This window comes from Trematomus bernacchii, unplaced genomic scaffold, assembly GCF_902827165.1.
Source record: "Trematomus bernacchii unplaced genomic scaffold, fTreBer1.1, whole genome shotgun sequence".
Lineage (NCBI taxonomy): Eukaryota > Metazoa > Chordata > Actinopteri > Perciformes > Nototheniidae > Trematomus > Trematomus bernacchii.
In genome coordinates, this window is record NW_022987564.1 from 21,783,844 (window position 1) to 21,855,932 (window position 72,089).

General features: G+C 38.8%; 1 protein-coding gene across 1 annotated transcript; it reads right to left on the minus strand.

Moving 5' to 3' along the window:
- Nucleotides 1-3,981: 3,981 nt before the first annotated feature.
- Nucleotides 3,982-58,690, minus strand: LOC117477806 (tenascin). The gene is made up of 18 exons (XM_034124555.1): nucleotides 58,541-58,690; nucleotides 57,465-57,522; nucleotides 57,105-57,323; nucleotides 52,715-54,082; nucleotides 49,147-49,262; nucleotides 28,684-28,837; nucleotides 27,607-27,876; nucleotides 20,834-20,956; nucleotides 19,251-19,394; nucleotides 18,314-18,433; nucleotides 15,061-15,210; nucleotides 14,787-14,929; nucleotides 13,497-13,629; nucleotides 12,122-12,273; nucleotides 10,442-10,538; nucleotides 8,046-8,201; nucleotides 7,256-7,419; nucleotides 3,982-6,248 (listed from the first exon to the last, which is right to left on the minus strand). Exons 1-18 carry the CDS (start codon nucleotides 58,688-58,690, stop codon nucleotides 6,150-6,152), a joined length of 3,816 nt encoding a protein of 1,271 aa, XP_033980446.1. The 3' UTR covers nucleotides 3,982-6,149.
- Nucleotides 58,691-72,089: the final 13,399 nt, after the last annotated feature.

The following is a 72,089-nucleotide window of genomic DNA, read 5'->3' on the forward strand; positions in this document are numbered from 1 at the left end:
ATTTGGCAAAATTGAATTTAAATTAAACACTTTCCACACATTTTTACATTATTACACTGGCTCACTCAATCTTCATTTCCAGTGTATTACTAGTTTGAAGACTAAATAGTTTAGAGTCTCTATCATTTTTGGACTGTCTCTCCATCTCTTCAATATTACATGTATCAACAGTTGGGAAAACTCGTTTCTGAACATTCCTGAAATAAAAATACTTTTAAATCTTGATTTCTTAAATTAGATGTTGTGCAAATAATGTTTATACTGATCTTTAATATTAAAGCTCAATGTACAGATCGGAAAGCTGTTTACTATTGCTTTTTAAGAAGTTTAAATGAACAGAGAAACAAAAAACGAGGTATAAATGAATATTAGGATGGGGTCAACATATTCTGATCATTCCATAGGGGTATGAGTGCTGTTACCTAATATAAAGATTATTTATATTTCACCAATCTTGAATTCATTAGTGGTAAAAATGTGTTGAGATATTCAGTAACAGCAAGACAGTCACTAGGATCTGTGTTCATCAACAAACTAAACACTTCTGACAAATCCGAAAAAGTGAAAAATCCAAAATGCAAAAGTGATGTGATAAAAATATAGATGTACTCAGTCCTTAGCTGCTACTTTAGTTTTTCCACTGACATAAACATGTCATCCTTTTTCAATCAAATCAAAGAGGATCTAAATATTGAGATGAAAGAATCAAAGGTTTATTTGTTTACACTACTGAGCCTATATTGGAATGAATAGCTAAATATTTAGCTATAAAGAATAACGATAAGAAATAGGGTAGAAATAAGAATATAAAAGATACAGATTTACTGTTGACAGTGGGTCAAACAAAACCAGACATTTAAAAACTGTAATTGGCAGTTTTCACCCTTTTTTTGTAGGTAAATAAGTAAAAAAGAATTGCATCCTTTGCCTTTTTCACCAAGGTAGAGCGAGGAAGGAGGAGATAAAAAAGTTCTTACCTTGTCTCTTGTTGGTCTCCACTGAGGGAGCTCCGTGTGAACCCTTCAAACGACACCAGAAGATCTCACCTTTCCGTTAGAGTGTGCACAGACTGTGTGAGAATCAAACTTTTTGTTGCCCTCCCTAATGTCTTCTTTATTGTCTTGATCTTGTGGTTTTGGGATCAGATTCCTCTCTTTCCTGTGAGAGCTGACCTGAGATCTGCTCCACATCATCCTCCACCAATCACAGCCCGAGCACCTGCACTGACCCCACCCCACTGCCAGTCCCAGATGACCCCCCGGCATACACCTGTAAACAAGAGGCGCAGGTGGCTCAGAGGGCTGGTAGAGAATGATCTGATTGGTCGCCAGATGGTTTGAGGGGGGGGCGGTGCACCCTAGGGACCAATTAAAAAAAACAAAGGGTGTTTAAAAGGACGTCTGGGATTTGCACTCGAGCATGAAAAGACAACGACAAGAGCTTTTCCCCCGGTCCCTCGGCTGTGTTGGACCTAACTGGTTTCTCCATTTCAAATGTTTCTCCCGTTTGATATCAACCATAGAGGCGAACATTTGATTTAATTTGCTTTTGTGCAAAATGAAGACTTAAAGGAATAAAGGAAGGAATAAAGGATATCATCCCATTTATTCACAATATAAATTGACTTGAAACCCATTAGAAAGGGAAACACAAGATTAATGTAACAACAATCATAACACTGTACAGTACCAGTAAAAGTGATTTTCATAAAATGTTAAGAGCCTGAAATCAAACTCATTTGGACACATTTTTGAAACCTTTGATGACCTGTCTAAACTAAAACCATTAGATCCAAATATGCTGAATTAAAAAAACGTTTCAACCATGTACAAAAGTTGAGGCGCTGCTGGCAAAAAAAACATTATCATTCTGTCTGAAGTATTTAGATATACGACATGATGTGCTTTTTAGTCCACGATCAAACGTACATGAGTATAGCAGCATTAAAGAACAAAAGATGACACAGAGGAACCTTCTGAGCAGATGATTTAGTGCTCTTCTATCTTTTTCTGGATCTCCATTTTGACTTTTCTTTTGACAAACCTTCTCATCCTTGAAGACAGCATAACAGCTGATAACTTGTGTGTACGAAGCATAAGTGCTGGTTCTAACATAGACAATAATTAGCCAGAGGGAAAATATTGTTTTACCAATGTGATGTAAGATAGTATAAATGTCTTTGAATGTGTGGATGCTACACTTTAGCAGTCTGAAATGTTTCTAAAACTTCTGCTCATATTCATTTCTGATGAAAGCATTGACTTATAATCATTAATAAAGCCTCACTCAAATCAAAGCTCTGTCTTTGGGACCAGGGCTGTGAACCATGGAACCCCGGAGCCGGTTTTGGGGGCTAACATTTTGGGATGGTGCCTTTCCACCAGCTGACTGTAGAATTGTGAGGCATTGCACAAAGATCTTTAAGAGGAGGGAAGGTCTGGCTGCAAACTGGAAGACACTATGTGATTTATATTGCAATAATAATACTGAATGTTGGCTTGCAGTAGATAAATATAATACTTAAGTACAATTTTAAGTAATGACTTGTACTTAAGTGTGATATTTTCTTGCTCCAGTACAATTGTTATACAACTCTTACCGACTGGTAACTTTGGTTTTGGAAACTACAATCAACTAATAATAGGGTAGGCTACTGTACACAACTCAGTAATGCAACAATAACCTGCAAATAATAACCTTACTTTTCCAACAAGGGACATTTTTGCACGAGTGATTTTAGTTACTTTTAAGTACATGATGCTATTTCTTTAAAGGTAACTTTAAAAGTAATAGTAGCTACTCGCAGAACGAGTAGTATTTTTTATCCACCTTTAAGTCATGTTGGGTTGTATTTTGCTAATGATACTCATTATTTAATATGATGAGATAAACATTTACGATTTGACATGTTACTGAGTACTTTTAGAATGTAAATTGCTACTTTAAAATATCTTTTAACAATGCCGTTAACATGTGGAGCTGCATGCTAGCACTTCAAGTTAACTTTAGCCCCTTGGCTAGCTAATAGCATAACATTTAAATACGACACATTAAATATCACAAGAAACATACTATATGACGTTATAGTAACTCATTATATTAGTCTTTCCTAACACATGAAGATGTTATTAACATATTGGTGGAGTTTATTCAACTTTTCAGCTTAATATGATTGAAAATATATCAAACTAAATAAGCCAAAGCTAGCAGCTAAACTAGTTTAACGTTAGCTTTTTTAATTTGAGATAACAGAGACAAATATTATTATTTTATTAACTCATCAAAATGAACTCCTCATTTACCAGGTAATTTACAACATTAAAGAGTATAAATATGTATTGAATAGGCCTTTCTGCATAATTATTAACGTTAGATTTGTTAAATTATACTTTTATGCTTTTACTTCAACATTTGAATGCAGCACTTTTTATTGTAAGCACTTCTTCATGGTAGGCCTATTAGAAAAGTTACAGAAATAATAATACAATTAATACGAATAATAATACAAAAAGGTCCTCATATATAATTTTTCCCCAACTATGTTGCCTAATTAGTATTTTATGAAAAAGTTATTAGCCCATGCAGCTTTCAACTTTAATTATTTATTTATTTGAAGGCTTTGCAACACTACATGATAGTAAAACATGGAGATATTTACCTAAAGACAACGAAGACGTACAGACTCAACTCTCCATCACTTACCTGCTTGTAGTCTGGGTTGTACTGTAAACTAGGCTATTTCACAAAAGGGCCACAGTGCATCTGACATATGTTACAAAAAGCAGCAGGGGGCGCTGTTGAGCTTTATATCATGAAGAGTTTCTAGGCTTCAAAACTCAAACCAGATCCTCTTGTTTGGTTTCATTTCAGGTGGATTTGATCAAAAATGCCTAAAACACATTTGCAGAACTTGTGAGGTAAACACATAATGTAAATATTTTTTCTTTTAAGCCACAGAATGAAGTCAAACATACCTTGAGCTCAAAACAATTATTTATTTCCTGAATAGTAAACATTTTGCAGAGAAAAGGATTTTACACGACCAGCGGCCAGCAACAAGATATAATAATGATTCTGTATTTTACTGCATGTATAACTCTTTGAAAACTGGCTGATATTTATTTACAAAACACATACAAAAACACTGAGAAGTTGTAGTTGTGGTACATAATTCTAAAAAACTAAATGTGGTTAAAGTGCTGAAAACACCAGATAGTACATATCACATGATGAAAAAGTGATCCTGCATTAAATGTGAAGTTTCAAATGTCTCAAAAGGTCAGCACACAAAACCAAAACTACCCTCTTGGCTTGAAAATATATAACCGTTCAAAAAGTGGATAATCAGATTTTTCTTTTTTCATATTGGGCCTTTTAAATGTAGATACAATCAATATAAGTCAGACGCCAAATGTCATTTTTGTATTTGAAACAATTTCGGCCCCATATGATATAAAAGGAAAATGTTCCAAGCAAAGGGGACCCTCGATTATTATTGAAGCACAACGGTGCAATTGGGTTCTAAATATAGAGTTATCATTCTTCAGGCTACCTGCAGGCTACTCAGTGGTTACATTGAAGAGGATTAAAATGTGATTTGTTATTCTTTGATATCTTGAGCTGATAGTCCCTGTTCCAGTTACAATAGAGAGTGGTACAGTGATGGCGTTTTTTTGTAGGCTCCCTCGACAAAAAGCAAAGGGATTTTTCCACTGGAGTTTTGAATTTTGTAGATAACAACATCTTTGGCAAACACACGTTTATGATACCGTAAACATTTTTTTCAACAGAATAAACTCCAGCGCAATTGGCAGAAGTAAAAAGCTAATATTATGTTATAAACGAAACTACGTCACATGATTTCACGTTACCACCGCTAAGCTAAAGGCGGCTAATGTTTGTTTACAAAATGTGAAGCTTGTGTTAACCGCTGACCTTATTTCAAGCATTGAACCAAAAACATAAAAACTGTTGACTTCAAGAAAAAGGAACTGCATGTGGTATAATGCTAACTCATTTCTGTGTATAAGGACTCATTCCTGCTCAACCATACAGACCTTCTCCTGGCACTCTCCGTGCGTACTTATCATTCATTTCAAACATCATCCGTCACATGCTGATGTGATCCAGATGCCTGTGTTCTTTGAAAACGTGTGGGCCTGAAGAGCCCTTTTAAGATTACATACTGAGATGTAGAACAAATGTTGCTTAAAGTTTAACCTGATGCTAACCCGTAGCATCTGTAACTTAGCCTTGACGTTAACGTTAGCTCACGAGTCACGACAGCAGCCATTTTCTCTCCATCACTAGCTGCATAGCCTTTCACTAAGGGATGTGGACAGACATTATGTATATGTAGAAGAGCAAGCAGAAACTCTGCTTGCCTCAATAAAATAGCCTTTGGTTAGCTTAAGTCTCAGGCAAGATTTTCTAAATCCTAAAAAACAGAGCGATGAGGAGGTGCAGGGGTAAAGTTTTCTCTCAGACCACTTGAATTACAATATGCTGAGAGGGTATTATAAAATCTTTGGCAAAAGATGCGAAAAGTACGTTGGCAACTGCAGTTTTAATGTTCATAAAACACATTATTATAGTCTAATAGGCCTGCATGTAACATGGAAAGGGGAGCCAAATCTGAATGGCTTAAATCCCATGTTATCTGACCCGTAGCCCCCCAAAACGGACTGGGTTGTCTTATATCGCAGTTTATGAGATTGAAGGCACTCCAAATAGCCCGTTTTCTTTTCTGATCCCCATTTTAATTGTCTGCTTGAACTATTGGACAGCGTACGGAGTCTCTTCTCAGATATGACTGGACCAAATCATGTGTTTTTGGTAGGAGATTCAAACTTTTGAACGGTAACATATGTGTTGTTGTATTTTGGGTAAACTGACACTTTAAATGTACATGTAGAGACAGTTAGAGAAGCCCTGCTTTGAAAAGATAAAACCTGTACAACCTACATTAACATACTGATAAATGACCTCTATACAAATGAAAAAATACGTCTTTGTCTCCTCTGAGGCCAGAGCGAGGCTAAATCGAGAGTGTTTGAACACACACGTGTGTTTGCACATGTATATACACACTGCTGTCCATCACGCATCATGGTAAGCAGTTCATTATTTCATTAGGATCGTTCTCGTCCTCATCCTCTGTTTGGAGGACTGAAGGCCGCTGGCCTCATCTTCATCTCAGCAAACGCGATGGAAAACTCTTTTCCTTTCCAGGTGGTCCAGATCACACCCTGAGACACACACACAAGAAATCAAATGTTAGTGACTGACAGATGCTCCTGATGTTTTTATTTATATTCTCTGGTGTCAAAAGTGTGTGTGACAAGAAACGACTGAACCTTGCATTAGCTTTGTCCGAAACAAGCCCCCAGGAACATTAAAGGTGAATGATTGGGTTAAATAAATGAATGAATTTATATGGCCTTTTTTTATACTTTGTACCAAACCAAAATATTGAACAATTCACGATCAGCAGATGGAAAATTGGCGCTGAAATCATAAATTCTGTGATTGGTTAATTTTGCTTTAAGTAGGGCTGCAATAATTAGTCAACTAATCAATCAATCCATTGGTAGAAAGATAGATTAAACATTCAAATTCAGAAAAAGCTAATTTTCAGCCTGTTCTTCAACCTAATTGTCCCGCTATTCTCTGTTTAATATCATATTAAACCATAGGGATGGTAATTTGGTACTGTTTTCTACATTTTATAGACCAAAAATGAATCGATTAATCTAGAAAATAATTGTTAGTTACACCCCTAGCTTAGCTCTGTCTGTAGGGACTTGGGAACCAAAGTGTCGCAGGTTCAAATCCCCAAACGAATCAAGTGCAGAGTATGGACTGGTACCAGTTCACCTTATGGGCTGCCAAGCCCTTGAGCAAGGCACCAGCCCCGCAAACTGCTCCCCCGGCACTGTATAATAGCTGCCACCTGATGCAGGATTAAATACAGAGACTACATTTACAGAGACAACAAATGTGTGACTGTGATTAAACTTGATTAAATTTGAATCATCCATGAGCTGTGCCAAAGATTAAATAGAATCAAGATCCTCCTTTTCAGGCAGATTTAATTTGGCTATTTGGTCCCAACAGAAATTGATTTAAAGATTTAACATCAATTTAACCGAACCTAACAGAGGGAATTATACGGACCCAGTAAATGCTGGCCACGTATAATTTTCTTAACTTTGCGCGACCAACACTTTTGATATTATAGCCAGTAAAAGGGTACCTGGTGATTGGTGTCCTTGCCGTAGACCCCGTTGAGGTTGGCCTCGTGGCAGTTCTTGTACCACCAGCCTCCTCGGTAGGACATGGCACAGCGGGTGATGAAGGGCGCCAGGTCCCGGTCTTTGGTGGAGAAGATCCGCTGGCTGTGATAACTGAGAGAGTCCCCTGAGACCGTGAACAGGAGAGAGACAAAGGGGATTAAAGGGGAAACAAAAAACATGAAAGTCTCTGATTCTTCATTCGGATGCTAATTGTCAAGCTCATTTCTTAATTGAACCCTGCTATTTCACCAGGTTGTGTTTTAGAAGTTCAGTGTCAGCTCCTTCAATAAGCCTATAAAGTGTGTAGTAAAATACAGAGAGCCCAAAGAACCCATTCAAACCCAATTAAAACTTATTATGCATTATTTTTCTCTATAACAGGCTTTACATCAAGAGCTGATGGGCAATTTTTGTTTGCATTATAGGGCAAATACTATGCGCTTATTCTGCTTTCCTGCACAAAAAGAAAATCCATCAAAAATAAATGCTGTTGCTAATACTCAACATATTTCAGTCTAAAGAAAGTCCACAAATAATAACATTTTTGTGTTTTTTTTTCACAAGAACTTGGCATGAAGTGATGTCAACAAACTGGCATTTAAACATACAAAAAAAGAATGACGTTTTAGTAGTTATGATTTGGACTGATATTCGTCAAAAATATAACTCAGTGAAAGTGAAAAATAATTACTATATATTATTTATTTATTTATTTTTTGTATTCAGTACTTTAGATTTAGCCAGTCCAACCTGCAGTGCCGCTGTATCCGCCCACGATAAGTTTGTAGTTCCTCTTCACCAGCTCGAAGGTGGAGTATTTGGCGAACGCGGCCTCGTCTTGGTCTCGCAGGTCGACTCTCAGGGTCATCTTGGTCATGGAGGTCAGGTTGTAGAGGTTGTCCAGTCCTAAAGCAGCAGGAGATAGATCTGTTGAGTCTCGAGTAAACATGACTTCCTGTCTGGATTTACTTCAGATGTAGGTTTTTTGTTTGTATGTGAACAAAGCATGCAAGCTTAACTGACTTTATAGTGTTTTTTTGTGTATAAAGAAAAAAAATACACTAAAATTCACACTGTAGATTTTGTTATAGCACCTAAAAGCACCTCGAATTCTTGCAGCTTCACTGTCAATGCTTTGGACTCAAATCCCAATATTCCTCACTTCGTGTTTGTCTCTTGTTGTTCAGAGTCTTGCATCATGATGACGTTTTTTTCTTCTGATAGAGACTTGTTCTTTTGTCACAGAGTCAACACCAGCATTTGGGATGTTCTGTTCAGATCAACTGAGCATATTAAAGTTTGACTCAGTGACAGAGGAACAAATTGAGCACCTCAGGTTTGTTTAAGAAAGCCCGAGAGACCTCGGTACCGGGGCCCTCCCGCAACATCTTGCAGGAAACAGTGTCTGAGGGTATTTTAACATTTAATAAACTATGAATGTTTTATATCCATGTAACGGGAAGAAACTCATCTAACTGATCTTTTTTTTTTTTTTTTCAACAAAAAAACCCACAATGCTAACGCTGAGCCTCTGAATTAGCAACGAGCGAAAAATGCTAACAGATTTACTGCACCGAAACTCACTCATAAAACCTTATTATTTATCCTTTCTGCACATCCAACCCCTCGATCTGATCGTGAGATGACACAGAATCGATGGGTACATACATTATCACTCTATGAGAAGAACTCGCGACTTTATAAACAAAAACAGACATCAAAACATGTTGCGCTAGGTAGCTAAAAACGCTAACATGGCTTGCCTGTGTCGTTGTCTGGTCAAAAGTGGTCTTCAATGGCATTAAAACGATAACAATGCTGCTGAAGTTAATCCATAGGTTAATCCAATATGTCTGTGTCCCTTTGAAATGATTTCTGATAATCCATAAGCAATAAAACTGCTTTTCCGTTTCCAGATGTCAGAGCGAGAGATAGGTTCACTCTGATACAATCCTGCATGCGCAAAGCCCCCACCTTTTCTTTTTACCATGTGTGTGTGTGGGGAAATTCCCCTTCGATTCTATTGGCTCTAACGGTCAGAAAGAGATGTCAATCACCAAAATCGAACAATGGGTTCCAGAGAAACGGTAAAACCCCCATTTCCACCCAAATCACCCCAGAGGTGGAGTTTTTTTGCTAAACCTCTCTAAAAAGGTCAAATGTCACTTGTTTTGCATCAATCTTGATACAGGGTACTTATTATATGTTGTACTTTGGATTCCTGAAGCTTTTAGTCTACCTTACTATCATCCAAGGAATTTTTGGACGGACACTATAATTTACAGTTTTTTACTATGTTCAATCTGAATTTTCTTTAAAATAAAAAACATCTATATTGATTCTGACTTTTCTACATCCAACTCACAGGTTTATCATTACTTTGAGAACAAAGATTATTAATTTAACCCTTTTAGAAGGGAATATATGGTCATTTGTTCTGGGAATGTCATTTTCGAGCCTGAGACCTGAAAAACAGGCTCAGGGCTTAACAGGTTAAGAGTTTTTCCTAATTTTCCACATTAATGGGATGTTTCTCCAGCTTTCATTTTAGATTATTCCTGTTCGGAATTTTAATGTTTAAAAAAATGACTTCAGATTTTTGTTTTGAGGAGAAAATGCTTTTCTTTAAGTCCTTGTATAGATCAAATATTCAGAACCCTCAGACCTGTTTGGATTAATCATGCAGGAAGTTTTCAGTCAACAGATGGCAAAGATTTGGGAAATATTTTGGGTTTCAAAATTATTCTGACACGTGCAACAATTCAAAATTGATGACTCCTATTTGTAAACATTGAATTAAGAGATTGCACGACTTCTTGAGGACCTACAGATGTTATTTGCATACAAAGTCCATGGAAAGAAGTGCGGCACTTACTGATGGAAAGACTTAATTATGTGAGCATCATAATATTTGAAACTGAGTGAAAAATTGCAACAAAACAAAAGATGAGAAAGTCTTCTGACAGAAGAAAAATTCAAGAAAAAGAGTTTAGAGAATCTGACAGAAACACACACTGGTCCTACTGTATGTTGCTAACATTCTGTTTGCAGTATTTGCAATGTAAACTTTAAAACTATTAACTTCAAAATCTCTCTGTTTTGTGTATTCTCAATATTTTCAGTTGAATGGAGTGTCTCTTTCTCACCCAGCCAAAACTCTCCACTCAGACTCCCAAATCCTTTAATGTACTCCTTCCATCCTCTGAAGAAATCCACAGAGCCATCCTTCCTCCTCTGGAACACCTGCACACACACACACACACACACACACACACACACACACACACACACACACACACACACACACACACACACACACACACACACACACACACACACACACACACACACACACACACACACACACACACACACACACACACACACACACACACACACACACACACACACACGCACACACACACACACTGGTCGTACTTTTTACAGTACTACGGCTTCCACAGATGACATTTTTTTATGGAATTTTTGTCAAAGCACTTAAGATATTCATTGCTATCGGGATGTTAAGAGCATTCCATGGAATATAACAAAAATGTATCTCGAGCCGGTTTCTCAAACTTACCTACCCTACCTTTAAGTAAAAGAATGTAAGCATAATTAAAAAAAAATCTTAAGTCATCAAAAGTATAACAAATGTAAAGGCTGTGACACTATTATTAAATATCAATTCATTATTATTACTCATGCATTAATGAAAAAGTAGGATTTTAATGTTGGATTTGGTCGTGTACAGTAGAACAGTGAATCCCATCCAAGGGTACAGGGAACCCTAACCCTAACTTGAGGGGATTGCAGGAGGTAAGTAGAAAGATTAGGGATCGCAATTTATATCAAACTAAAAACATTTTTAAATCAATGTTCAAAATCCTGGTGTCCCGCCCCCAGAACCATCAAAGCTTATGAAAGACAAGCAAGCTCAAGTGTCTCATTAGAAGCTCTAGTCTTAACAACATATGTAGAAACTGCTAGAAGTGAGTCTTAATATTATTAGTTTTTTTAATCTCAATAAGTGTAAATGCCAGGTTTAAATACATTTGTAATGAGGGTGAGTTATACAAGTGCATTTCCTTTAAGGAGCAGTTGGGTTGAAAACGGTTACAAATGGTTTAACACAAGAAAACATGTAGGCCAATCATCACAGGTGAGTGGGGGGGTACTTTAAAACCAGCTCAAGGGGGTCCCAGAGAAAAAATGATGGGAACCACTGGTGTAGTAGATAATTGTAATAATAGTGAATAATAATTAATAATATTTCATTAATACATAAAGCAGCATATCCTCATATTTATGAAAATGGAATTAGGAAATGTTACACATATATAACTAAAAATGATTATATGACCAAACAAAATGCCAATTAATTTCCTCTCAATCTAATTTATTTATTTAACAAATATTTTCAATTATACTTATATAATTAATGGATAACAAAACGTGTCTGCTCATTTTGGCAAGTAACTGAAGCTGTCAGACAATTATTGTTGAGTATTGAAATTACGTAAAATGTAAGGTACACTATTTGTATCTGAGATGTAGTGGATCAGTACTATAACATGGCTTTAACACTGAAGAAAAGTATTAATACCTCAAATTGAAAAGTGAGTCAATGTAATTAGTAATTCCAGTGTATAAATCATTCCAGTTGATAATACATATTTTCTCTCTCACGCAAAGTGCTATTTACTATCCAGCTAACGTTACAGGTCAGTGGAAGAGAACGCCAACGTTTAATCTCTGGCCCTCAAGAGTATTTGTGATTATGGAGTGTGTTATTAAAGAACAGTGTGTCAGTGAGGGCCACGCACCGTCCAGCCGCCTCCGTCCGTCTCCATGTCACAGTACACCATCACTGGGGGCCCAGATCTCCCCTGAGGGAAGATATCCACCTCTCCTGACGTCAGGATGTCATTCAGCAGCTCCTGAGAGCAGTCTGTGGGGAAGGGGAACCTCAGGGTGCCTGAGGAGGAGGAAGAGGAGGAGGAGGAAGAGGAGGGGGAGGAGGAAGAGGAGGAAGAGGAAGAGGAAGGAGGAGGAACACAGGAATTTAGACTTTATCTCTATCAGTTTATAACAGTGGTGACATTAAAATGACCTTAGCTGTACACAAAAGCTGTGTATTTTACTTTTCATTTCATGAAAATTCACAATTCTACTCCACTACACCATACACACCCACACGGTCACTGAGGTCTGCTGACAGACTCCTTCTGGTCGTCCCTAAATCGAGGTTAAAGCAGCGAGGAGACAGAGCCTTTGCTGTTGCAGCTCCAAAGTTATGGAACAAATTACCCCTCCAGGTTAGACTTGCTCCAACTCTGCCTGTTTTTAAATCTCGTTTAAAAACCCACTTCTTTTCCCTGGCATTTACAGGCCAGGTATGACACTTGTGCTTTTACATTTGGGTTTTTATCTTATTAGTGTTTTGTATTGTTTGTACGTCATGTAGGAGAGTTTTTCAGTCTGTGGCTTCTTATCTGGTTTCATTGTCTCATGTTTTACATTTGTTTCATGTCCTGTCTGTTTTTCATGTATTTATGCTATGTGTTTTATATAGTTGTTGATGTACAGCACTTTGTTCAACTCTGTTGTTTTTAAATGTGCTATAGAAATAAAATGGATTGGATTGGATTGGACTACATCTCAAAGAAAAATATTAAAATGTTTACTCAGTTTTATCTTCCTTCCTGTCCAGCAAAAAACAACCAGATGTGTTGATTGAAACTGAAGTATGAGGTGTTTCTTTATGTGATCAGAAATTATACTACTTTTAAAGTAATAATACTAATACAACACTAAATATATATATATTGTTGAATGTAATGTCACATTTTGAATTTGTATTTGTTTATCTTACTTAATGTGTATATGAATATTTCTATTCTATTCTATTTTATCTTATCTTTTAATATTAGTCTTATGTTTTTAACTTTACTTTGATTTATTTTATCTTTTCATTGAACATTCTTGTATGTTTGTATACATATTTGTATTATTTTTGTATGGAGCAACTAAAATGCAACATATACTTATTACAGCAGTAATATTCATCTAAAAACATAAAATATCAGGGTAAAACATGTTGCTGCACATTGACTACTTTTACTGTTCATACTTTAGGTAAATGTTCCTGATAGTATATATTTATTAGTACGTTTACTGCGGTACGATGCAAGTGATTACCGGTGGTGAAGTGGGTGGAGAGGGGGGCGGTGTTCCGCCCTCCGCTCTCCGCCTGGAGCTGCACCGTGTATCTGGACGAGGGGTGGAGTCTGCTCAGGTTGAACTCTGTCACAGAGCCGTCCACGACCACTTCCTGTGAAAAGGAGGAAGCAGGAAGTCAGCAGATGGTTGTACACTGAGTGGGGGGGCCCCCCAACGTTTTTTTTCGAGACTGTGTCTCAGGGCTTCTTAACATTTATGAAACTATTAATGTGTAGCACAGACGTCACAACACGTCACAACACGTACCTTTACGGAGCTTTTACGGGAGATCGTCTCACCGTAGCTGTCAATCTGATCAAAATACGTGTTCAATGGCATTAAAACAAGAAAAAACGCGGCTGAATCGGTTAATCCATAGGTTAATAATGTGTCTGTCGCTTTGAAAATATTATTTATAATCCATAATTCAATTTTTATGTAAAAATCGGAGAAAAAAAGTTAGCTGCTAATGGTAGCCAACAGAGTGTATGCAGCTTCCGGTTTTGGCCACGCGTCACTCTCACTCCTTATTTGGTAACGTGTTTGTGTGTGTAGAACTTTCCCTCAATTCCATTGGCTCTAGCGGTTATAAAGAGATTTCATTCATCAAAATCGACCAAGGGGGTCCAGAGATAGGTCAAATCCACCCAAATGACCCCAGAAGTGTTTTTTTGGTGCTAAATCTCTCTAAAAAGGTCAAATTTCACTTGTTTTGCATCAATCTTGATACAGGGTACTTATTATATGTTGTACTTTGGATTCCTAAAGCTTTTAGTCTACTAATCCATCATCCAAGGGTAGTTTTCACTATAAGTAAAAAATAATCTTTGGACGGACACTATCATTTACAGTTTTTTACTATGTTCAATCTGAATTTTCTTTAAAATAAAAAACATCTATATTGATTCTGACTTTTCTACATCCAACTCACAGGTTTATCATTACTTTGAGAAAAAAGATTATTAGTTTAACCCTTTTAGAAGGGAAGATATGGTCATTTGTTCTGGGAATGTCATTTTCGAGCCTGAGACCTGAAAAACAGGCTCAGGGCTTAACAAAATGCCCTATAATTATTGTATTATATTTCTTATTTTTTCAGATTATTTCTACTTTAGACAGAGATTTTTATTCATAAACTTTTTTTGCTTTTTTTGGTTATGAGTATTGTCTTATCTTTGAATGTATTTGGTATCGTACTGTAGCGTACCGTATCGGACAATAACGAATCGTTCCATATCATACCGCATCGTATTGTATTACTTTTCTCACCTTCACTTCTTGACCCTCAGTCTGATAAGTCAGTCTATAGCTGCCTGCAGGCTTTGTAGGTGGTTTCCATGACAACCGTGCTGTGCGAGGGGTCACGTCTTTGGACTGGAGATCGCCAAACCCGTCTCCATCACCTCCAGAGCCTGGAGAGAGAGTAGAGTAATTTGTGTTATTTCAACTTCCATGTGTGTGTGTGTGTGTGTGTGTGTGTGTGTGTGTGTGTGTGTGTGTGTGTGTGTGTGTGTGTGTGTGTGTGTGTGTGTGTGTGTGTGACCTGAGGTGGTGGTGAAGCTGGTGGAGGCCTCTGAGCTCTCCTTGCTGCCCAGCTGGCTGCTGATGGTGACGGTGTAGGTGGTGGAGCCCTGCAGGCCGCTGAGCTGCTGCTCCGCTGCGTTCCCAGACACCGTGACCCTCAGCTCTGAGTCTGAACACACACCAACAATCACTCATAGGTACTTTAACATGATAATATATATATTTTTACTTTAGGAGTCTCAGTGATGTAAAGTAACCAGAAATCCTTTATTTGTTGCCAGTGGGGACATTTACAGAATTACAGCAGCAAAGGAACAGTACAGATAAAAGGCAAGAGAACAAAGAGTAGACTTTACTAAATACAAATATAAAGAAATAGGCAAAAACAAATAAGTACATCCTGGTAGAAAACAATAAATAAATAAGAAGCTGTATTTAAGTAAATATGTATAATAAATACTAAGTACCAAAGGTGCCGGTAACTATGTATTTTTAACCAAGGACTGTTCTTAAACCCTGAGTTGGGGTCCTTGGGTAGCAGGAACGGGTGGACCGAAGAACGATTTCCCAGCTTCATTATTTATTTATTTTAGGAACTTTTAGTTAACAATTCCCACATTTTTTATAGGGTCCCCAAATGATACCTTTTTCCAGTTTTATAAGACATTGTATTCATTACATTACATTACATTACATGTTACTTGTTAGATGCTTTTATCCAAAGCGACTTGCATACTCAATACTGTGAGCAATCCCCACAGGAGCAATTTGGGGTGAAGTGTCTCAGGGACACAACGACATGCTGACTGCAGTGGGGTTTGAACCTGTGCTCCCCTGATCTGAACACCAATGCCCTACCCACTGCGCTACACGCCTCAATGTACTTAAAGGGGACCTATTATGCAAAATGCACTTTTTGATGTCTTTTATACATAAATATGTGTCCCCGGTGTGTCAGGGAACACACAAAGTGTCAGAAAACAAAACCCTCTCTCTTTTCCTCCGTACCCACATCTCTAAAAAAAAAAAAAACGGGGGTGCAAACGAGCAGATCCAGAATTTTGGCTCCTATTACGTCATTGGCGACATCCGGCACACGTGCCACGTCCCAACCTATCGTCTCCGGCACACGTGAGACGTCCCAACCTATCGTCTCCGGCACACGTGAGACGTCCCAACCTATTGTCTCCGGCACACGTGACACGTCCCAACCTATCGTCTCCGTATTCAGTCGCTAGCTGAATCTCCTCTCGCAGCTGTGTATTCAGCTGTGTATTCAGCAGGATGTCAGCAGGAGGCACTTAGAGTAAAGTTGTTGTATATAATACATATAATGGCACTGTTCTAGCGGTAACCACGTCAAGCTATGTGCTGTATCAGAAACAATGCGCGGCGTGTTTTGGGAGTAATATGCTCTGTGTTTACATTAGCAAGCATGCTAACACTCAGAGCTAACGCTGTAGGCTACTGGAGAGAATATGTGTAACGTAATGTCCTTGTGGTAAACCCTGCGAGAGAGAAAGGTTTGAGCTCCATCCTGTTTCAGAAATAATGCTTGAAGTGGTTGGGAACATAATATGACATTCAATCACCGCAGCGTTTAGCTGAGATATCCCGGTAGAGATCTCTCTAGCAGGGGAAAGCTGCGTGACGCTACAAAGGGGCGTGGCTAGCAGCAGACGTTCTATTTAAAACAGAATCAGCCTTTTTGGAACAGGGCTGCAAAAGAGGGGTATGAGCAGTATGAGGCATGGCTACAATGGGTGATCTGTTTGGTATTTTAAGCAAAAGACTTCACAGACATGTTTTGTATAGTTATGGCCCTACAATATATTTTTCAAATATAGCATAATAGGTCCACTTTAAATGTGCCATGTATTGTTGTACTTTAATATATTTTGATGGGAAGTATTTTTTATCGGTGTAGTTTATATATTGTATATTATATTGGGTAAAATATACCAGATGTTAGTAATGGTGTTACGATATTGTTCATTAGTGTTCTAAGGTTAAGTACAAATTACTTGTAGAGTATCTTTAGCTACTTTTTACTTCTACTGCATTAGTGCAAACTATTTTGTCTTGTTTTTTATTAATGTCCTCGCATCTGAATGTTTCTGAATATATCTGTATATTGAATATTTTGTATATTCTTCCTATTGTACAACTCCATATTGCATATCAAAGAGAATATATTCTTACGAATTTCGGCCATTTAAAAAAAAGAAAAAGATACATTGTAAATATTTATTGATTTGTTAGTATTATCATTTTGTATTACTATTGAGATTTTATTTCTACTTAATATTTCCAAAGTATAATATAAATAAGACTTTTTTTTCTGTTTGATGTTTCTAAAGTATTATATAAGGTATGCAAATCAATTAAAAGAAGCCCGATGTTTGAGCTAAAGTAATAAACTTAAATGCATCAATAATAATAATAATAAAACATGAGAGACAATATTCTGAAATGAAGAATCATCTGCATATAGCATGTATCTGCAAGATGAGGATGTTAATGCTTTTATCACAAGTCGCTTGGATTACCGTAATTCTCTTTTTACTGGCCTGCCTAAAAAACCCTTAGGGAAACTCCAACTAGTCCAAAACCCTGAGAGAACACATTTCCTCTGTGCTGGCATCACTCCACTGGTTACCTGAATCGATTGTAAAATCCTTTTATTAACATACACAGCTTTACATCACCTAGCACCTTCTTACCTCAGCGACTGCTTTTCTTTGTATGTTCCAACAAGAACCCTTAGATCCTCCAGTGCCCTGCTTTCAGAAATTCCAAGGGTATCACACAAGAGATCTGGGGAGGCTGTGTTCTGTTGTTACGGCCCTAAACTATGGAACAGCCTCCCCGTGGATCTTAGAACAGCACACTCCCTTGAAATGTTTAATCTTTTTAATATGGCTTTTAATTTGGGTTAACTTTCAATTGTCACTAGTACCATTGTCCATGTTTTACTGCATTTTGTTTCTGTTTTGCTTTTATTTTACATTTTTTATTTCGTTTTTTAAATTGTTGTATTTTAACATATTATCACTGTAGATGTTTTATCTTGTTCTGTATTCATTTTAATATTATTTTAATATTGTTGTTATGTTTTCTGTAAAGCACTTTGGGCTGCTTTGTGCATGAAAGGTGCTATACAAATAAAGTGTATTATTATTATTATTATTATTATAATGCTTTTCTACTTAATGAATGTTTCATTGAGCCCAGAAACATGAAGTTGAGGTTCTTCTGAGGACACCGCTCACCTGTCCCAGAGCCGTAAACAATGGCGTATTTATCCACAGCAGCCAACGCTGGTCGCCACAGCAACAAGGCCTTGGTGTCGGTGACGTTCACGGCCCGGAGGTCTGTAGGCGGGTCAGGCACTGAGAGAGAGATAAAGGTATGATCATTTATTATATTTGATCTTTAATTGCACCAAAATGCTAAAAACAGAACACTTAAAAGGGAACAACATATAAAAAGAAACTTCTAAATTGCCAAAAAAGCAAATCATAAAGAGAGCAGATGGAGGATTTACACTGCGAGACAGATGGACTTTGGTTTGTCAACAGTTACACATCAGTGTTTTGAAATAACAGAGCTGTGAACACATCCAGGACCCTCCTCTGAGGGAGGAATACTCCGATGGTTTCCAGACCCTGCACCTGCTGCAGACATGTAGACATGTAGAGAGGAACAAGAGGAGCCATTGTGTTCAGCTTTTTGGTCTTTATTTTTTCTTGAGGTAAACGTTTATTAAAAAGAAAATCAGGAATCCTTTGCGTCACAAAAGCAACAACAACTTAAAATTCCTGTTTTAAAGAAATAGGGTCTGGAATGAATCATATAGGGATATTTCCGAAGTTAAGTTATTTGATTAAAATAAACACAGACTGCTCAATATTTATTATATTCCCTCATAGAGCGGTGCATTGACGACATATTTGTTCAAACAAGTCCTGAGGTTAGCATCGCAAGGGCTCCCTTTTTGTATGACAGATAGAAGCTTAGGAAGGGGTATTCACTGACGTATTGATGTCATAGAGAAAGAGCGATAATGTCTTACATTTGTGCCAACCACAGATGTTATTTCAGGCATCTCACCAACGGGGATCCCTAAGGTTGCTTAACATGCTAACTCACTTCCAGGTTATCCTTATTGCATTCAGCACCAGCTCCCCTGAGATCTGAAGGACTTACATGTCATGAAAAAGTCTGTGATGGGGTCGCTCTCGTCCAGCCCGAGGATGGAGACCACGCTGACCTCGTAAGAAGAACCAGGGGAGAGCTGTGATAGGCCGAGGGTGGAGTCGCCTCTGTCTATGGACACTGACACCGGCTCACCTGCAGAGACACACAAAGGAGAGCAGAAATGTGTGTGTTAAGCTGCATCTACTGACAATAATCTGCAAGTCTAAATCACTAATATTGGTTGTATCAGAAATATGCTTTGCCTCCCTGTCATCAATTATTACTCATAACACTACAAAAAATGGGCCAGGCCAATTGTGGTTGAACCAATGAGAGCTGACTCAAGTATGTTAACATTTTGGATTTCTATTAAACAGCAAATAGCAAAGGCTTGATATTATAAATAAATATTATAATACTCATATTCACCCCCACACATTACAATGCAGAATTTAATTGCATAGTTTGTAGAATTTAGAGGGTTGCCTGATTAAAACAGTTGATTTTAAATATTATTACAATAACAGGACTGACATTTCTGTTACTTCTAAAAAATATCTTGTCACAGAAATCAACTAAACAAAAAAGTACAAAAGTACCAAAACAAGTTGGGAGTTGTTGAACAGCTGTTTAAAGCAGGATCAAAAACTAAAATCGGTACTGTAATAAACGCTTTGATACTTTAGTAAGTTGAAAAAGTAGGTTATAATAAACTTTGTAGAAAGTAATTGACAAAGGAAATCCGATATCAAGACATTGAGATATAAATGATGCTAATTTTCAGGATCATATTTGTATATGTTTCTCTTTATTTTTCTCACACTGCCTCTGCTGCAGCACCTCTTTTCACCCTCTGTCTGAAACCAGAGCCCAGTCTGCTCTGATTGGTTAGCTGGCCGAGTGTTACATTGTGGTGTCACTATGTTACGGAAGTAAACAAAGGGGGCGTTTCAGGCAGGGGGGAAGTGTGTGGGAGAGAAACTCTCTCTGGAGGGAACACAGGGATTTTAGACTTTGCAGACCATTGACATGCACTAAAACCTGTAGAACACACAGGAGAGGGACAAGCCATAATAGAGCCTCTTTAACCCTTAGATGCGTACAGTAAGTGGGTCTTTTTTGACCCGGTGAGGTGGTTTTCTTGAAGTATCTTTGTAATTACATTTTTTTATCATTTCATATTCCAGCTATTCCTCAAAAAACATGTTTTGGATATCATGCCATTCAAATTTGAAAATGTAAAATGTTACACATTTTAAGAAATTGTAGTTTTTGTATTACTACCCCAAGCTTCCATAAGTGGGTCAAAAATGACCCGCATGCATTTTCTATGGAATTTCGTTTTTTTTCAAAATGTAAAAACAATGTCTAAAATTATAAATAGTGAGAAATTAAATATAAAATATTTCTAGCGTGAACCAAAATATAATACTATATATTATACAAGTGATTTTGCTTAACCAAAACGACAGAAATGGCATAAAAACACATATTATTCTAATACGGGTCCTTTTTGACCCACTTATGGAAGAGTGTAGGGTCCAGTCACTCGGGCATCTAAGGGTTAATAAATCATGGGTGTCAGTTCTCACCGTCCTTTATGCTGGTGTAGGTGACCTTGAATCCACTGATGGGACTCTTGGGTTTGGTCCAGGACACCGTCAGAGAGTTCTCTGTCACCTCACTGAAGACGAGGTCTTTCGGAGGCTCCGGGCCTGAACGGTATCAAACAAACCATGAGAGAGGTGGAGGAAAGCTAGGGAAGGGAAAGATTGAAGTGAAGCAGAGGAAAAAGTAAAAGAACAAAGTGACGAAATAGGATAAAAAAGAAGGTGAAATAAAAGAAAAGCAAAGTGAAGAAGGTAAAAACAATACTTTGGACAGATAGTGACAGACATGATGACAAAAGACAGTGTGTACAGTATTATTTCTCATCCACCCATTTGCTATTAGTGCTGATGAGTTCAAGTGTATATATGTACAGTGCAAACATATATACAGTATACAGATCATATACCGACAAACAGTCATTAATACAAATGCAGCGGATGGATCCTGGACAGCAGCGAAGGAAAGAATGATATAAATAGTTAGCTGGCCGCTCAAACCTGAAAATAAAAGCGTTGTAGGAGTGAAGGATGTCAAAACAAAGGAAGTAAAGTTTTATAGGATGAATGAAAACAATACGTTTAGATATTAATTCAACACAGTGAGAAGATTTAAAAGCACTGAAAATGATTTTTGGGACGGATTTTCAACCTCACAAGAGTGTGAAGGATTTTTTCAGGTAGAAACTCTGAAAAACCGAACACAGTTTTGCATGCGTCCTAGAATCCCTTCATTTATTGTGCAACCTTTACACATTTGTATTACAAAGACGTTCTAAACTCGTCTTCATAATACCATCTGATCAGGTAAAGGTAAATGTGAATCATACTGTCTTTCTATATCCACATTTGATATGTTCTTTCAATTATTGTTCTTGTAGCTGATGGGATTAATACTGGGATGAAAGACAGAGCAAACGTACAGAGACCAGCCGGTCTTACCCTGGTGAGAGGTGATGGGTGTCAGTGAAGATGGCTGTTAGCTTACCCTGAATAAGAGAAAACCAGAGCAGCAGTGAATGAACTGTTATGGTGTTACTGTTCAACTCTCATTTGATGTCAACTCAGACAAAACACCTTTTGTTCTCAGTGTGCTGCCATTTTTGTGTTTTTTGCCAACAATTCTTTAAATGATTTGTAAAAAGTAGAGTCGGTGGGAAAGTCTTCATATCATTTACTTTACTACACTGTAAAAATAACACATGTTAGAAGTAGTGTAATGTAATTATAATCAGAAAAATGTACTAAATTATTCAAACTAGTATTGAATGCAGGAAAAGTAAAACACTTTTCAAATTAAAAAAAGATATATTAAAAAAGAAAAAGCAGCAAATATACACATTTCTAAAGCTTTTGCATGAAAAGTTATTTAAAAGATAACTGAATTTAGTAGTTTACAATTCATCTTTTCTCAAAAAAATTGAATATTTCAGCTTGACTTATTTTACATCTTATTTTCAAAGTATGTTTCAAATTGTTAACTTGGCTCACTATCACTTAAAAAGTGAAGTAGTGGAACCGGAACCAAATCCTAAAGTAAAGTACCTAAAACTTGTAGTACAGTTTTTGTATTGCATTCCAGAACTGAGTATATTAAGGTTTTGTGAAGTTTAGACAAGCTAAAAACAGGGTAAAGTTTGTTTCTTGCTTTTATTTCTTGTAATGTACAACTAGTAAATTGCTTGATATTTGCATACAATCTGATCAATGTTTAGATGGAAACTAAATGTAGGATTAATTTATTTTCAGCAACAATGTGACTAGAGATCCAGTTATAGAACCTGGTCATTCCCAAGTGAGCTCAAATGAAAAAATGTTTCGTAAGCTGACATTGTGACACACTGTGTCAATGCATATCTGAGGTTTGACATCAAAAGATTGAGTGTTTGTTTATGGAGTGTTGATTATTATAATGTATGACTGCGAACTCATGAATATTTCATATATTCATGAAGCGGATGAATGTGTGCACAAACACAACATTAACACAAAAGATACACTGAACACAAACAACAACAGGTAACATCAAGACCAAACCAGTGAATATAAAGCAATATTTCACCCCCAAAACGATCATTTGGATATCAATTACTCATCGTGATACCTCTTCTTAGTTTTTACTTAAATGTGTTAAGAGTTTTGGATTATTGTTAACAGTGGAGGCACGAACACAGGATAAATATTTGATATGCAAATAACCATATACAGGGGGGAAAATTCCTTTAAGGAACAAATACGTGCCATGAAACCGTAAATCGCAAGCTTACAGTTTTCAAGAGCACCACAGGAAATGAGCTCTTGAAATCAACATGGAGGAAGCACAACATTTCCAGTCATACTTAACACAAGGGACAATGAGTTGACCAATACATTTTTGTTTAAATCAGCCCAAGATGTTTGGCGCAGTAAAGATTTAGGATGGGTGAGCGAAGAGTCTTGAGTTTTAAGGTGAAGAAAATAGTTTTCTGCAGAGGACTTCAACATACACAAAGTTGCTCTACGGTCACAATAGCTTGTACCTGTGCTGATGACAAGCTTGTGCAGTCTGGACAGAAGGCCGGGACCCTTTCCAAGCAAGGTCACCGTGTACTCGGTCTGAGGAGGCAGATCCTCAAACTGGAAGAAGCGAGATGAACCAGGAAGAACTTTTTTGAAGATACTTCCTGTAACAGGCTTGGATCCTGTGCCGCTTTTGTTCTGTGGATCTGGTGTAGAAACACTTTCAGGTATTCTATTTTCATCTTTACTTCTTCCATTTTCTGATTCTGATTTATTAGTTTGTTCATACTTTGCTTCTTCCTCTTTATTGTCAAACTGTTTCTCCGAGTCGTCTTCCGAATCCTTGTTAGTGCTCTTCGGCTTTGGCGCTTCATCCTTACCAACATCTTTACTTGTCACAACAAAGTTTTTGTACTTCTTTTCTGGGGAGTCCCATATGAGCGAAAATCCACTTGAAGTCTGGTTCGTCACTCCCACATAGTCCAGAGGTTCCTTCACGTCTCCAGAAGAAGAACCATCTGATCCCATCGATTGTCTAGGATCAACACTTCGTGTCTGGTCAGGTTGACTGTTGAACAACATTTTCCCTGAATTATTTATTTTGTCCTCTTTCCTTATGCTTCCACTGTTGTAGTGTCTTATCGGGGTGTGATGCTGTGCTATCATTCTGCTTGTTGGTGGCTGTCCCTTTGGCAGTGCGCCTGGTTCTGGGGCTCCAAGTCGTGAATCAGAGGAAGTTTGTGTGATTGTTGGTTTTCCTCCACTTGTATCGCTAATATTTATGCCAGTATTGACTCTCTCTTTATTTGCACCAGTGTCAGAATTTGAATCTGGGGGGCTTGTTTCTTCTTCCCTAAATATGGTTGTTTGGATTGGAGCATGTTCACCCCCTTTTAATTTCTTGATCTGTGTTCTGACGGTTGTGTCATGGCCATCAATGTGTGTACCTTGATTTGACCCTTCAGTATCTTTTTCTCCTAATGGTCTAATTTGACCTCCAACAGTTACACGTCCATTTATCTTCCGGGTTGGGAAAGGCTTAGACATGGAACCTCTATGTGGATTTTGGAGTGGTCTCAGGTTTGTGCGGGTTATGTTTTGGAAACGTCCACCATTCAGTTGTGGCTGACGTAAGTGACCAATTTTGGTGGGTTGGCGATGGGAGGAAGGCAGTCCACTTCTTCTGAGGGTCTGATTGAACTCATGGGAAATACTTGTCAGACCTTTTTGTTCAATGTCCTCTTCAACTGGCCCTGTACCTTCAGCTGGATATGATTCTTTGGAAACAAGAGGTGATGGAGTGGCTGGGAATTTAGTGGAGGACACCTGCTCTCTCCTGGTTTCTGGTGCAGGCTTTAAAGGTCGAGAGGGGGGAGGCAGCCACCTCGAATTCGGACGAGTCCGGTTCTGTAGAGATCCAAAGTTTGGACGTCGCATGTATCCCCCCTTTGGAAGAATACGGCGAAGTGGGATGTGTTGTCTTTCTGTTGGCACCTTTTTCTGGTTTTGTTCGTCTCCATAGGATGCATGTGTATTTGATCCATTTTTGTCTCCACTGGTATCCCTCACTGGTGCAGTTTCCTCAAATGAGGACGGTTCCCCTGAAGGAGATGAAGATGGTGACGATGATATTTCACTTGTTGATTCATGTCTGGTTTCTGTCTCTCTCCTAGGTATGAGGTTCAAATGAAGAAGGGAACGGGGAGGAATTCTCATAATTGGGCGGGTTTTGTTCTGTAGCAATCCAAACTTTGGGTGTCGGCGACGTACATATCCATTTTTTCCAGGGATGCGCTGGAAAAGTGGTACGACACCTTTTCCTGAACGTGATGGCTTTCTGTCTTCAGGGGATGTAACGACAGCAACAATTCTTCTGTAATCAACATCTCGTTCTTTGCTTCCAACTGAACCTGTATCTGAGCTGGAAAGGGAGGACGATGAAGGAGGAAGCGATAATGATGGTCGTGATGAAGATGGTAAAGGTAAGGAAGAGGGTGAAGATGAGATTAACAATGTTAGTGATGATGATGGTGCTGCTGTTGAGGAATATGGAGCTAAAGAGGATCGGGATGATGATGGTGATGATGGCAATGATGACGGTGCAGCTGATGACTGATCTAATGATGATGATGAAGATCGTGATAATGATTTAGAGGTCAAAGAATGTAAAAATGGTGATGAATTTGACGATGATTGTGAGTTTGATGAATGTGATGATGACAACAATGGCTTCAGTCCACTTATAATCTGCTTCCTCACTGTTTCTGCATTGGCAGAGAGGTCTGGTGATTTGGACAGGTGAACAGAAAACGTTGTGATATTCAAACTATCAAAAGTGTCAGTCAGAAGTTTATTTAAAGGATCTTGTGAATAAGCAATGTTTGTCTCTGCAGACTTTCTGTCTGTTTCAGAAGAACTTTGATCTGAAACCGCTGTCTTTCCTTCCAGCATTGTTCCATCCTCTCTAAACCGGCTGCCTTTGCCCCGATGGGGTAATCTAATGTGTGTCACCTTAACTTTGTTCAGACATTTCTTCTCTTGGCTTTGAACAATCCCAGTTGGCTCTGGAGACACTAACGCAGTGTCAGTTCCTTTGCCAGCCATGCCAACATCTGGTTGCTCTTTGGAGCCGACGGCAGCAGTTGGTTCCTCGGAGCTACTTTGTCTGTTTGTATGTGAATTACTCCCAGACATCATAGCTGGATACTTGTCATCCTTCCTCTCAGTGCTTGATGCCTCTACACTCAGCTCTGCCTCTGTCCTTTCTCCAATAGTGGGGACATCTGGTTTAGGTTTTGTGGGTACTATTGGTGCTTTCATCTTCCGACCAACACGTTTTTTTTTCAAAAGATGGTTTCTCCATCCAGGCGCAACTCTGGTTGTGTTGAAACGGAAAGGGCCTGAGACATTTGGCCTGCTGTACAATAATGGTCTGGTGCCATTTATTGCCATCTTCCTTTTGAGCAGAGGTTTAGTTCTTGCAGTCACAGAGGTTGTATAGTCGCTGTTAGGCCCATCAAAAGCTCTGTCTATTAAAGAGTCAGCCTCACTTCCATCCTCTCTGCTCTTCTGTTGGTCAAAGGCTTTAACCCCAGGCAAAGGGTTGACCTCATGGTGACTGTCTCCAACATCTTGTCCAGCTGCTTGTGTAACTCGCATGGTCAAAGCTGCCATGGAAACCCTTGGTAATGTCTTCCCTAAAGATGTAAAGGGAGTTAGCATCTGGATTCAGTGTTAGGGACATAATATGCTGCTGTTCTTAATATTCCAGAAGTCTAATAAAGGAAGAAAAGTAGTTTTAATATGCATTACGATGATTTTATGGAAATCCTATTGCAAGTAATTTGTCAGTTATTATGCAAACATTTCAGGGCAGTGCGATCCATGTTGAACCTGCAAGGAAAACATTGAAATATGAATAATGTTAAGCTTGGACAGATGCATTCGACATGGTGCCTGTGCCACTGTAGAGAGGGAAATATCCTGGAAGAAATCAGAAAAAAGGAGCATTTTACGGATAATGTTCTTCTGAAACTCATTATCTTAGCGGGTGGAGAGTTGAGGCTGCACCTTGCTTCATTAACTTTTACTGTCGCTCCTCCACAGTGTGTTTTCAATCATGTGTTATGTTGAATAACGAGGTGTCTGGACACATAAAGTTTAAATAAGCAGAACCAAGTCTGTTTTCACCTGTTTACATCTGGAAGAGAAACAGTTGACTTGCTCACAATGAGTTCAAGCAAGGTCGAAGTACACAGGAAAGTAGCTGGTTTTGGGGATCTTAAAAAGACATCAAGACCAAGTTTAACACTTTAAATATATGTCTGGTGTTTTTTGACATTGTTCTTATTTTTCATCACATTAGAAAGCCAAAAAAACAACATTTTTTTAGTCTGTGTTTCAATACTTTAAACTTCCTGTATGTGGCTTTAGCCCTTTAGTTCCTCACGCTAATCTTTAAAAACACATCACAAATATAGATTTTCAAAACGGCGCAATAGTTTTCTAAAAGTGCTGTTTACCATGGCTTTTCTTAAAACAATAAGAGAAAAGTATGCATTACTTGTTGGCTATATCCAACAGTGTTATAATCCACTTTTGTTTCCCTAGTGATTACAAGGTTTCAGCGATCTGAAATATTTGATCCTTGGAGTATTACATTAACTTCTTCCTGGAAAGAGGACCTAATCTTATAGTCAAAGCTGTCTTAAATCAAACTTTAAACAAAAGCGTTCAGATCTATTTTTTTTGGTACTCACCCGGGGTAACCTGAGTGGTCGCTGGTTTGCTCCGACTCGTGCCCTTCTCAGCTTCGAGTATGATGTCATACAAACGCCCTGCCTCCAGCTGCTCAATGTGGGCGGAGTCTTGACCAGGTGGGATGGTCAACTCTTGACTCCTTCCTTTTCCGTCGCTGGGCGTGACGGTCAAACGGTACCTGTCAATCTCACCCTGCGAATGCTCCCATTGGACCACTGCAGTAGTGGAGGTTGTTTTGACGACTCTGAGATTAGTAGGACCGGAGATGACTGAAGATGAAGACAAATAAGAATAGAAAGACACATCTTGAGCCTCATTTCATCATAGTGCCTTTAAGTGAATCCATATAGAAAAGCAGGCACACACACATCCACCTGTGCACTATTTAATTTACCCAGCAGACTTGGATCAGAACATTTCCTGCTCTTAACTTTCCTAAACTAACACTAACACCTCTAGAGCTGCCACAGATTACACCTTTCCCAGGAAGGGCAGCGAGAGGGAAATGTTTAAACTCTCTCTGCCAGTTTGGTAATATGAGCCACTCACAGAGACCAATATTTTTGTAAGAATCTCTTTTTGTTTTTCTTTACCAGAAACGTTACTAAACTGTTTGGTTTTACATTTTAAAGCATCACTGTCAACTGCAATACATTCATGATTCCAACATCTGCCCTATTTGATGAATGCGGTTTTTTCACAACACATAATGAAACCAATTTGTTTTGTATTGAGGCTGAAGCCTTAATCTTGTACTGCTTATCAATATCATTTATTTAGAATAATGTCTTTTAATTTCCTTGAGATATGAAGAAGAGTATCTGAAACTGCTCTTTAAGTCATGCTACACTACTTTAATGATCACAGCAATTAAGTAAAATGACAGGATCATTTCAAGACATTATTCAAATAGACTACAAGATAATGATTTGTATCAAAAAGTGTACAAACAACGTATTGCTTATTGATATGTCCATTCCAACCCCTGTTATTTGGATATCCACAGCTTTGCCATCCCTGTTGAAAAGTAATGGGATTTTGATATAATAAAGGACGAATAAATATAGAAAGCTCACGGGTCATGAACTGCGCCGTCCTTTCGGCCCCCCTCCTGCCCTCCATCTCTCCGCTCATGCTGACGGTGTACTCCTGACCGGCTGCCAGGCCCGTCTGGGTGAAGGAGGTCAGGCTGCCCCCCACCTGCACACTGATCTGCTGCTCACTCTCCTTCTGTAAGACAAAAGAAACAAAACACATGACGGTCGGTTTAAATCTGCATGGATCATCCTTTGAGGTCCACTGACTACTAGTAAGACTGATATGTGGTGGTCCAGCACAAAACAAAGCAGGATCAAATACTCTTCATTCTTTTATTCTTTCATCGAATCAGGGCAGGGATGTACAAGGCTCTGACCTCTGATGTCAGGAGCAGACATGGAGGTGACAGAGCAGATATCTGGGCTAACATTGCTAACACTGCTAACTCTGCCGACAGAGCTCAGATTCAAGAGCTAAACGCAACCATATCCGGATGGATATTAGCATTAACCCACATATGAGCACAGTGCAGAGGGGTGGCAATAAACTAGCCAGTTTGGCTACCAAAATAAAACAGAGAGAAGCTTGGATTACAACACACAGGGCCGGCCCTAGACATTTTGGTGCCCTAAGCGAGATTATGATTTGGTGCCCCCCCCCCCCCCCAAGCAATACACGATAGAATATATAAAGAATAAATGAAAAATCTCTACAAAAGACCAATACACTACAAAAACTGAAACTTATTGACATGTTGGTTATATACATCAAGAAGGTTTCAAATGTATTCATTATGGTATGAACATGTTTTAATTGGGGGGTGGACGTCACATCCTCTAGGGGGGTCCGGAAAGATTTGTTTTAACATTTTAAAGTAAAATGTTTCAATCTGCACTTTGAGCAGAATGACTAGAGACTGGATCTAGGGGGTACAACTCTAAAACACCCATATGAAAAAGATCGGTTAACATTTTATTAACCAAATAAGTATGTGAACATAACCAATAACCTACCATAGCCAATAACAAATAAATGTAACGTATTTTATTTTTGTTGTTCATTTATATCTTATTTTACCTAGTTAACATTTATTTATTTATGCATTTTTTTTAATATCTCCAGTTTTAAACTATATTTTTGGTTACTGTCCTATAGTATACATTGGAATGATTTCAAACCTGTTATAAAGGTGTGCTTTGGAAATATTTGTTTACATAAATTGTGACCAAACCATTTGAGACCCACTGAGATAACTGAGACTAAAGTGAACTATCTAACACTCAGAGTCCTTTACCTCACTGAGCTGTTATCAGCCTCAATCCAACAACAATCCGCGGTACCGATGCATGCGCGCCCTCTCTCTTGCTCGCTCGGAGGCTCGCTCGCACTTTGGCTGTGAGCTGCGGGTGCCTGATAAGTCAACATCCCCCACTTTCATCACTTACTGTACAGCGCACATCGTACAGGGCAAATGAAAAATGTTGCCGGTGCAAAGGGTGTTTACTTTATTCAATTATTAATGTAAATGTATTACATCAAGGGCAGAAAATTAGGCAGAATAAAAATTAAATATTAATTAATTGTAATCTTTTTAAATATTTCTTTTTTCTCTCCCAGCGCAGCGCCCCTCCAGATCTGGCACCCTAGGCGACAACCTAGTTTGCCAGTGCCTAGGGCCGGCCCTGACAACACACACAGTGTCAGATACTCTACTCTTTTTTTAAATAGCAAATGGATGATTGCAGCAATATCAATGTTCTTTATGTCGCATATAGAACCTTATATATATCTCCTCAGGGATTCTGAGAGTAGGTCACATCGTTAGCATAGCAAATTATCGAGTTTTAACAGTGAATCTGAGTTTTTAAGTCCTCCGCAAGTGTTAAGTGAACAATTTCTTGTTTCCTCTGTCACTGATGGCTGGTAATTAAATCTTGGAGCAATCTCAGGCAGGGAAACACATCCTCAGTAATAACAATACAAAATCATGTTGTTTTCATCTTCGTTAAGGTGCTGGAAGAGTGGAAACACTGTGCTGACCGCAGGGCGTCATGTGTGTGTGGACAGCCGTTTTGATGTGTTTTTACTTGCGTGAGTTTCCAAAATCTGAATTCACTGGAGCAGATCTGAAACAATCCTGAGGGAAACAAACTTGAAAGTGTTCTTACTGTTGCTTATCGTATTTGATTGAATGTTGACATTATTCAGTGACTGCTGCACCCTGAAGGGACCATGAAGCCAATATAAGATCTGATTTTCTAAAAATAAACCTTTGAAATGCTGCAGAAAGATGTTCTGTGTTTTGATTTACAGTTAAGAGGCTCCTCTGTACAACATCGATAGAACATGCAAAGGATTGTTCAATGAAATGAAAGTCAATTCATTAATTTAAGGACTTTTTTAAATTTTTTATTACAGAATGATGGCCAGTACACTGCAAAAACAGCCCTTCCAAAAACAAGCACAAATATTCTTGAATCAAGTCAGATTTTCCTGTATCAAGCAAAAAAATCTGCCAATGGGGTGAGCCAAATTTGCTTGGCTAGAATTCTTAAAACTAGAATTAAAATCTAGCTACTGAAAGACCGTAATGGGCCTTGAAACTAGACAAAAAAATGTATCCACATTTTGCTTATTACAAGCAATGATTCCTGAATTATTTAAGAAAGAATAACTTAAAATGTAGTGTTTTGGTTGAGTTGACTAAGAATGTATTTCTTAAAGGGGACCTATCATGCAAAATGCACTTTTGTACGTCTTTTATACATGAATATGTGTCCCCGGTGTTCCAGGGAACTCACCAAGTGTCAGAAAACACAACCCTCTCTATTTTCCTCCATACCCAAATCTCTAAAAAAGGGGCTGCAACGGATCTGATAAAAACTGATCCAGATTTGAACACTTCACCGACGTCACAGAAGTGGCGCTACGGCTATTGGGCCAACTCTCCACCTATCAGGGGAATGTGGGGTTGGGCCACGGCCGGCCATTGCCGCTCGAAAGCGCTGGAGACGCTGTAGTACATATGCCAGGCCTGTAAGTGGCGCTGTAGTCTGCCACAAAAGCAGCGAAGAAGACTTCCCGCCCATAGTTACCATGGTTACCCTTCTGTTTATTCTCCGCTGTGGCTTTTTTTCTCCCTCCCTTCTTGCTCCTGCTGCTTTAATTCAATGCAATCCCTCCCCGTCGAGGCAGGCACTGTAATTCTCTCCGGTTAGTCCACCAGCAGATGACAAACACCCACCTCTCCGCCTCTTCCAAGGAACGAGGGGACCGTGCGGCAGAGTTTCAGTTTCAGTTTCTTTCGCCGGTCAAGATGTCCGTTAAAGTTTAAATCTTCCGGACAAAATTAGAAAAGTGCCGGTCAAAGGTCTTCTTTGTTATTTATTGAGCTTTAAAACAAATTAATAACGACTCTATAGGCCTATAATAATATAATAAAACACGGAGAACGGAGATCTTTTTTTGTCCCCCTCTTGACTTGATCAGAGCACGCTCCCCTCTCCTGCAGGGGGGCGTGGTCAGCTGCAGCTCACAGAATCAGCCCCGTAGACAGCAAACAGCACATAGAGCGAAATGAGGCATGGCTAAAATGCATGATCTGTTTGGTATTTTGAAAACAGAAACGTATAAATATACCTTATATAGGTATGGCCCTACAATATATCATTTAAATATAGCATGATAGGTCCACTTTAAATTAAGATTTATAATTAGCAAAGAAAGCTTACAATAAGAATCATTGGCTTTAATTGAAACAATATATTAGTGACTTTGTCTTAAACTTAGAAAGTAAATCTTAAATTAAGTTTAAAAATCAGCAAATAAAGCTTACAATAAGAATTACATTCTTGAATTGGCATAATATATTACATTACATTACGTGTTACTTGTTAACCGCTTTCATCCAAAGCGACTTACATACTCAATACTGTGGACAATCCCCACAGGAGCAATTTTGGGTGAAGTGTCCCAGGGACACAACGACATGCTGACTGCAGTGGGGTTTGAACCTGTGACCCCTTGAGCCGAACACCAACGCACTAGGCCACTGCGCCACACACCTCTATATAATTGCATTTGTCTTAAATTAAGACAGCAGAAACATTCTTATATTTAGACTTTTTTTTTTATTCAAACATGAACACATTTAACAACATTGCGTGGTCATTTTAAACTGTTTTCAATTTTGATCAATGAGTGCCGTGCAATACTTCTAGTATTTTTGGTGTGCGTGTGTTGTACCACACCACAGTTGTCTCAATGGCAATGTGAAAAGTGAATAGACAGCTCGCAACAATGAATAAATATATATGAAATGTTAAATTGGTGTCATTTCATCAGATTGTTAAATTGAGAAGTTGTTCGATGGTTTATTTCTTAAAATAAGAAAAAATTAATCTGTTCCATGCCGGGAATTTATGCAAACCAATGCTGTAATTTGTTACTGGTCTAGCTCAATATAAGATAGCATTTTTTAATAAGAAAAAGTAAGATGTATTTTCTCAAAGTAAGAATACTTTTCTTAAGCAAAACATTCTTAACAAGATAATTTGACTTTTTAGACGAAAAATAAGAATTGTTTCCCAGAAACAAGTTTCTTTTACTTTCTTAAAATTCATTTTTTGCAGTGTAGCAGCTGACTCCAGCTATTTCATTGAGCTTGTTTGTAGAATGTTTTTTTTAACTTGTCGTTTCTTCGTGCAGATTACAACAAAAATATCCATGAATTGGTTGATTAACTTCTATTTCGCTTAGAGCAGGGCTAGCAGTTTTGTCCTGTTTCCTGATTATGCTAAACTAATCTAAGCTAACCAGTTGCTGGATGTAGCTTCCGGTATCATCATAGCTAAGGTAACTCTGCAAGGAAACAAATAAGTATTTAGCAAAAATGCCAAGGGGAGATTATTATGCAAATATATATTATTATTATAATATAAGACTTTCAAACATATTAGTTCTTAAAAATCTGATTAGAAAACTAAATACATGACAGAGAAATTATAAATAATTCTTGCCACTCTGTCATTACAGACTCTATCGTGACTGTGATAAAAACGGTGTTTTCATTTATTCCCAATTTGTCATTCCCGTTAATGCTGCACAACGTTCTTTTTATTATTCCCTTTATTTGTTTGAAAGCCGGAAACTTCCCATCATTTAAAAGCGTACTCACCAGTTTCTAAACTGTGAGGACGGCGCTGGTGTTTTTTAATGAATGGATACCATGTTGTACAGTAAACGCACCACAGCTGGTTGCTATGGAGCCTCAGAGGTCGTGCCGGATCAGCTTTCATCCATGTCCATATGAATGAGGGTGACGTCATAAAAACTGAAAGTCCAATAAATTATTGATACGCTTTAAAACAAGTCCGGTCTCTGTGGTGCTTTTGAGGGGCGTTCAGGGACCACAGTTCATTCTGGACACAATGAGGTCTAACTGGAGTAGCATAGAGGATAGAAGCTTAAAGAGGCCCTATTATGCTTTTTGGAGTTTTCCCTCTCCTGTAGTGTGTTCTATAGGTTTTAGTGCATGTAAATGGTCTGTAAAGGCTAAAATCCATGTGTTCCGGCCATGGTTTCAGACAGAGGGTGAAAAGAGGTGCTGTGCGCCTTTAATTATTGATGATTGACCGAGTTATATTTCTGTTGTAGTTACTTTCTTTATTAAATTACCCACTGTTCCTTTTGCTTTTATTGTGTAACAGTTGTAAATAAATATAATTTACAATATAATAAAAAGAACATTAAAAGTAATTGTTAAATGATATAGTTAGATGATTAGAATAACAGAATAAAAAAAAGATGAATGGATTTGTCGACCAACACGATTCAACATATTTGGATAGTGATAAATGATCGTTTAAAGCAAAATGCTCTCCATCTTTTTTGTTTAATATGATCACAAACTAAATGAATCTGAATTATAAACAAACCAGTCATTTTAAGATGCCAACATTGGCTCTGGAAACCTCTGTTGGAAACATTTCTGAACATTTTAAGTGCAAACGATTAAGGCATTATCCTCAAAATAAACAATAAATAATAATTGTTTGCAGCTCCTGAGATACTGAGCCTGTGACTGGTGTACGTCTGTAGATTGAGAAGAGAACACCTATTTTTAGGAATCATCTGGACTGAAAACAACGATTATGTATCTGATTAAAGGTGATTCATAAACCACTTGAACATAAAACATTATTTCCACCATGCAGCATGTTGAAAATAAAGACCAATCTGTGTTGTTGTTGTGACATTCTGCTGTGTATCTGCTAGTCTGGTATACATCCTTGTATTCTGGTATACTACCACCTCCCCCCCCCCCCCCCCCCCCCCCCCCAATCTCTCTGTGTCACAGCTGTGGGCCACTGCTGATGTCATCCCCCTGGCGGTCGCCATGTTTTTGACAGTGTTTACAGGTTTCCGTAGCAACAAGCATCCCACATCTGCATATTTTCCTCTACACCTCCCAGCGCTCCTTTCATTCACTGACTGCTCTTCATTCTGATCACTTTCAACTGTCTGACTTTCATTTGTCTCTTCTCTTTGTTCTCTTGTCTTCTGTTCTGTCCTTGTCCAATCAGTCGTGAAAAAAGTTCATTAACTTCACAGAGAGCTCCCAGTTTCACAGTTTCTTTAGTTTCTCTTTTCTTTACCCAACGACTTTTCTTTGACTTTCCCTTACCTTTTACTATCGATACTCTACTGATATTTATCTTTCTGCTGTTGGTATGTCAATATATCCTTTTTTAATTAATGTGCAATGTCTTGTTTACATGCTGCTGTAACCAGAGGTGTAAAGTAACTAAGTACATTTACTCATGTACTGTACTTAAGTACAATTTTGAAGTATTTGTATTTTACTTGAGTATTTCCATTTAATGATACTTTGTACTTCTACTCCACTACAAATCAGAGGTCAATTATGTACTTTTACTCCACTACATGTATTTAATACCTTTAGTTACTTTACAGATGTGGATGAATGATGTGAAATCTAATCAAGTGTTAAATCAGACTTTAGTTCCACCTGGAGTAAATTCACAAGCTACCCTGCAGTATACAAAGTCATTCAAACTAGCTGCACCTTTACCAGCTTTGAGAACACTTTCATGATCAATCATTATAAAACATATCATATATATTATTCTGAAATGGACCAATCTGCACAATGACTACTTTTACTGTCGCTACTTTAACTACATTTTGATGCTAATACTTTTCTACTTTTACTTGAGTAACATTTTGATTGCAGGACTTTTACTGTAACAGTATATTCCTACACTCTGGTAATTCTACTTTTACTCAAGTACTAGACCTGAGTACTTCTCCCACCTCTGGCTGTATCAAAACTATTTCCCAATCTCAGATCAATAAAGTATAATCTTATCTAATCTGATCTCTTCTCATTTGAGCCTAGATATTATTTTATGATAAGGGGAAATGCTACATTGTCGGTCTGATTAATGTGAAGTCTTCAAATGGACTTTGGAAATTGATTAACAGTTCAACTTCGAAATGTTTGGATCACATGAAGAATCTCACTTTCATCAATTGTTAATGTCCCTTCCACTTCAGAAAAATGGTTTGTCAGGTTTTAAACATTTCTTAAATGTATGCCAAGGCAAAACACTTACAAAAGCAAATTCCAATGTTTTAGTTGCAGGCACACATGACAGGTAAAAGTAGCAGTTCAGGTAAAAGTTCTGCAATCAAGTTAATACCAAGGTAGAAGTAGAACGCCCGAGTACAATTTCCTCAAATTTGTACTTAAGTGCAAAACTTGGGAACATGTACTCAGTTACAGCACTTTCAGCAAGATATTTGTAAATATAAATGCCTTGTTATATTCTTTGTTGTTGTTTTTTTCCATCCATTCTATTATTTCCTTTGTCACTTCCTTCTCGGCTCTCCCCCCCCCCCCCCCCGGAATGCAGTGTGGATTATCCCCCCTCTCTACGGGTTTGTTAAGGAAATCATTTTTGTATTCCCTGTTGCAGAGCTCTTCAGGAATCTCTCCATCAGCTCCCACCTCCATCCATCATGTCTTGTCTCTCTAACTGTGGGTGGCTATGGATAATTCCTGGTGTTGTTAGCCTGGTCCAAACCTGTCAGTCATTACTAAGGCTTAATGCCTCGATGATGTCACCACGGGGAGATCGCTGGTCTGTATTGTTGAGGCTATCGATGTAACTGTGTGTGTGTGTCTCTGTGTGTGTGTGTGTGTGTGTGTGTGTGTGTGTGTGTGTGTGTGTGTGTGTGTGTGTGTGTGTGTGTGTGTGCCTCTGTGTGTGTATGTGTGTGTGTAGCTGCGTCTGAGTGAGTGTGTGGGATTTATTTTGAGAAAAAGCCAGGACATGTGCGGTGAAGCGATTCTTCCAAGCACGCGCGTGTGTGTGTGTGTGTGTGTGTGTGTGTGGGGGGGGGGGGGGGGGTAATCTAAAGCAGTGATTTGGTTTCTCTTCATGTCAGGGACAGTTTTATTCTGATTGATTTAGAAAGTGAAGTTGAGTGTTTTCTGTGTTCGCCGGGCCATTCTCTCTCTTTAACCTGTTAAGCCCCAAGCCTGTTTGTCAGGTCTCAGGCTCGAAAATGACATTCCCAGAATAAATGACAATAACTTCACTTCTAAAAGGGGTAAATTAATAATCTTTATTCTCAAAGCAATGATAAACCTGTGAGTTGAATGTAGAAAAGTCAGAATCAATATAGATTTTTTTTATTTTCAGATTGAACATAGTAAGAAATGTAAATTATAGTGTCCGTCCAAAAATAAACCATTACTTATCGTGTAAACCACCCTTGAATGATGGGATAGTAGACTAAAAGCTTTAGGAATCCAAACTATAACATATAATAAGTACCCTGTATCAAGACTGATGCAAAACAAGTGACATTTGACCTTTTTAGAGAGATTTAGCAAAATAAAAACCCACCTCTGGGGTTATAGAGAGGCGAAGTCACGCTCCATGGGACCTTATTTCGGAAAAAATTATGTATTGAAGTCAATGGGGAGAGAAAACGTATCTTTCGATCCCATTTGAATTGTGCCACGAATTACACATATGATGTTTGTCAATCTTAAAAAATCATTTCCATGTAAAAAAAGTCACAGTTTGTCGTAAAACTGTTGAAATATAAGACTATGAAAAATACACAACTAGAAAGACTACAAATCCCAGAGTTGCGTAAGTGATGTCATCATTGTTTTCTTCCACTAAATATAAGAGATAGCTAAGATAAGATAACTTTAACAAGATGCCTATGTGCTTTGTACCAGGTTGTAATCATACCAGCAATGGGTCTTGCTCGTTCTTTCGCTTCCCGTCTGATGAAAGGACCAGGAGTGGCTGGATCAAGTTAGCTACCTAGCTAGTAGCAAGCACGTTAGTTAGCATTACAGCCGGCTTAGCCTTGTCATTTTTATTAGCCTTAACATGAAGTAAGTGTTACATGAAGTAACCCAAAATGTTAAACAGTAAGAGTAGTAGTCATATTTCGTGAACCCTTTGAAGAGTACTGCCACACAGGTACGTGTGATCATTCTATAATACACCGTTTGAGCCCGGATGCCCCCGGGGGAGACAGGCTAACGCTAACGCTACATTAGCATCGGCAATCTTTTCTACTTCATGCTATCTGCACAAATGGTTAACATTGAACATTAAAAAGATCAGGCAGTTCAGGGAGAATCGAAGGAAGGCAGGCAGGCAGGCAGCTTTGCATGACATTCTTCTGGACGTGTTTCATTGTGGTGATAGTGAGGGTAGTCAATCCCTTTTTTGGCAAAACAGTAGTGACGGCCATCTTGGTGATGTGCGTTGTTGTGCAAGACCAGAAATGTAGTCCATTGAGCGGTTTCACACAAAAAAAGTCTTACTTCACAGTTTCACGGCAAAAGGTTTTTTTTTTTACTTGCAAAATTATCTTTTATTGACAAACATCATATGTGTAATTCGTGGCACAATTCAAACGGGATCGAAAGATAACTTTTCTCTCGCCATTGACTTCAATACATAATTTTTCCGAAATAAGGTCCCATGGAGGTCCACCGGAAAGGGAGGGACTTCGCCCCTCTATATAGCTGCTAGGATAGCTACCAGAGTGTATGACAGCTTCCGGTTTTGGACATTCTGGCTACGCATCACTCATTCACCAATGGGTAATGTTTAGATGGATTTTAGGAACTTCCCCTCGATTCTATTGGCTTTAACAGTTAAAAAGAGGTGTCAATCATCAAAATCGACCGAGGGGGGCCATAGATATGGAAAATCCACCCAAATGACCCCAGAAGTGTTTTTTTGTTGCTAAACCTCTCTAAAAGGTCAAATATTACTTGTATTGCATCAATCTTGATACAGGGTACTTATTATATGTTATAGTTTGTATTCTGGCCCCTGGGCACGTAGCAATGATGTACACATCGCCAGATAGTTAACCTGTTAAGCACCAAGCCTGTTTTTCATGTTTCAGGCTCGAAAATGACATGCCCAAAACAAATGACTACAACTTAACTTCTAAAAGGGTTATATGAATAATTTCTTTTATCAAAGCAAGGTTACATCTGTGAGTTGGATGTAGAAGTGTCAGAATCAATATAGATTTTTCTCAGTCAGAATAAATTCAGATGGAACATGGTAAAAAAAGGTAAATTCTTACCTCCGCCTAAAAAAAACCCATTACTTATAGTGAAAACCACCCTTGAATGATGGGATGGTAGACTAAAAGCTTTAGGAATCTATACATATAATAAGTACCCTGTATCAAGATTGATGCAAAACAAGTGACATTTGACCTTTTTAGAGAGGTTTAGCCAAAAACACTCCACCTCTGAGGTGATTTGGGTGGAAATAGTTTTTTTTCCATATCTCTGGAACCCATTGGTCGATTTTGATGGTTGACACCTCTTTCTGACCGTTAGAGCCAATAGAATCGAAGTCCCCCACACACACTAATTGTGAAAGAAAAAGGTGGGGGCTTTGCGCATGTAATGTTGCATTAGAGTGAAGCTACACTCTAGCTCTGACATCTAGAAACCTAAAAGCATGGATTATCCGTCTGTTTGCTCATGGATTATCAGAAATCATTTCAAAGGGACACAGACACATTGGATTAACCTGTGGATTAACTTCAGCAGCGTTTTTATCGTTTTAATGCCATTGAAGACCACTTTGGAGAGACTACAGAGCCAAGGTAAAAATGTTAGCATTTTTAGCTACCTAGCGTCACCTGTTTTGATGTCCGTTTGTGCTTATAACGTCGCCATTTCGTATAATTCAGTGATAATGTGGGTACCCATCGATTCTGTGTCACCTCACGATGTGAAACGATGTCATGGATGTAGAGAAGAGATAAATAATAAGGTTTTGTGAGTGATTTTCGGTGCAGTAAGGTGTTAGCATTTTTCACTCGTTGCTAATTCAGAGGCTCAGTGTTAGCATTGTGGGTTTTCTTTTGAAAAAAAAATTAAAATGATCAGTTAGATGAGTTTCTTCCCGTTACATGGATATAAAACATTCATAGTTTATTAAATATTAAAATGCCCTCAGACACTGTTTCCTCAGATGACGCGTTTTTCCCCCCGGTATCGGGGGGAAGGTGCTTAACAGGTTAAACATTTTATTCTAGTAATCTTGTGAAACTGAAAGTAAAAAGTACAAAGCATTGCAATCAATACAATGACATGTTACAAAATATAAACATAAATGAAATCTATAAACATAGATGAATCATTAAACTTACAAACAATGCCTCTCCAAGGTCTACATGAGCAGATGGAGCCGGATGTAACAGGAGGTACAACATGTGGCTCTCTAGCTTGTCTGTCAGAAAAACATGGCCGCTGACCTTTCAACTCAGTCATGTGACTATGTAATGTGACCTCTACTGGCCAATGAAAACACAAACAGCCAAAAATAGCATGAATATGCTGCAATCAAGCCAATTGCCTCTAGGAGGTGCTAGAACAGCAAAACCGAAACTTACATGTAACGTGACAGTTTGGAGTCCTAAAGCATTTAGTCTCCGATCCCATCATTCAAGGGTGGTTTTCTCTATAAGTAATGTTTTATTTTTGGACGGACACTATCATTTAAATTGTTTTACTATGTTCAATCTGAATTTACTTTAAAATAAAAATATTCTATATTGATTCTGACTTTTCTACATCCAACTCACAGGTTTATCATTGCTTTGAGAAAAAAGATTATTAATTTACCCCTTTTAGAAGTGAAGTTATAGCCATTTGTTCTGGGAATGTCATTTTCGAGCCTGAGACCTGAAAAACAGGCTCGGGGCTTAACTGAACTAAAGTGTGCTTTATGGATACCGGTACTTGTTGAATCTACAGTCGCTCCATTTTGGAAGCGACTTTTACTTTTCTTAGCCACATGAGGTTAGGTGGAGCTTCCTCACCTCATAAGATAGAAGCCAAAACAGAGTTACATAATATTAACTACAGTGTTAATACTTGTACTTATGTAAAGGATGTAAATACTTCCTCCAACAGTGTTGTGAATCTGTCTCCTGAGTGAGGGGTCCGCTCTTAAAGAGACAGTGTTGCCTAGCGACCGTGTGTTTGTCCCACAGCACAGTGAGAGTGATGGTGTGATGCTAACGCTGTCACTAATAACACACCCACTCCTGCTGTTCAATGATCTGTTTAGGCTCCTGGAGGAGGAACGGAAATACATATAAAATCTAGTCCTAGTGAAGCGATGTAGGAAATGAAAGAAAGTAAATGAGGTGTTTATGTCCTCCATGTGACTGCTGAGTTCATCCCAGTGAGACGGAACCATTTTAAATTCTAAGAAAACCTCACATCTGTCATGCTTCAACTATATTCAATTGTCGAGTTACAATCATCCTAACCGCTGCTTGCTATGGAGTCAGAAGTTTACTTTGGTTCATTAGAGGGAAGATTCAGAGAGCAACAGACTAAACATTGTGTAGGCTCTAAATTCATCTCATCATAACATGAATCCAGCTCTGTCTCCCCCTGAATGTCTCATGTAAACTGTCTCCTGCACCGGGCTGGTTGCAGTGTTGACCTGTTAGCACAAACAGTGGCTAAACCAACATGAAATATTATCAACATCCAGATAACGATACAAATACACGTCATGGATATAAACATAGGTTATTCATAGCCTCTAAATCAGATGGACAATCAGTCAAAAGTCGACCAACTTTATTTAAAACATTTCTGTTTTGTCAACTCTAACCTGAACTTCTTTTTATGTTGTGTTCTTAATCTCTACCTATTTAATGTTAATGAATATATATTTTACCTTTTAATGTTTGTCTATATAACTCATGTTTGTTTTATAGGAACACAATGGTACTTTGAGGAACATATTTGATTGGGGAGAGCATGAGGACTCCTGTTTTGGGTCATTTTGGTGCTAATTGCTGAACTGTGTCCAGAGGAATTTAAATTACAGGGTGCAGCGATTCAACACATGCTCATTAGAAGTCACCAAAGGAACTGTTATCAGGCTGTTGAAAGAGCTCATTGTCAACACAGAGAAGCCTGCAGGCAGATTAAGTAGTAAATAATGGAATTCATATAAGATGGCTAATTGTTTGTATTATTTTGTATTTCACAACGGACAAATAATATTGTAATCAGTGCATTGCAGAGATTTTGGGGCCGTTATTAATTTAAGCAATAAAACATTAGCAGGGAAAAAAGGCAAAGAGCCACATAAACTGGCAGAATGCATTTATCATAGAGCATAGTATGAAAGAGTTATTTTAGGGTAATATTGTAGCATTCTGGTATTGTTTGAATGTGTGTCATGTTGCCTTCAAATGTCTGCAGGAATTTAATCAACTATAGAATAAGGCAGGGCACTAGTAATATAAGAGTCACTCTTTTATATTCATGTGTATATATTTCATTTACTGACGTTCGAGCTGTAACGTTAAGCTTTTTGCTGCTAAAATAGTGTAAATTAAAATAGTGAAATCTATCAGTATTATTTTCTTTTTTCACAGACTTTTTGTCCACGTTTGAGAAAACATCAGTCTAGATTTAAATGATCTTGTCTTTTAAATGATTATTGTTCAACTTTTAAAAATATGTATTGTATACTTGAAAACTTGGACATAAATTTGAATTGGTTTGAATTAGGGAGTGGGAGTTTTCATTCTGTAAGGTATTTACACTGTCAGTGTTAGTGCGAGCCGTGACTTTTATACCTAGGCCCTCTGACCCCCCCCTTCCCTCGAAAAAAAATAGTTATTATGTCACAGCGTATACTTCAGCGGAATATCAAAACAGCGGCCCGGGGTGCAAAATGCATCAATGACAGCGACCCTCTACCACACAAAACAACACCATTTATATAAACACCTATCATGACAGGGCACCCACAGCCAAGTAACAATTACAAATGAATTAAGTCGGCACGGCGGCCCACATTGAAAATGACTTAGGCCTACCTTTGATGATCAAATCACTTAAACACAAAGTCCATCCTCCTGTCCTTTTGGATGAAGCACTTGATGGCGGGTCATGCAGCTGATCCTTTGCCACTCCAATTTATCATTGTAACTCAATCTTGAAAGTGACTCGGTTAATAATTTCACAACAATGTCATCACTATCACTGACATGAGCCATCATGAACGAACTTATGCTAATCATAAATCTATCGATCATAAATCTATCGATTAGATTTATGATTAGAAAATAATAAAAGTAGGGTAGACATGTGGATATTATCCGGCTGAACAAAACGTGCATTTATCTAACAGGTTCGTTTTCCACAGACCTTATTTCGAGCTATTTTCCAAAATCCTATGGAGAAATCCCATTGCTTTGTTTTTACTTCCGGTCCATGGGACCTTATTTCGGAAAAATTATGTATTGAAGTCAATAGCCGCGTTCACACCGGAGTACTTTTCACCATACTTTTCGCGTTGAGTTCCGTTAGTACCCCTTATGTCGCGTTCACACCAAAAAGAGCACTTAATCTCGGGAACTTTTACCCCCATTTTTAGTGCCTGCTGAGAGATGGTACTTTCCTGGGGGAATAAAGTGCCCCAGTTCTGATTGGCTGGGTGAATTGCAAACCACGCCCCGTACAACTCTGAAAGGTTTTGTAGAGCCGCCATTTTATTATCCTGGCATTAGCATTATTAGCATTAGCATTCGCCCAGTGCACAAACGCAGAGAGACTAACTTATGGCAACACAAAATAAAACATGGGAGCGGTGGAGATGAGGAGGTGTCGGCCTTCCGGCGATTTACTCGGAAGGCTTCAGTAGAAGCTGCTGGGAGTCCCAGCAGCTTCTACTGAAGCCAGTCCCCAACTCCGGGGACTTCCGGCCGGGGACTCCAGGTGGCAGTATACGGCGTGAAGTTGTTTGCGGCCTGCCAGTAAACCCAAAGCAGAAGAAGACGAAGTGACGTCAGCGGCTCATTTGCGTAATCTTCCCTCAGGAAAAAGTACTCCGGTGTGAACACGATCTGTACTAAATGCCCTGGGGTAATGAGTGCCGGGGCACTGAGTGCCGGCACTAAATACGGCAAAGTACTTGGTGTGAACGCGCCTATTGGAGAGAGAAAACGTATCTTTCGATCCCGTTTGAATTGTGCCATGAATTACACATATGATGTTTGTCAATCTTAAAAAATCATTTCCATGTCAAAAAAGTCACAGTTTGTCATAAAACTGTTGAAATATAAGACTATGAAAAATACGCAACTAGAAAGACTACAAATCCCAGAGTCGCGTGATGTCACTCATAACTGATGTCACAATTGTTTTCCTCCACTAAATAAGAGATAGCTAAGATAAGATAACTTTAACAAGATGCCTGTGTGCTTAGTACCAGGTTGTTATCATACCAGCAATGGGTCTTGCTCGTTCTTTCGCTTCCCGTCTGATGAAAGGACCAGGAGTGGCTGGATCAAGTTAGCTACCTAGCTAGTAGCAAGCACGTTAGTTAGCATTACAGCCGGCTTAGCCTTGTCATTTTTATTAGCCTTAACATGAAGTAACATTAAGTAACCCAAAATGTTAAACAGTAAGAGTAGTAGTCATATTTCGTGAACCCTTTGAAGAGTACTGTCACACCGGTGTGATCATTCTATAATACACCATTTAAGCCCGGGGGAGAAATGCTAACGCTAACGCTACATTAGCATCGGCAATCTTTTCTACTTCATGCTATCTGCACAAATGGTTGACATTAAACATTAAAAAGATCAGGCAGTTCAGAGAGAATCAAAGGAAGGCAGGCAGGCAGGCAGCTTTGCATGACATTCTTCTGGACGTGTTTCATTGTGGTGATAGTGAGGGTAGTCAATCCCTTTTTTGACAAGACAGTAGTGACGGGCATCTTAGTGACGGGCATCTTGGTGACGTGTGTTGTTGTGCGAGACCAGAGATGTAGTTCATTGAGCGTTTTACACAAAAAAATGTCTTACTTCACAGTTTTACGACACATTTTTTTTTTTTGACTTGCAAAATTATCTTTTAAATTGACAAACATCATATGTGTAATTCGTGGCACAATTCAAACGGGATCGAAAGATAATCTTTCTCTCTCCATTGACTTCAATACATAATTTTTCCGAAATAAGGTCCCATGGAGGTCCACCGGAAGGGGAGGGTCTTCGCCGGGCGGAAGTTGTCATAAAGTCTGCGAAAATAAAGCCCACCCATTTAGAGGGAAGATATGATTGGTCAATTGTACTGTCATTTGACATTACTCTCTCATTGAGTTACTATAGCGGGCCCTCTGTGAATGTACAGAGGGACCAACAAGCTCTCCCGTCTTCACAGTAACTCGCAGATACGGCATTTAACCCTTTACATTCCAACAGAAACTGAACAGGCAGATTCGAAGGATTTATTTATTTGGAAATGTTATTTTAAATACAATTAAATCAAGTTATTTTGGTAAAACTAATGAAAAATGTAACAAACAAAAAATATAAAAAATAATTTCAAATATTATTTTTTAGAATATCTTAGGCCCTCACAGAGGGCCTAGAGGGCCCTCACAGAGGGCCTAGAGGGCCCTGACGGATCGCCACTGGTGCATTGCCTGAAGCAGAGGTTTTGTGTACATTCATCTCCAGACTGTGACCTGAGAATGTGTTTAATAATTAGGACAAGTGTTTTTCACAAACATCTGAGAGGAAAAACACCAGGAGGGCTGAGTTTGGATAAGGATGGAACAGTAATAGATAAACTTGGCACTTTGAACCAAACACCACCAGAAAGAGTCAATTCATTTTCTAAGGAAGAAGCATATTAGTCGGCTTCCTGAGTATTACTTTGAGTTTACTAACATGTAAACAGAAACTCTGGTTTGATTTTGTATGTACTGATAACATTTATAATGTTTAAAAATGGTTTTAAAAGAGCAGTTGTGCTGATTTATTTTAGTATATGACGGATAAAGTAGCTAAAAATATCCCAAAGAATACACATGTAGGCCTACTGATTAATCTTTGTTTAATGTACCTTGAATGGTTAATTTTAGTGTTTTTGAGACCTTGCCTGATGTCTTAAGTCACTTTGAAATGTGAAGTCACTTTTCTCGAATTGGGTCAATTTGACCCAGAGCTGTTTTTTATTGTATGTAACTTTTTTTCAATAAAATATTAAAGTCTCCCAGTCCGTGACTTTTCCTGAAAGTGTGTTATGTAGCACCCTATGTTATTAAAAATTGTCAATATGAAGTCAGATTGAAGAAATCGCCAAAACAATTGCCATTTATACCTATTTCCGCCCAGCGGGTCATATTGACCCCACCCCTTTTCATATAAACATGACGTGTTGCTATAGCAACGCCTTTTGTCTACTGCGGTTCCTTATAGATTGAGAGATAGATTGAGAGAGAGAGAGATAGATGGATAGATATATTGATAGATAGTTATCTAGATAGAGAGAGAGAGAGAGATAGAGAGAGTCTGTAGTGAAGGAGTGCGCTCCCGCTCACGGGAGACTGCTCGCGCTGCGCTCCGCAGCAAACAGCTGTGGGGCGACGAGTTTAAAGTAGTTATGCTGGCCGCGGTGTCTAAATAATGCTTCCGGGCCAGCGGGCCATTTATAATGTCGAGCCCTGTATGAAAAACTGAGATAATCCACAGATTATATTGGTATACATTTCATCCCTGTGCGATCAAAACTCACTGTTCAATAAAAGAACATTTTACCTTGAAAATCAATGCATTCTAATAGCGGGTCAACGTCACAACACGTGAATTACGGAACATTCACTGGAAATCATCTCAAATTAGATCAATAGTCGTGTTCAATGGCATTAAAATGATAAAAACGCCGCTGAAGGTTAATCCATAGGTTAATCCAATGTGTCTGTGTCACTTTGAAAGGATTACTGATAATCCATCATTGCATTTTTATGTAAAAAAACGGAGATTTCATATTATTTTTATTTGTATAAATCTCTCTAAAGAGGTCAAATGTCACTTGTTTTGCATCAATCTTGATACAGGGTACTTATGATATGTTGTAGTTTGGATTCCTAAAGCTGTTAGTCTACTAACCCATCATCCAAGGGTGGTTTTCACTATAAGTAATGGGTTTTTTGTAGGCGGAGGTAAGAATTTACCTTTTTTTACAATGTTCCATCTGAATTTACTCTGACACAGAAACATCTATACTGATTCTGACACTTCTACATCCAACTCACAGATGTAACCTTGCTTTAAGAAAAAAGATTATTAATTGAACCATTTTAGAAGTGAAGTTATAGTCATTTGTTCTGGGCATGTCATTTTCGAGCCTGAAACCTGAAAAACAGGCTCAGGGCTTAATTAAACAACATCATTATCCAAGCCTACACACAAAATGTATGACATCTAACCTGGCATTACATTTACAAAAAACAAATGCTTCAGAGACAGAGCTGTGGTCCTATTGGCTGCAGGTACTGTATATAATCATGTTTTCTGGTTAATTATGTTGTCAGACAGCAGAGGTTGTTTGAGGTGATGCTTTTGAGTTTTAAAGTTCTGTCTGCAGACCTCATCCTCATGTTTTAGAGCTCCCTAAGGATCTTGTGTAAACTTCCGCCAAAGTTTTTTCCTCAAAACGAGCGGCCGTATAAAGACTTTGAGCAGCTCTGAATGTTGGGACATCCAGCAAACATCTGCTGTCTGAATTATTTGTGTGTGAAGGGTGTGTGTGTGTGTTTTTCTACGTCTCGTTTGACAGATATTGAGCATAAACAGTATTTAGACTTACTCGCAACTGGAAACCAATGAGTTGTGACAACACTTGGACTTAAGTGTTTTGACTTCAAAATACTTGATAGCTTCTGCCAATCCCAAAGACTGAAACATGTGTTATTTAAGTGTGCCATTTTCCCTGCTTTATTGAATGAATAAAGTTAATGCTAGTCATTCTAAGGAGGTCCGCACTTGATTTTCCCAGAATCCACTTTGTTTGAACCGACCACACCTGATTAGAGTTGCAGAAGAAAACCATGAAGAACTAATGTTGTGTTCCTGAGTGCCAGATGGAGACAATCAAACCAAAGATTGTGAGTGCACAAAAATCCTGCGATGGTCGAGGAAAAACTAGTTGCATGTTCTAAAATGTGTGGGTCAAACTTCAGGATACTGTACAGTATACTTTAGTATAGTATGGTATAGTAATGTTAAGTATAGTTTAGTATTGTATAGTATAGTAGAGTAGAGTAGAGTAGAAATTAGTGTAGTGTAGTCTAGTGAAGTATAGTATAGTATGGTATGGTATAGTAGAGTGTAGTGAATTATAGTGTAGTGTACTGTAGTATCATATAGTATAGTAGAGTATAATTTAGTATAGCATAGTATAGTAAAGTATAGTAAAGTTAAGTGTAGTTTAGTCTTGTGGAGTATAGTATAGTATAGCATAGCATCACATTGTATAGTACAGTAGAGTAGAGTATAGTCGAGTGTAGTAAAGTAAAGTAAAGTATTGTATAGTAGAGCGTTGCGTAAGGTAGTAACATATAGTATAGTATAATGTTTTATAGTATAGTATAGTCTTGTAGAGTATAAAATAGTATAGTATAGTATAGTATAGTTAGTAGTAGTGCAGTTTAGTCTTGTAGTTGTTGAGTGTAGTTTAGCATTGTAGTATAGTATCGTTAGTATACAGTATATTATGATATGGTGTAGTATACATATTGTAGTGTAGTATATTAGAGTATAGTAGAGAACAGTTTTAGAAGGAATGTGTATGGGGAGGCTGTGGCGCAGTGGACTAGTGCGTTTGTGTTCGGATCAGGGGGTCACAGGTTCAAACCCCACTGCAGTCAGCATGTCGTTGTGTCCCTGAGACACTTCACCCCAAATTGCTCCAGTGGGGATTGCCCACAGTATTGAGTATGTAAGTCGCTTTGGATAAAAGCCTCTAACAAGTAACATGTCATGTAATGTAATGATTGCAAACAAAGTCATAATGCAAATAAATAGGCGCAGTGACTGAGGCAGAAGCATTGATCCAGAGTGTGATTGGATCACGTGTGTACCTGGCTGCTGAAGGTCAGGTGGTAGGTGTCATACTGGACGTGGGGGGGGGTCCAGAACAGAGTCACATCCGTCTCTGTGATGTCCCTGGTGCTCAGCTGAGAGACCCCCGACATGGCTGCAGAACATAAATACAAATATAATGTTAGTACAGCAGGCAAATACTCCACTTAATATCTGTGTTCAATCAAGTACTGTATCTGTGCTTTATAAAAGTTTTACAATTTCCACTTGTGACCAGTTTGGCCCAGGTTCTGATCATTTCACCAACATGTGGCTAAATACTTTCAATGCAGTTACCCTGTCAGTCTCACAGTAACCCCTTGTCTTTAATTGGCTATAGCTGATACATCCCAGCTCTGTCATTGGCTGGGGAAAAGGCAAATACATTAATGATGATGTATTATTATAGATTGATAGAATGTTATGCTATGTTATGCTCTATGGATTCTCATGCTTCAGATCACAAAGCCCAGACGGGAACATGTGCAGCTGATGCATGACTTCACACAGTAAAGCACACTTGATAATAATTCACAGGTTTGCTTTACTGCACCAGTTTCTCATAAAGTTGGTGCTGAAAAATTCACTGCTCAGCGAGAGCCTGACGTCATGTTTCCTGTAACCAGTTACCCAGACCCAACATGCGCTTCATATACAGAGTCATGAGGCCACCTACCACATTCACACATGCTTTTAATTGCATCTTCTTTGCATTAAATTCCTGCAAAAGTTTCTAAACACAAGTTTTTTTACTTCAACTACTTTTATAGGAAGATTTGGAGATGCTGAATCCTGTCGGGGCATTTCATTGCTGCACCTGAAAAAGTATGTATTAGCATTTGGTCTTGCTGAGGTCATATCCTGTGTTTAAACTACCTGTGGATGCTCTACAGTAAAAAGAAAAAAAAAAGTGCACAGCAATGGGAGGGGTTGAGTGTGTGTGGGGGGTAATCATATCATTTACTTCAGTGCAAGCACATTGTGGAAAGACTCAAAGTAAAAGTACTGCATCAAAATCTAAGTAAAAGTATGCAAATATTATCAGCAAAATGAACGCAAGTTAAAGTATTTATTGTGTAGTAAAAGTACTGTTGCATCACTTCCTTCCTATCTACTGTATACTTGTAAGCAGCAGTGGAAGAAGGACTGAGATCGTTTACTTTAAAAGTATCAATAAAAAACAGTAAATGCAAGTTTCATCAGCAAAATGTAATAAAAAAGTGTTTTGCTTGTTCCGGATCACTGCCAGTGTTTTAATATTATATAAGATGACAAAATAAGATGTATTTGGATTTTCATTACTGCTGCATTAAAGTTGATGCTTATTTTAAGTCCTTTATTTATTGTTGGGTATATTTAGAGCAATGCATCATATTCAATAAAATCATTTGTTTGTAGCTTTGCAATGTCTTTTTTTAACTGATTCAAGAGTCTTGTTGAATTGTTCATTTAGCTTGAGAAGTAGGATCATTTTAACAAACAAAGGAACACTTTATCCTTTAAAGATTCAAAATTCTAATAAAAAAAATACATTGAGAGATTTTAAATTGTAATTTGAACTGTAAGTAAAGCTGCCAGACAAATAGTGTACTAAAAAGTACAATATAAACATCTCCTATGTAGTGGAGTAGAAGTGTAGAAGTTTAGAGTGGAAGTACTCAGGAAAGTACAGGTTATATGTAACTCACATTTCAACACTGATCTTTAAACCAACACTTTCTCAAGGCATGAAACACTTCTGTGCAGTTTGCTTGAATTCTGTTATTTTTGCACAAATGTGCCTTTAAAACAGGTGGATGGAAATATAAAATGTCCCTCTTGTGGGGCTGAGATTTTGGGACTTCCCTCCCTTTGATCCAATCAGAGGTCGCGGTTACATTTGGGAAAACACTTAACACTCTATGGGCAGCAGATCTGGAACCTGCTCTTAATGAAACAGTTCCGTCACTGGAGCCACTGCAGCCAGCTCCAGAGAAACAAACTACTGCACTCCCGTAGCCTTGGCAACAACAAGGACCGAGACACAAACAACAACAAAACAGCAACAGGCCTCACTCACACCACTCACATTATGATGCATCAAATGATCGAAGTGAAAGGAAATTTGTTCAATACAATAAAGACGTTACGAGGGCTTGGACCAGAATGTGCAGAAATAATGAGATCATTGATGGAAACAAATTAAAACAATCACCATGACGATTTTACAACAGTTCCAAGCATGTATCCACAATGGGGGAAAAGTACTTTTTTTCTTTGACTGTATCGTACCTTTTTTCTCCACTACTTTTACTGAATTAATTACTCAAGTATTAAGTTGCTTTGCAAATTCAGACATTTAAATCAACTCTTAATTATCATATATTATATTTATCCAGCATTATAAAATTCCATTTATATCAGCTCAACCTTGACTAGCTGCTTTTAAACTGATAAACACAGAGAAAAAACTGGGAACACAGGGATTTTAGCCTCTGCTGACCATTGACATGCACAAAAACCTATAGAACACACTACAGGAAAGCATTATGGCCTATTTAATATGGATGCATGAAGTTTGGGGAGGTTGAAAAACAGGGTTGGGAACTGCTGAACTACATCATCCTCTCAGGAATAACCACATGTCTCTTCTGTCTTCTGCCTTTGAATAATTCACTTTGGATTGAAGACAAATTGTTTCCAGAGAACATCTATCAAAATTGGTCCATATTCCCTTGATTATAAAACAAATGATTTAAAGCATTTTATTGCCAGAATGTTGCTCATGACAAACAGGTCCAATATGGATTAATTTCCTTGCCACTTGTGTGTGTGTGTGTGTGTGTGTGTGTGTGTGTGTGTGTGTGTGTGTGTGTGTGTGTGTGTGTGTGTGTGTGTGTGTGTGTGTGTGTGTGTGTGTGTGTGTGTGTGTGTGTGTGTGTGTGTGTGTGGAGACAGGTGTTAACGTAACCAGTTCAAATAATAGCTACATGTAAATACAGCCTTGATACTAGATGCATTTACAATATATAAGGTGTATAAAGAGGGCTTAAACAGTAAAATGCATATTAATATTTGATCCAAATGCGGGAAACAATGGTTATACAAACAACACATTAATTCCAGGTGTAAATGGAGACTCCCTCTAATACCCCTTTTCCATTGAAGCAGTGCCAGGGCTGGTTCGGAACCAGTTTTTCTGTATTTCTACTGCAGTGGCACCAGCTATCAGCCTCAAAAATGTTTTCCCATTTGGAACCAGAAATCTGCTGGGCTGGAACCCAGAGCCATGCACTCTGATCCGGATAAGAGGTTTAAATTGGAGAAGTCTTTCATCAATTTAATTTGGTTTCTTAAGTTTAAGAAAAACATGAGCACAGCTCCTACGCAGTCTGCCATTGTTCAAAAGTAAATGATGTAATGCACAGCAAACTGGTTTCGCAGTTGGTTCAACCTGCCAACCAACTGCGAAGCAAGCTAGCACCAGCCCAGAACTAGAACGGAACTCACTCCAGTGGAAAAGGGGTGTAAATGACACAGTTCTTTAGTCTCAATTAGTGATTCTAAAATGTGTTGGCTCTGACTCACCAGTATCACAGTTGGGTCCAGTCATGCCGTCTTCACACTGGCTACAGTCCGGCCCTTTGAACCCTCGGCGGCAGACACACTTCCCTTTGACGCAGCGCCCCTTGCTGTTGCAGTTACCGGGGCAACCTTTGGCGCCGCAGTCCTGCCCGGCGAAGCCCACCTCGCAGACACACTTCCCGTTGACGCACTTCCCGCGGTTGCTGCAGTTATTGGGACAAGCTTTTTCAGAGCAGTCCGATCCGGTGAAACCGTCATCGCAGACGCACTGTCCGGTAACGCAGCGCCCCCTACTGTTGCAGTTTCCCGGGCAGGACACCTGCGAGCAGTCTTCTCCGGTGAAACCGCTTTCGCACTCACACCTTCCGTCCGCGCACTTGCCGCGATCGGTACAGTCGTTCGGGCAAGTTATTTCGAGGCAGTCCGGGCCGCCAAATCCTTCATCGCAGACGCACTCTCCGTTGACACAGCGCCCCCTATTGTTGCAGTTTCCAGGACAGGACTCGTCCGAGCAGCTGGGACCGGTGAATCCGTTTTCGCACTCACATTGACCGTTCACACACCTCCCGCGGTTGTTGCAGTTATCAGGACATGATCTTTTGGAACAATCTGGTCCGGTGAACCCGGGGTTACACACACACTGTCCGTTCACGCAGCGCCCCTTGTTGTTGCAGTTTCCTGGGCATGAGTTCTCAGAGCAGTCCGCACCGGTGAACCCGCTGTCACACACACATTTACCGTTCACACACCGACCTCGGTCACTGCAGTTGTCCGGACAAGCCCTCTGGGAGCAGTCCGGGCCGGTAAACCCAGGTTTGCACAGACACTGTCCGTTGACGCAGCGGCCCTTGTTGTTGCAGTTTCCGGGACAGGATTGGTCCGAGCAGCTGGGACCGGAGAAGCCTTCACTGCACACACACTTGCCGTTCACACACTGGCCCTGGTTGTTGCAGTTGCCCGGACAGGAGTTCTCAGAGCAGTCGGGGCCGGTGAAGCCAGGGTCGCACACACACTGTCCGTTGACGCAGCGGCCCTTGTTGTTGCAGTTTCCGGGACAGGATTGGTCCGAGCAGCTGGGACCGGAGAAGCCTTCACTGCACACACACTTGCCGTTCACACACTGGCCCTGGTTGTTGCAGTTGCCCGGACAGGAGTTCTCAGAGCAGTCGGGGCCGGTGAAGCCAGGGTCGCACACACACTGTCCGTTGGCGCACCGGCCTTTGTCGTTGCAGTTTCCGGGACAGTCGGACTCGCTGCAGTCCGGTCCGCTGAAGCCAGGGAAGCAGACACACTTCCCGTCCACACAGCGACCCTGATCACTGCACTCGTTGGGACACTCGTCCGTCTCCGTTTTAATGGAGCAGCCTGCACCTGAAGCAGAGAGGGACATACAAATGAAATAAACAACGGAAATCACATACAGATGCCTCCAACTACTAAAAGGATTTTTAAATGCTAGCCTTCTTAGTTTTGGCAATACTCTTTTGTAATTGGACACTGTCCTGCTTTACTCTGTATTTACTACCCACATACTTTTATGAAAGTGTACTGCTGCTACGTAAGAAAAACAAAAACGCATCAGAATCTTGGTATAACGTTAAAAGTGTATTGATTTTCAGAAGGTTTTCTTGTTATGACAAAAACTGTTTTAAGTTATAATGAGATAAGTCTTTCTCAGGCAGGGGTGCAAAAAGTAAGTAAGTCCTATTATAATGTAAAAAAACATTATGTCTTATAACACTAAAGCTACAGTTTAACATTTTACCGCCATAGACACTTATCTTTTGTTTCAGCAGCAAATAGATGTGGCTGTGTATTGTTCAGTCAGATGTAGATGGAAGAGTAAATGCCAAATATGTCAGTTTTTTGTGTGTGTGAAATGTTGTCATTTGTGGCCAAAACTATTGTCTAATCAGGAGACCTATGCTGTGCACCTGTGTCCACTTCTCATATATGTTGTTGAGACTTCTTCCATTGTGCAAGTCTTTTTTTGTGTGTTTTTTGCATGAAATAACATATCTATTACATCTGCAACACACTGTCAAACATGTCTTGAATTATTCAGAACAGAGTCCTCTTCCTTCTCAGTATTTGATGGTGGGAGGTGGAGGCCTAATCCTCCGTCATTAGAGTGTAACGTGGCCTGGCTTTGACTAATTAGAGGAGGGGAGCTGCTCTGGACTGGGAGGAGATGGAGACTGAGATCACACTGGGCAGAGAGCAGAGGACACACACACACACACACACACACACACACACACTGACACACACAAACACCGACACACACACAATTAGCTCATGCTTTGAGCTTTGCCAGTTTCTAATGGGCTCAGTCTTGAGGTCAGCTCCACTTTACCAAGGAACTTGGTGACGAACTGAATATAAAATTGTCCAAGATGGTTAAACTGTGACGGATCTAATAAGTACAAATACTCAAGTGCTGTTCTTGCTGTCACTAAATATGGAGGTAAAGGTACTTTATATTTCCACCCCACAAATGTTAGAAATGAAATAGAGCTATTTTGACATTTGATGATATTGATTCCACTGTAGCTGTTTTTCATATTTACCTCCAAGGAAGTTATGTTTGTGTTTATTGATTTTCATGAAACCTGTTGGAAGAGTGTAGCCTGCGGGCCAAGGCAGAACCTCTTACATTTTGAGACCATTACAGGGCGGATACACAAATGATTAAACTTTGTCAACATTTGAGAAGGGATATTTAGATCTTTTAGTTGATCATTGAATATTTTGTTGTTGGATTCAATGATGGTTTCAGTTTATTTCGTGCAAGTAGGGTTGAGTTGAGTTCAACTCATTATTAAATTAGGTTTCATTTATTTGTTCAGTGTAATAATATCTGGTATGAATCTGGAATCATTGGGGCACACGTCATGATGGAAGCTGTTTCATCTTTTTTTTAGGCTTGTTTTTTACGTGTTAACCTATTCTGGTAAGGTCACCATAACATAAAGAAAAAAGATGGAACAAACGGTATGAATGTGTAACTCTGCTCTATATGCTCAGAAAAGTTAACATCTTTAAAACTATTTTAATGCATGATAAATTGTCAACCGTCGGCTGCAGAAGGGGTGTGTGTGTGAGTGTGTGTGTGAGTGTGTGTTGCATAACGAGTCAGTGGAACAGGAGGAGCAGCTACAGGCAGAAACAGTGAAGTAATATGAACTCATGCGATTGGCCAAAACAAAGACATGTGCAGGGCAAATTGTGACTGAATGTGACGAGGAGTTGGAGCAGGGAGAGATGAAAGCTGGGAAATATATAGACTGTGAACTGTGAGTCAGACTTTTATATGTTCAGTATGAGTCAGACCCTACATCTGCTGATTTATGGTTTAACAGTTGTTATTCTGAGGAAACACTTTAAAGTATAATGATACAATACATTTGAAAGGGGCAGTCCAGAATCATTGAACTTTTTGTTCATTTCATTAATAACCTTCCTGCATACAAATCCTTAGTGCATTTCATCACATTACCAGCTACTTGATTATGGTTTTGTAACATTTCACTTTTATTTTAGCGCCACCTTAAGGCCAAACTTGTAACTTGCACAAAAATAAATCAAATGTAGCAGAATATCTTTATGAAGTGACTGACCAACTCTTCTTGGAATGCACTTTCAATTAACAAAGACAATGATATGAATTATTATAGGAACACTGGTTGAAACAATGAGGCCTTTTGTTTTTAAACTGATTATAGCCACTTTTGTTGCTTATTAAGTCATGAATATACATATATATATATATATATATATAATACGTAAAGTTAAATAGAAACAGAGCAGTGCAGTAATTACGTATTCTTTGTTGGCCAACCAAGAAGTAACGTAAGTGCTCCCTTGACAAAAAATAAATAGAGTACTTTGATTGGATTTCGGGAAAAACACAAGTTCATGCTTACACGTTTTGTTCAGCAGGATAATATCCACATATTAACACTGATTTATGATTTTGAAGCGTAAATGCAATCGCCAGAATCAAAAAGGTAACGTTAGGCCATAAACAAACTGCATCACGGTCACATGACTTCACCGCTGCTAAGCTAATAGCGGCTAATGTTCAGCGTGATTGGGTTTTGTAGTCTCATTAAGCCACTTGTTAGCAACCGCTGTTGCGACACATAGTAGCTTCAGACATTCACCAGTGGGGTATTTACTGATGTATTTATGTGGTTGTACACAATATTAAAAATATCTTCAGCTAGTGTTAACCACAGACCTTATTTCAGGCATCTAACCAAAAACAAGTTAACATTTTTTTTACTTCAAGACAAGGGAACCTGAAGTGGTGAAATGCTTGCTCATTTCCTGTTTTGGGACGTATTCCTGCACCACTCTGTAGGTCAAAGTAACAGCCACCTGGTCATACCTTTGCTCTCTTTGGAGGTGCAGCAGCCCCCCTCAGGTCCTCCACACTTCTCCCTGAGGGACGACACCTCCCTCTCCAGCCTCTCCAGACGCTCTCGCAGGGCAGCAAAGTCCGCCTCACAACCACAAGACCCGGATCCCGACCCAAAACCTGACGGAACCAGTTTGATCTTATGGGTCAGAACCAGAGAGGAACCGGCAGTCAGGTCTATTTCTTTACCTGAGAGAGGAACAGGTTGGATTAAAACTGGGAGAAGGTTGAAACTGAACTTTGAGATTAGCAATGATGAAGTCGTAAGAAAGTGACATTGGTTGAGGATATTTTTCATTAGATAAACAGTACTGCTCTGCAGGGTTTTACCTCCCTCGCTGGCATCAGATGAATCTCCCTGAGTGACGCAGCCCTCGGAGATCACCACCTGTAACAAAGATTACATGAACGATCAGCTGTTTCTTTGTGTTAGGTTTGCAACATCCTACTTATGGGGCTAAATTAAATATCAAAGGTTGGGTTCAAGCCCAGCTCCAGCAGTCAACTTTTCAATGTTTCCTTGGGCAAGATACTTGACCCCAAAAAACTCACGATGTGCGTGAATGTTAGTCTCCCTGAGTAAGTGACACCTTAAATGGCAGGATTGGCAGCCCTCTGTGTATGTGTGTGAATGGGTGAAAGACTGAAAAATGCTATATAAATGCAGTCCATTTCCCATTTACTACAAACGGACCAATATTTGACAATGCATTTAATTATGAAGTGAGGTCAATGACGTTAGTTAGTAGAGCCAGTATGCATCAGGATGAACAGAGAATTATAGGAACTGGATAAAGTTGTGACACAACCAACCATCCTCATTCAGTAAACTCAGGTATATTTTTCCATGGATTATATACCAAAAATCAGGGACATGCCCAGGAGGCCAAAGGGCCCGTGGGGCTATATGTCAGAGTTTCAAAGTGTTTACCATCACTAATAAATATTTTGTATGTGATCCGAAGCGTTAAAGCACTACATCCTGAAACCTGATTGAGAATCAGAATAATTTATGTCAAGGGATTTCATTTTTAGTTCCAATTAAGAAATCAAATCACAAGCAATAAAAAGAGAAAATAAAATGATTATACATTTAAATAAACAGAAGAAGTTAAATTCCCAAACCGATCAAATTCAATTAAATACAAATAAAATGTATGAACACAAAAAGTGAAAGCAAATTTCAACATAATATATATTTTGATGTCAAAGATCTGAATATGTCTTTCTGTGTCTTTGGATGATGATATAATTGAAGTTCAGGAAACTTCTCTAAATGCATCTCTTGCCATGAGAAGCAGGTTCTGTAAAGCCTGGACTAATGTGGATATAAACGGTCACAACATAAAGATGGATATTATCTCTTGAATGTGTCAATCAAACCAAAAACATGTCAATCAACTGACCTTGAAGGAGTCCTGCTTGTTGTCCCTCGGAATCCATTGATCTCTGACCTGTAGCTCACGGGGGGGCGATGGGGTCAGGAGGGTGGGAGCAGCCGGGGGGAGGAGTAGGAGGCAGAGGAGTAGGAGGAGGGAGGGGATGAAGGAAAACATGGCTGGGGTCAGGAAAACCTCCCTCAGGGTGAATTAGAGGAAAGGTTCCGGACTGTTCTGAAGCAGTTTGTTAATCTGTAGCTCTGGAGGTGAAAGAGATCTCTGTCAGCTGCTGTCACTTCAGTCAGATCCAAAGAGCTGAGGACATTCAGCGGACACTTTCCCTCTGTACTCTCTCCCTCTGGAACAAAGAAAGAAACACACATTTAATCCACCGTACATTTCCAATCCCTTTTGGTCACAATTAGCACAAATGGGGCCATTAGCTGTTCACAGGCTTCACTGTCACTGTCGCGTGTCGGCCAGTAAAACCACAACGGAAAAAGTAACTTGTTCTGAATGAGTGATCTGTTAGAATGCAGCCAGTTGCTGATGGATCACGCAGCAGACTATTAGTCACACTGTTATATGTTAATTTATTTAATGGATTAAGTATTTCCACGAAATGGATGCTAATGTCTCACTGTTTTTAGTTACTTTACTTGTTGACTGTGATTTCTGAATCTCAAATAGTTAAAATAAGTTCATTAATACATCTTAATTCCCTTATAGTCAACATTTGTTAATCTTTTATTGTAAAAACTTTGAGGTCACTAAGAAATAATGGAGCTATTTTATATGAAAAGGCTTAATTTATTACACCAGGTCTACTGCTCATGTTACTCTAACCCTAACCCTAATCCTTACCCACACTAATACTGTTCAATGCAATGTTAATACGTGGAGGCGTGTGGTGCAGTGGATATAACGTTGGTGTTCGGATCAAGGGAGCACAGGTTCAAACCCCACTGCAGTGAGCATGTCGTTGTGTCCCTGGGCAAGACACTTCACCCCAAATTGCTCCTGTGGGGATTGCCCACAGTGTTGAGTATGTAAGTCGCTTTGGATAAAAGCGTCTAATAAGTGACATGTAATGTAATGTAATACAATAATCTGTTTTTTATTTTTGAAAAGTTATTCCATTGTAAAACATAAGAATATTTAAAAAAAAAAAAAAGCAGCTACAGTAACATGTGCAAACAAATTAAGCAAACAGGGGATTGCCAAAAACTGCAGTCCCTCAAATGACCACTTGAGGCTGTGGGAGATCCCCAATGGAGGGAAAAGATAAAGATGGTTTCCCCCTACATTTCTTCAACCTTTTAGAGATACGGCTGATACTTGCACATTAGTTTCCTTTATGGATCAGTATCAAAGTCCTGCCAGTAACGTTACTATATTATCAACTTATTATCAATGATAGCTAACTTTACAATGTTGTGATATGACCGACGTTAGCTAACATTAATTGTAGCTAACGCCGGTCACTCACCAAGACAGCTGCCCTGTTCTCCACTGATTCTCCTCACACCACAGCTCCATTTCTCTCCGATGGCCGTTATTTCTTCTAATCCTTGGCTGCTCCTGGTCTCTTGGACGCCTAGCAGGCTCATAATTATAAGGTTGTGGTCCGTCATATGCATACGAATATGCATTTTCCAACCTCTTCTGTGTCAAAACTAGCATTGTGAACCATGTTTATTCATACATTTTTATGCGGAAGTAAAAATGTCTTACAAAAACGACACCAGATGTCACTGTAGTGTATATTTCTGTATATTATTTTTGAAAATCTAGTGTATACATCAATTTCCTACACATTTGTTCACTGGGGTCTCTTACCTGCAAGTTGCTCTTTAACTAACTTTATTTAGCATTTTAGCATGATTGCACCAAACACTGAACAGCTGTGGTTGGAGGTAGAGTGTGGTGGGTATTTGGACAAATTGAAATGTTGGACTGATGGCTATAATAAAAGTCAAAGATGTAGTAAGGTTTTGACAATTGACCCTGAGAGGAAGATGAATCTCTAATGACGTTCCATAAACAAATTAGAGATACAATTATAAATATGAACTCCATGGTGGTGAGGAAATGTCCCATGATTCTGGGAACTACTGATGTCTGCACTATTCTGTGCCAATACATTCAGTATATTTTGAGATGTTTGTGAGAGACAATTGGACAATTCTAAAAAAAAGGATAAAGCAAAAAAAGAGGCAATTAAAACATTTAAATATCAACATTTAGATAAATATAAAATAACAATAAAAGCCAAAAATAACAAGGATTATGACCTGAACATACTAAACTCTCTTCTACAGCAGAGACACCAAATCATAAGGTTTGCTACAGAACATACATGTATATGTTCCCCTTGTGGTTAAAGCTATGTGTAAAATCCCCTCCAGGCATTATGTATGACCTAAAAACACATAATAAGTTGGTGGTGCTCTTTTTCCCTTGTTAGAAATGCATAAAATGACATTAAGTGCCTGTCTCATTACAACATGCAGAAGGCAAATGGTATCAGAAGTCTCAAACTGATGCATTTCATATGGAACCCACATTTTTTCCCTGGTGCTAAATTGACTTGACTCAGAGAGTTCAGCATCTGCAGTCAGTCTGCACCCCGCCGTTAGCCACCCCATTCACTTCAATGGGAACAATTAGCTTGTAAATACCTGCCGCTGACAGCTGCTGCAGCTGCTCCGGTTGCACCTTCTCGGAAAGACAGGGCAATAGAAAGTCCCTGAACGCACCATAAAGACTGCACACTTGCTCTTCACCTTTACCTTCTCGCACTGCTGCTGATTTTATTGCTCCTGTTCACACCTAGCCTCTGAAGCCAAAAAGAACACTCCTCCATAACTTGATATCCAAACTTGGCTGTGTTTAATGACGTGTAAACGAGAGATACCTAGAGGCGTTCAGATGTGAGGTGCATGAAGGTGAAGTGAATAAATGTGTGCTTTAACTATTCATTAACAGAAGTTAAGTGCAATTTAGTTTTTAGCAGTTTAACAATACAATTAATTTATAACCTGCTACCTCTATTCTCATTTCAGAACTTTATTTCTGTTCAACATATATACGTAAACCAAAAACAGACCCTGATAAAATACTATAGAAAACTGCAACTTGTTAAATTCATCCTGTACCTCCAAATCAGTAAAGATGTTCTGCTTTTGATAACTTGGTCAAATTAGTACTACTCAGATTTTTCTATGCAGATTTAGTCTTTTTTATTCCACAAATTCTTCCACATTCCTTAAAAACTGGCGCCTACATTACCCATAATTCAACTTAATCACAGACAGCTGGGTGTGAGAGCCAGGTGTGTTTGGCTAGTTTGGTGCTAATGTAGCCTGGAGCCTCCAACCTGCAGCAGGTATGAGGAGCTGCAGAGGGGTGTGACATCATTTCTTTCAAACTCCACTCCCCCTCTTTTTTTCCTTCTCAAATTTGTAAACTCAACCAACACTGACTCCGGTGACATCACTTGGGGATATTTATCAGACTTCATACAGCTTCCTCTGGATACACAAAACCCTTTTTGCAGACTGCTTTTAAAAACATGTACAGCAGAACTCCTAACCAACCCATCATGTGGAAAACTGTACATTTTGAACTCAGTAAAGGCTAACGACATGTAAAAGATGCGAACAAATAGTTTGTGGACTTTTTGCAGGTCAATGGAGTGTTTTGATTTGTTGTTGTTGGTGATGTAATGATGGACAGCCATTACGATACAAGCCTTCTTTCCCAAATATCAGTCAAGTGAACTCTCTAAAGTCTGAACAGTCAGACAGGATGATGTCACATGTGCACAACAAAACAAAACGACTTCACTCTCAAGGTTTGTAATTTTCACATTAATGTGCTTCCATTTTCATCTGCAGCACATTTCAACTATTGCCTACATGCATGCAGGAGCTTTAAGATGGGGTGGATGCGGTTGAATCCCCCATAATGCCTTGATGTTAGTGAAGTGCATTTAACATCGTCATCTTAACTATTTTTTTGATCTGGATAAACCACTATGCAAACATGGTGATTTCACTTGTTTCCAGAATTCACTTGTTTAAGGCAATCTTTCAAATGTTCCGGCAAACATCTGTCTTATCTCTGTTTTGTAATTAACATGAATCAGGGTGAAATCATATCATCCTAATTGCAGACTGGAAATAAGAGATACTCAGAAAATGTATATATTTCATTGCATAAGAAAATTCACTTTTTGAGTGCCACAGAAGTTTCTATTTTTCAACAGCTGGTGTGCCGAAAAGAATGCAAAAAAGAAAATGTTTTCTGAATATTCAAGATTGAAAGTCTTTATTGTCATATGCACAGTAGCTACAGTGTAGAAATGGCAATGCAAATCTTAAGTCCCAAGCTCCTCCAACAATGCAACATGGTTATATAGGACATAAAACAATGGTTGCAAGAGGAAACAGAGTAGAATAGATTAGATAAAAAATATTCGGAATGTGGTTGCATATTATCATTATTTTTGTGATGACTGATTCTCTAAAGTGAGTTATACAGTTTTGTTTCCAAAACATTAGCATTAGTATCACATAAGACCATCTGAGAGTGATTTTTAATAATGCATATTGCTTTTTGTTGCATTATCTCAGCTCTAATGAACAATTAACACATGTAATTCTTATCCCTGCATATAATACAATATCTATAATATCAATCAACCTATTCCAAAATGTCCTGAATGATTATGAATGAAATGAATCAAATATGCGTATGTGGAGGAGCATCTTACCTGCTGTGGTCTGCAGACTTCCTCTGAGTGTGACTGACTGACCAGCAGGAGAGGAAGGACGGGGGATGGACAGAGGAGAGAGCAGGGAAAAAAGAGAAGCCGAGGGGAGGAGAGCTGTAAAGTTTTCTCATACTTGAAGAATTTTCCTCCCTCTCCTCCTCCTCCTCCTCCTCCTCTCTTTCTCTCTGATGTAATTCTATGTGCTTTACAGGTCCCTGTTGGGCGGAAGATTTGCGATGGAAAACATCTGAATTTTTGAATGTTTTTAAGGGAACGTTGGGGCCTGACGATCTCTGATGTGTTTTGTAGCGTGCGTCTCCCCTGCTGGACTCTCCATGGCGATAGACTGTGTTCCTGCTGTTGTTTCATCGGACACATCGTGATGCTGTGATAAACCTGCTCTCCATTCCCTGTCAGTGGAGCAGCTCAGGACCTGGCATCGCACACACACACACACACACACACACACACACACACACACACACACACACACACACACACACACACACACACACACACACACACACACACACACACACACACACACACACACACACACACACACACACACACACACACATTTGGCTGAAATATTCATTGTTCAGAAGGGGATGTTTAATAAATGTGTAACCCTTATTATTATTCGAATTAACGAAAAATAAAGTTTGCAAAGATGCAAGGTTTTCCTAACATAAGTGATTTACTGATAATTTAACACGTTTATTTTTTGTTAAAGATATTCAAAAAATATTTAAATATATATATATTTTTAATCTGTTTTATACTTTAATGATTGGATATTGAGTTAAGATAATACATAATACATGTAAACACTTTTAGCATAAAGCTGCAACATAAGATGTGTGTACAGTTGTATTTTCCTTTATTGGGGCATTTACTAACCCTTTGACTGTAACTCTATATCTGGTCTGTTCTATATGGGTTTTATTTCTATGACATTCTTTTAAATTGACAAAGTAATTGTATTACTTACCTGAAGTGATTTGGTGTATCATGGTACATAAAGACCTTAAAGGAAAAGTTAAGTTGTTAAAAAGAAGAAAATATAAAAATCTATTTCACATCCTAAAAGAATGTTTGCAGTATATCAGCTGTAAAGCAGCTATGGTAAGGGCTCAAATTAAAGACATTTAGTTATTTAATCGCATCAAGCAGAACACTCCTGTCAGCATTAGGGGTCACATGAACATGTATCATCATGTTTGCATGAGTCTGCACAATCTGTGTCACACACTCACAAGCCATGGACCTTCTTCATGGTACACACAACCTCAGGAGGAGTCAGAAACACCAGCAGGAGGAGAAGTGGTGTTCAGACGTCTCTGTCCCGTCCCACCTGTATTTATCAATGCTCAAAGATCACAGCCCTGCGGGGGATAACACTCTGAAGATGTGACCCCTCCACCATCCTCTCACAGACAACATGAGCTTCTGAGTTTCTCACTATTTATGAACTTCCGCTCCCTGGTGCATCTCAAAAAGATGCTGAAGGTGCGTTGTACACAGGGCTCGCCTTGACCTCCCTGGGGCCCAAATATCTGGTAAGGGGCCCTCCTACCTGACCCATGAGCCACATAAACCATTTGCTGTCATGGCTGACACCCCCGGCTCCCACTACATTACCCCATCCCTCAGAAGAGTCTGCTGCATCTGTCTGTCTGAGAATAAGTCATCAGTTACATCAGGCCCAAGGTACTGGCTCACCCAGATTTCCTTTTATACATTTCAAATATAAAATATGATTCATATTTTGGCATGAACTGCTTGATGTACACAATGCCCATCATGCCCAGGTTCAACATAGATATTTAATCAATAGTCACTGCCAATTTTGCGTCCCGAGTTGTTTGGTTTGCAGTTGGTTCAACTTAGGAACCACTTAAGAACCAGTTTGCTTTCCCACTGACCAGGCCTTGTAGGAGCCACGTCAGGATGTCACCGTTTACGTCACGACAGTAAGAATTTCTCTTATAATAACAACAATGGTGGACTACTTTTTAGCTGTGCTCATGTTGCTATTAAACTCAGGAAGCAAGATTGAATTGCACGGATTTCAGAGAGCCAGGCCCTTTTTTGTACGGCATCATACCAGCAAAGTACGGTGCAGATTGAAGTAAAAATAGTAACTTACATATTATATAAAAAAGTAGGCACATGTTATTAATGATAAATACACAATAAGTCAAATCAAATAAGATAAGTACACCATGGTAAAAAAACTAAGTAGCAGTATTTCTTTTTCTTTTTTTAAAGTATCTGGTAATGTTTGACAAATTGTAAATAAATTAAAAGAAAGAATAATGCATAAATTGCACATGAGTTTATTTTGCACATGAGTGTGTATTGCACAACGTTTTGTATTTATGTTTGTGTGTGTGGTGGTCCGCTCCCTGTATGTTCACTGGTGTGGGGGGGGGGAGGTTCCTCTGGCACCAGAGAGTGAAGTTGGAGGATGATGTAATGTGTGCTCAAACACCAAACATGCATTCATTTCATCTGTCTCTTTAATCTTATGGAGAAAGACACAAACAGTGATCTCACAGCACCTTGTTGACGTAGTAGTTTCCAGGTCTACAGATACATGTTCACAAGTGGGTAGTGGACTGCTTCTGGATTCTGACACTGCCAGAGAGAAAAATGCCAAATTGTGCTTTGGCTGGAGATTCTGCACATTGCATCCTCTTTGTTTTGAACACTATAGCTCTTTTTCATTTTAAATGAATATGTTGAATAGAGTTTGTGGTTTTAGTTAACATTTTTCTAGTTAATTACTTTTGACCTTTTGACCTTTTACTGTTTATATTGTGACCATTTTGCATAAAGGAGTAAATAACTCCAATAACTCCACATAAATCTGATTGTCATAAAACATAACAAATATTGACATATATATCATTTGTGTTGATGGATGACTGTAAATGACTCTTTTCTCTTCAGCAGTTAAAGTCTGTTTATATGTTTTGTCAAAGGGAAGTCAAGTTGTGTGTTGATTGAAAGCATAGTTTAGGAGTGAAGCCTATATCGCTCCTTCAAAGAGAAAACATGGGATAGGCAGGACAGGAGGGGTCAGCCAGAGGAGAAAGATTTATACTCACATGAATTACGAGATCTACTGCTGGGTCAGTCCGCTACCAAAATACATATATCTGTTTCTGTGCTAAGCTGTGTTTCAATCTTATTGTGGTTGCTGATTTTACACCTGAAACACCTGGAGTTTTGTGACGGTAGCTCCATTTTAGAATGAAAACAAAACAAAAAGTTAAAGAAAAATCAATACAAATATTTAGAAAAACACAAGAAATTAGAGAAGATAAAATACAAATAAAGCTATTAACATAAGCATAGGAAGTTAAAGACAACACACAACTTTATTTTAGCAAACAGAAAAACGCAATGTACATAATCTGAAGATGTGAAGTAGATTCCCTTTACTATTGAAGTGTTTGAGGATTTTCTAAAGAAATGTCCTCATAACAACAGGAACACTCTTTCTCATTGAGGGTCAGTTAAGAGGTTCCGTACAGATGACCTTTCTTTGCTGATCGCTACATTAATAATTCCACCCAGAAATTAGCATCACAAAGGCTCCCTTGGCTGAGCAACGGGATCTATGCTACATCAAGGTCACATGGCTTCACGTCACCAATGCTAAGCTAAAGCCTGACCAGGGGGCTATTTACATATGAATACTAAGTCATAAAACAAAACGAAAAACATTCCCGTGTTAATACATAATACATAAAGCTTGCAAGATGTTCAAGTTTTACGCTAGCACATTAAAACATAACCAAATAGTTATTAAAAAACCCATTGACTTTGAGACGAGGGAGTCCGAATTTCAGGATTTAGGACTCATTCCTGCGCCGCCCAATGGAGGGAGGGGATTACTGTACTGTAGTCTGTGCAATGATTATTGTGTTATTAAGTTATTAAATATGTAACCTAAAGCTTTTTTAATTATGCCAGGCTATTACCACTTGACGCCACTCTTGGCTGCAGCAGCAGGACGTAAACACAGATGCTGTTTGCACGTAATTCTGCAAAGATGATGTTTAAGCAGTCAAATAAAGGATCAAAAAAGTAAACATTCATCACAAAAATGGATTATATACCATTTTAAATAGTTCATTCTTTGCCGTTGGAATCATGTTATGAGCTCTGTATGGATTACTGTTGGACGCCTGTACGGAACACCGGTTGAGCATCATGATCTGATGATGAGGCCTTACTTTGTTACAAACTCCCAGAATCCTGCAGGTCCGCTGCAACTCTTACTATTTTTAAATCCAGGCTCAAGACTTTTCTTTTTGCCGCTGTAAATTATAGTGTCCGTCCAAAAATGGGATACACCGGGGACACATATTTATGTATAAAAGACATCAAAAAGTGCATTTTGCATGATAGGTCCCCTTTAATGTCTTTCATTTTTGTAAAGCACTTTGAATTGCCTTGTGTTGAAAGGTGCAAAATAAATAAACTTGCCTTGCCTTCATGTTTTCTCCCTTCAGAACAGAGCCCTATCTCTCACTTTACCCACCAGGCTCCAAAGCCTTCAGCCCCCCACTGTAGCTCCATCAACAGGACTTTTATGGCCTCTGGGAACCCTGAGGTGACTGAAATGCCTCAGAAACCAGGACCACATGCAACACGGAGCGGAGGCTAATTGCACCATATGTGTTTTGAACAGAGCCAAGGTGAGTCTGTGAGAGCGTTAAACAGAGCGACTGCAGGAATAACGACAGCATGGATCATGTAAAACTGGAACATGCTAATTGAGGTTGACACCAACGTTTTGATTGGCATGTCAGTGACTCGCTGACGGATCTAGTTGTAGTCCGGGCCACAAATAACACAAGTGTGGGACAACAAACCTCTCTGGTTTCACTCAAACTTTAAGCTAGGCATTGAAATAATAATTGTTTATATCTATCGTTACAATAAATGACATCTACCTGATCTATGTATGTTGAAAGCACAGATAATAATGCAAAGATAATCAAGTTGTGGCTGAAGATCTATTCACTACTATTTACAGTCAAACATTTTGACTATTTTCTCCTTTAAAACCCCCTGATAAAGAGGTTGAAAAAAGCAAATTGAGTTGTCATAACTACGCTCTATTACCTTTCCATTTCCACAGCCTAAAGATATGAGTTTACCAACTCCTTTTTTAAATAAACCCTTGTCTTAGATCAGCTACGTAAATATACTGTATTCTGTACTCAACTTTCTAACTGTATGTTACCAATTAACACAACGTATACAGGAGGAACTGAAATGTGTTACCGTTAGCATTAGCATTTTGAACTTCCACTTCCTCGTCTCAAAGTCATTGGGTTTTTAAATGGGTATTTAGTTAGATGCCTGGAAGAAGTGTTGTTTTGATGTTGTTATATAACATGAATGATGCCAGTAAATACCTCACTTGCTCATTTTAAAGCTTGTATGTGTCTTCAAAAAGTCAATCGCTAATATTGATGAATCGTGATCTTCTCGCTCCCAGGAAAGAAACTTAAAATAATGAGACTAATGGAGTCTCTGAAAAGGTTCAAATTGGTACTTTAATTAAGTAACGTGGTTAAAGAACAAGCATAAGGTAAGGAAGAGACAAAAGCCGGTGTTGTCCCTCGGGAGGCTGCAGCGTAGAAAAGAGGGCGGGTTGTCCTTTCCGATCTCCTTTATACTTTTCACGTTCTCTCCTGCTGTGCAGATAGGGGGACCGCCCTCCTCATCTGTAATGTTCGACATCGCGTGAAACAGAGGATTTCGACATTCTGTATTCCCTGCCTACTTCCTTAAGCCTTTTCTCCTCCTTATCTCTTTCATGACTTTCTATTTAATACCTTATAAACAGCTGTAATAGTTAGTTTAGAAATCCTAGAAACACCTTTACGGCACAGTTCTCATTTACGGTAACTCCCTCTGACGTCATAGCTACTCACGTATGTGAAAACACTTTACGATCAACTGTACCTTCATTTAATATTCAGCAGTAATAATATCTCGACGTCTATAGATGTAGTATTAAAGTCCGTAGGTTTTGGTGTGCAATACTCCATGTCATTTTCACTTCACATTCAGAAAACATATTGTTAGCGACATTCTACATACTGACCGGATATGAAGGATTTTCAGAATAAAAGCTTGGCATTGAGATTTCCTGAGAACTTCCGGATTTTTCCACAATAAAACAGCTTTTAAACTGACGATATGTTTTAGACTAAATTATGCTATTAAACATTGATTTTCATTTCTAACACTAACAAGTGGCTTTACTTGCCCAAACGTATGCTTTTAGTTACGTGGCGGTGACTTCAAAGTCATGCAACCTTGTTTGTGTTAGCCTAGTCATCATTTTACTTAATAATTACAACTGTAGAATCGTAGCATTAAGCATCTATTCCTTACTGCTTATTGTGCTATTTTCTATATTACTCTGTGTATTATCTGTTGATCTTACCGATGTTTGCACTTCTGGTTAGATGGATGATAAACTGCATTTTTCTTTCGTTTCAGTACTCTGTGTTATGACAAAACAGTTTAATCTAATCCAAGCTAGGAGTATACCACACATTGTCGTTCGAAAACAGGACTTTTACTTCTGGAAATCTAGACAAGTTGTAGAGTTTATTCTGCATTTTAAAATATTTGAGGTTATGCAGGACGTCACACCACCCTTGCAGGAACATAATTGGCAAGTCAATGTCTTACAAACAGGTGCAAAGCAGAGAAACAATGACTTGACATTTTTATCGCATGTGAAACATTTCAAACGCAAAGCTAATTATCTATCTGTCATATTTCATATTTAATCATGACATTCCCTAGACTGTATTTGCTTCCTGTCCAACACACAGATGTTAAAACTGTGGGTTAAGTATTTTGGGGAAAATAATAATAATATTTTTTCCTTTCTCCTCTTCATCAATAAATTATTATGTGCTTTTCTTTTTCTGCAGCTTGTTCAAACCCCAGACCCGATCCCCAGAGTCCTATTAGAGGAAAAGTCAAACCTCTTGGAACCTGCCTTGTCAGGGAGCAACGAGATGAAGGGATGAAGACGAAGAGGAAGGAAAGAATCAGTTAGACTCGTTTCATTTTGAGCCAAAAGCCCAGGGGCCTCATTTATAAAGCCTTGCGTAGGATTCACGTGGGAAGGTTGCTTATGTAGGACAAAGCAAATTTCATTTCATTTCAAACCTTTATTTATCCAGGTTGTATCCCATTGAGATCATTGATCTCTTTTTCAAGGGAGACCTGCTCAAGTAGGTTCCACATGAAACATTAAAAACATAAACAGAACAACAAAAGGACATCATACAGTATCATTACAGGGATTACAATTTACATAACTATCCACATGAACAGGTACCAACAGCTTCCGATTCAGTAGCATCCAACCGAGCTTTAAAAACATTTAGTGGCACCAGATTGCTCAGTTTCCATTTCAATTGCAGACTATTCTAGGACAGTGGAGCTGTGCATCTAAATGCTATCTTCCCTAAGACAGTCCTAGCAGTTGGCACATTTAATAAAACCACAGCATGCGATCTCAGGCAGTAGCCACTTACAATTCGCCGTGAGATCAGGGAGCAGATGTAGGATGGAAGTTTCCCTAACATGGCTTTATATATAAAAATGTACCAGTGACTGAGCCTCCGTTAGCGAAGGCAAACCAGCCCTTGCATACAGGGTACAGTGATGGGTTAATGCTTTACAGTTTGTCACAAATCTCAGTGCACTGTGATACGCAGCATCTAACTTGACCAGGCAGTTGGCAGGTGCATTCATATAAATCAAATCACCATAGTCCAGCACAGGTAAAAAGGTCACAGAGACGAGCCTTTTCCTGGCCTCGAGCGAGAAACAGGACTTGTTCCTGTAGAAGAAACCTAGCCTAACCCTCAGTTTTTTAAGCAGGTTATTGACATGACGTTTAAAAGAGAGACAGTCATCAAGCCAGATACCAAGGTATTTGTAACAGGCAACCACTTCAAGTTTTATTCCTTGCATAGTAACAATATCTAAAACAGGCTCTGGTGTCTTTTTAGCTTTTGAAAAGAGCATTACCTTGGTTTTATCAACATTTAAAAGAAGCTTTAGTTCAGAGAGCTGAGTCTGAATGATGTTAAAAACAGCTTGCAATTCAACAACAGCCTCCTTAATGGAGGGACCTGCACAGTACATAACAGTATCGTCCGCATAAAAATGTAAGGTTGCTCCATCGACATTTTCACCTAAACTATTGATGTAGATGGAGAATAAAAGTGGACCTAAAACAGAACCTTGAGGAACACCATTAGTAATGTTTAACCACTCAGAAGACAGCCCATCAAAGTGAACACATTGGGACCTTTCAGAGAGGTAGTTCACAAACCACCCCACTGCATGACTGGATATGCCAATACTGAGTAGCCTCTGCTTTAAGATGTGATGATCGACGGTATCAAACGCTTTGGAAAGGTCAATAAATAGAGCTGCACAACTCTGCTTATTATCTAAAATACTCGCCACATCATTCACCACTTTCATTGTGGCAGTGATGGTGCTATGTTGCTTTCTGAAGCCTGACTGATGTTTAGACAGGATGTCATTTGTACATAAAAACACCTTTACCTGCTCACTCACTAGGCGTTCAAGAACCTTAGCCAGAACTGATAATTTAGAGATGGGCCTATAATTATTTAATAAAGTGGCCTCCCCACCTTTTAGTAAAGGCAGGACATACGCTGACTTCCACAATTTTGGAATTGTGTTTGTGCTGAGGGAGAGGTTAAA

Bases quoted from the DNA above. Each gene is read 5' to 3' on its own strand.
- LOC117477806 (XM_034124555.1), bottom strand. From the start codon at position 58,690: ATGTTTTCCTTCATCCCCTCCCTCCTCCTACTCCTCTGCCTCCTACTC. The intron at 57,324-57,464 runs GTAAAACCCTGC...TTCCTCTCTCAG, and splicing joins ATCTGATGCCAGCGAGGGAG to GTAAAGAAATAGACCTGACT. The intron at 49,263-52,714 runs GTGAGTCAGAGC...TATGTTCTGCAG, and splicing joins TGGACCCAACTGTGATACTG to CCATGTCGGGGGTCTCTCAG.